This window comes from Zea mays, chromosome 1 (assembly GCF_902167145.1).
Source record: "Zea mays cultivar B73 chromosome 1, Zm-B73-REFERENCE-NAM-5.0, whole genome shotgun sequence".
Classification (NCBI taxonomy): domain Eukaryota; kingdom Viridiplantae; phylum Streptophyta; class Magnoliopsida; order Poales; family Poaceae; genus Zea; species Zea mays.
Genome location: NC_050096.1, coordinates 62,527,816 through 62,598,843, shown reverse-complemented (window position 1 = coordinate 62,598,843; position 71,028 = coordinate 62,527,816). Strand labels below are relative to the sequence as shown.

Genomic DNA, 71,028 nt, shown 5'->3' with positions numbered 1-71,028 from the left:
TCTCCGTCCGCCGGCGGCACCAAGACAGGCGCCTTTGTAAGGAGCGCCTTCAGGTTGCCGAGGGCTTCCTCGGCCTCAGGGGTCCAAGCGAAACATTCGGCCTTCCTTAAGAGGCGGTACAGAGGCAGACCTCTTTCGCCGAGGCGTGAGATGAAGCGGCTCAGGGCCGCGAGGCATCCCATGACCCTCTGTACCCCTTTTAAGTCCTTGATGGGTCCCATGCTGATGACGGCCGCAATCTTCTCCGGGTTGGCTTCGATGCCTCGCTCGGAGACGATGAACCCTAGGAGCATGCCTCGGGGCACCCCGAAGACACACTTCTCAGGATTAAGCTTGACTCCTTTCGCCTTGAGACACCGGAATGTCACTTCAAGGTCGGAGAGGAGGTCGGAAGCCTTCCGCGTCTTGACTACGATGTCATCGACGTAGGCCTCGACTGTGCGACCGATGTGTTCGCCGAACACATGGTTCATGCACCGCTGGTACGTCGCGCCCGCATTCCTCAAACCGAACGGCATGGTGACATAGCAGTACATGCCGAACGGCGTGATGAAAGAAGTCGCGAGCTGGTCGGACTCTCTCATCCGGATCTGGTGATACCCTGAGTAGGCATCGAGGAAGGACAGGGTTTCGCACCCAGCAGTGGAATCCACGATTTGGTCGATGCGAGGCAGAGGGTAGGGAACCTTCGGACATGCTTTGTTGAGACCAGTGTAGTCTACACACATCCGCCATTTCCCCCCTTTCTTCCTCACAAGCACAGGGTTGGCAAGCCATTCGGGATGGAATACCTCTTTGATGAACCCTGCTGCCATTAGCTTGTGGATCTCTTCGCCAATCACTCTGCGCTTCTCCTCGTCGAATCGGCGCAGAGGCTGCCTGACGGGTCGGGCTCCGGCCCGAATATCCAGCGAGTGCTCGGCGACATCCCTCGGTATGCCGGGCATGTCCGAGGGACTCCACGCAAAGACGTCGGCGTTTGCGCGGAGAAAGTCGACGAGCACTGCTTCCTATTTGGGGTCGAGCCCGGAACCGATCCGGATCTGCTTGGTGGTGTCGCCACTGGGGTCGAGGGGGACGGCCTTGACCGTCTCCGCTGGCTCGAAGTTGCCGGCATGGCGCTTCACGTCTGGTACCTCCTTGGAGAGGTTCTCCAGGTCGGCGAGGAGGGCCTCGGCGTACTCCACGCACTCCACGTCGCATTCGAACGCGTGTTTGTACGTGGGGCCGACGGTGATGACCCCGTTGGGGCCCGGCATCTTGAGCTTCAGGTAGGTGTAGTTGGGGACGGCCATGAACTTCGCGTAGCATGGCCTCCCTAGCACGGCGTGGTAGGTTCCTCGGAACCCGACCACTTCGAACGTCAGGGTCTCCCTTCGGAAGTTGGAGGGTGTCCCGAAGCAGACTGGGAGGTCGAGTCGCCCGAGGGGCTGGACGCGCTTCCCAGGGATGATCCCGTGGAAGGGCGCAGCGCCTGCCCGGACGGAGGACGGATCAACGCGCAGGAGCTTGAGGGTCTCGGCGTAGATGATGTTGAGGCAGCTGCCCCCGTCCATCAGGACCTTGGTGAGCCTGACATCGCCGACAACGGGGTCGACGACGAGCGGGTATTTCCCCGGGCTCGGCACATGGTCGGGGTGGTCGGCCCGGTCGAAAGTGATGGGCTTGTCGGACCAGTCTAGGTAGACTGGCGCCGCCACCTTCACCGAGCAGACCTCCCGGCGCTCTTGCTTGCGGTGCCGAGCCGAGGTATTCGCCGCATGCCCTCCATAGATCATGAAGCAGTCGCGGACCTCGGGGAACTCTCCTGCTGGGCGATCTCCGTTCTTGTCGTCGTCGCGGGCCCTGCCACCCTCGGCGGGTGGCCCGGCCCTGTGGAAATGACGCCGAAGCATAACGCACTCCTCGAGGGTGTGCTTGACGGGCCCCTGATGGTAGGGGCACGGCTCCTTGAGCATCTTGTCGAAAAGGTTTGCACCTCCGGGGGGCTTCCGAGGGTTCTTATACTCGGCGGCGGCGACAAGGTCCGCGTCGGCGGCGTCGCGTTTCGATTGCGACTTCTTCTTGCCTTTCTTCTTGGCGCCGCGCGGAGCAGACGCCTCGGGAGCTTCTTCCGACGGGCGGCCCTGGGGCTGCTTGTCCTTTCGGAAGATAGCCTCGACCGCCTCCTGGCCAGAGGCGAACTTGGTGGCGATGTCCATCAGCTCGCTCGCCCTGGTGGGGGTTTTGCGACCCAGCTTGCTCACCAGGTCGCGGCAAGTGGTGCCGGCGAGGAACGCGCCGATGACATCCGAGTCGGTGATGTTGGGCAGCTCGGTGCGCTGCTTCGAGAATCGCCGGATGTAGTCCCGGAGCGACTCCCCCGGCTGTTGCCGGCAGCTTCGAAGGTCCCAGGAATTCCCGGGGCGCACGTATGTGCCCTGGAAATTGCCAGCGAAGGCTTGGACCAAGTCGTCCCAGTTGGAAACCTGCCCCGGAGGCAGGTGCTCCAACCAGGCGCGAGCAGAGTCGGAGAGGAACAGGGGGAGGGTACGGATGATGAGGTTGTCGTCGTCCGTTCCACCCAGTTGGCAGGCAAGGCGGTAGTCCGCGAGCCACAGTTCCGGTCTCGTTTCCCCCGAGTACTTCGTGATAGTAGTCGGGGGTCGGAACCGGGTCGGGAATGGCGCCCGTCGGATGGCCCGACTGAAGGCCTGCGGACCGGGTGGCTCGGGCGGGGGACTCCGATCCTCCCCGCTGTCGTAGCGCCCCCCACGCCTGGGGTGGTAGCCTCGGCGCACCCTTTCGTCGAGGTGAGCCCGACGGTCGCGTCGATGGTGCTCGTTGCCGAGGTGGCCCGGGGCCGCAGGCGCGGTGTTGCGCGTGCGCCCGGTGTAGACCGAGGCTTCCCGCATGAATCGGGAAGTCGCGGCATGAGGTTCCGAGGGATATCCTTGCCTTCGGGATGCAGTGCTCTCGGCCCGCCGGGCCGCAGCGCCTTCCAGGAGATTCTTGAGTTCTCCCTGGATTCGCCGACCCTCGGTGGTTGACGGCTCCGGCATCGCGCAGATGAGCATTGCTGCGGTTGCCAGGTTCTGACCAACCCCGCTGGATGCGGGCGGCGGTCTGATCCTGACATCGTTGGCGACGCGGTGCTGGAGACCTTGGGGCAGATGACGTATTTCTCCGGCCAGGGGTTGGCCCACCCATGCCTGTCCGACGTCCCGATGGATCGGCTCAAGCGCTCCTGTTCCCTCGTTGAGCCTGGCCTGCGCCTCGCGGACTCGCTCGAGTTGTGGGTCGTAACCCCCCGCCGGAGCGGGGACCACAGCTAGCTCCCGTGGGATGTCGGCGCGAGGCACCGGCCTAGGGAGATCACCATCCTCCGGCATGCCAAGATGGTTGCCTTCGGTGGGATCCCCTAGCTCGATGTGGAAACATTCGCGGCTTGGGCCACAGCTCTCGTCGCCAAGGCTGCGGCTTCCATCGGAACAGTCGGATAGGCAGTAGTCACATGCGGTCATGAAGTCCCGCACGACACTGGGGTTGCCAAGTCCGGAGAAATCCCAACCGATGCCGGGATCGTCATCTTCCTCGGACCCAGAGGGCCCGTAGGTCGAGACGTCCGTCAGTCGGTCCCAAGGCGACCGCATACGAAACCTCAGTGGGGTTGCACTCGCCTCAATGAGAGCGCCCGCCAAAACGAGGTCGTTTGGCGGGTTGAGGCCGAGTCGAAATGACGCAAGATGGGAGTTAGTCGTTACCTTTTGGTCGACGAGGAGCGACGTAGTCACATCGGGGACTGGTTGCGCCGTCATCTCTGGTTCGAGGGCGACGTCCTGCAGGCTTTCCGTGAGCGCGCCGGCGTCGTCTTCTTGCTCGGGGTCAGCGCGCCGCGGGGGGACGGCGCTTGCCTCCGTCTTGAACGCGAGGTCGACGTCCGGCGTGCCTTCCGTCGGGGCGTCGGGGGCGTCGATTCGCTCGACGGCCGATGAAGCGCGGCCTCCCGTCTGGCCTTGACGGCCCCGCCCCCTCCTCCGTTGGCGGGGGAGGGAACGGAGCGAGCCCGAATGTTGCTCTTCCACCACGCGGGGAAGACGTCGTCGATTCCGCCGCCGGCGGGCGGGTTGTCGGCCGCCATTGTCGTAGTCGCGCGGCGGTGGAAGAAGTATCATGTCGTAGCTGCCGTCGAAGGACATGAACTCAAGAGTCCCGAAACGAAGCACCGTCCCGGGCCGGAGAGGTTGCTGGAGACTGCCCATCTGGAGCTTGACGGGGAGCTGTTCGTCAGCACGCAGCAGGCCCCTACCTGGCGCGCCAACTGTCGGCGTTTCGAGACAGGGGGTCCCTAAGCCGACGAGTGAGTGTGCTGCGTGCCCCAGCCCAGATGGGTCGAGCGCGTGGGCGAGCGTGAAGGGGGGAGAGGCGAGGTGGCCGGAGTCGAGCGTGAGAGAGGTGTAAGTCCCGCGGCCTTCGTGTTCGTCCCGCGCCCAGGTCAGGTGCGCTTGCAGTAGGGGGGTTACAAGCGTCCACGCGGGTGAGGGAAGCGAGCGGCCCCAAGAGAGCGCCTGTCCCGTCCTCGGTCCCGCGCGGCCAACCTCCTCTGAGAAGGCCCTGGTCCTTCCTTTTATAGTCGTAAGGAGAGGATCCAGGTGTACAATGGGGGGTGTAGCAGAGTGCTACATGTCTAGCGGAGGGAGAGCTAGCGCCCTAGGTACATGCCAATGTGGCAGCCGGAGAGATCTGGGCACCCTGCTGGCGTGATGTCGTGGCTGTCGGAGGTGCGGCGGAGCCTGATGGAGCACTACAACCTTTTAGGGCTTCTGTGACATTATGATTATGTCACTAACTAGTGTTTATTTGTCACAAGTTGTATTTTGGTGACACCATTGTGACGAAAAGGACATCGTCACAGAAGGTGCGTGTTAAATAGTCTACAATGACGACCAACAAAAAATTGTCATAGATTTTATGACGCATACCATATTCGTCACTAAATCTATGACATTCTATTTCGTCATAAGTGCCTCTAAAAACGTCACAATTCGTACTGCCATGCATTGCCACATGGCTAATGGGAATGACGTGGCATGTGACATGGCAAAACATTTATGACGAAAACATTTGTCATAGATTTGATCACGTGGAAAGCCACGTGGCAGATGACGTGGCAATGCATTTGTGACGAAAAATTTCATCATAAAATATGATGAAATGGCAAGTGATGTGGCGAAGCATTTATGATAGATACAATCGTCATCAGAAGGAACATGTCATATAAATTCATATCGTCATAGAATATTACACATCACAACCAAAATATCTTATGAATTTGTTTAACACAAATATTTCATCCAACAAAGAATCATATAACTTCAAAACATATATCTACAAATCCTTTTACATAAGATCCAAAGAAAATCCTATAACTTCAACTCAAGGAATTAAACATTAAGCTTAATTGAAAATAATCCTATAACTTCAAATCCAGAGCTACTCTTCAAATCCAGAGCTATTGTAACTAGCTACTATAGCAACCATAAGGCTGCAGATCCTATAATGGTTAAGTAGACTTGAGATGGAGGCACTTGGCCTCTATTGAAGCTTAATAGTTGACTAAGGAGATTGTTATTTTCTTCGGTCGACCTCTTCATACTATCAATGGTCTCCTGAGATGACTGCCTGAGCATTTAAGGTTTACACTTCTTCCCAAAGTCTATCTTTTTCTTGCTTCTTGGCCTCCAGTCGATCCTGAAGTTGTTGAACCTTTATAGAAACTATTGATGTTGAGATTTTCTTGGAGACGGACTAAAGACCAAGATTGCATAAGAACACACTGGAGCCCAGTTGCACACTATAAACAACTTCTGTAGGATATTTTGGTTGTTGTCCATCTTGAACTGATGTTACCACCATTTCTTCCATATCAACCTAATATAAAGGTTAAAGGTTATTCATCAGGATAGTATACCGCAAGTTGCAAGTTGTGAGTACGAACATGCAAGGAAAATAAGCACTTACAATAGCTTTCTGAACATTTTTGCTAAAACCTTTCTTTTTGCTGCAATGCATCTCCTTAAAAAGATCTATTGCACTAGGTTCAGCATCCTTATATTTGTCTTGCTTCTGAAATGATATAAAATGAGTCCGGTGAGAATGGAGATCTTGAAATAAGGTACATGTTGGATTTCGAAATAACAATTTCAAAAACATTTTAGATATGAATAGTGCCAAAGCATTTCAATGAAATAGTATGAAAGCATCCTTCAAGTAACACTAGTATGGTCACTCTTTATTATGTAAAGAAAAGAAACAACGATGTTTATAGAGAACATCAAGTTTCCTAAAATCTAATCATAACTTCTCAGAACAAAGTATTCTAGAGCACCATTTTGCAGAAAACAACTATGTGTGTTGATCATCATGTTTATTAAAATTCAGAAGTAATATCAAAAGTAGAACATTAGTTAAACACACATACTACACTCTAAAGAATAAAAAAATCAAAAGAAGACTATACGAGAGAACTAAATTCTTGATAATTCTGTAAGCACACAGAATCAATGCATACAATCATGATAAGAAATGTACCTTCAAAGTACATGTAGACGTCATCCTTTCAGCACCATGGCTTGCGCTACCTCACAATGACAGCTGGCATCACCTTCTTCCTAAGGTTAGGCTTTCCATTCTCCATGGTCACCAACACAGGCAGAAGGACGCCTGTTAAGGCGCCCTTGATTCCCTTCACAGAAATGATGTAGAGGTTCTTGGCTCCAGTGTTACCAGCACAATTCACAGTAGCTATCAATGGTAGACCTAATGACATTCAGAACTTGTTACCAGCAGTACCTCCATGCCCTGCAGTTCAAAACACACACAAAAGTCTAATACATCATTATGAAGTGTAAACTATAGATAACAAGCAACATTTAAAGCACATTGATGTGAAATAAATTGTACACGTTGCCAAAGTTTGTTTAAAGAGAGCCTAAGTAGGAGTAAATGACAAAATACAGAAACGCCTAGACCGAGAAATGTGACACGCTGCTCTTCACTTAAGATCAACTAGGTTAGCTCTTTACACATGAAAGAGGAAAACATCATGTGACAATTCGATTAACTCTTTACACATGAAACAGAACACTGGGGAGGATTGGTAGTAGGTAAACATTTAACAACAATATTGACTAAATGAAGTTACCACCAATCATCTAATAAATAGCATCATTTCATATAACTAAACACTAGACCATTAGGCGTGCTTTGCGCGCCCTGCAGTTTCAACCGTTTGTGATCGTCCTAAAAATTGTAGTTTAACCAAAACAGTAACTATCGCAGCACTTTCTCTTGTAATGGTGGGAAGCATAATGATAGCAAACAAAAAATGGAACACAGATAACATATAAGGGGCATTTCAATTTGGGTCATGTGCCTACAGTAATGCACTTGGTAGCATGCACTGTTTTATAATTTGAAATTTACAGTAATGCACTTGGTAGCATGCACTGTTCAAAGGTAGGTCAATTAAGTTCTGTTAATTCATTCCAATCCAAAAACAAATACAGTGGGATGTCTTTTGTGGACTGATGCTTGTATAATACTCCAAATCTTAATTCATTCACAAAACCAATAATTTAATAAGCAGTATTATGACAGATATGGCGCATGAGACTTTAAAGATCCCTTTCTAGATATCTCAGGAAGAAAAAATAATTGTACTAATTCAAAGTAGGCTTATGTTTTCATAATGCTATTACTCTACAAGTCCACAGGTTTGCATATCACTCACCAAGCAAAGCATTGAAGTGTACAAGCAGGAACAGAGTCTAGCAATTCAACGTAACAATATGATTCTGCAGGAAGTTGATTGTAACGGGTAAAGACTGAAGGAGGACAGCCAGGTGAGCTCGCTTAGATAGGAATTACACTAAAAGGCTTAAATAGTTAAACTGACTCTTCATGGGTTTGAATTGGTACATTAGGATCATTGAACTGTCAGATGGTAAGATCTCAAGATGATTTCTATGATACTATTGTCTACTTATTGATGCCATAACCAAGAATAAACTGGGCTCTCAATCCAAACATGCTATCAATATAGTAGCAAAGAAACAAAGATGACATCACAAAATAAGTCATTATGAACATGAATATATGACAACTTATAAGCAAAGGAAATTAACCAAAAGGGATATCCATACTACAAGATGATGGTCTTCGATTTGGAGCTTTTGATATAGCATTGAAATCTAAGCTGGTTTCAGAAACATATATTTCCATAGCAAAATGGTGAACCAAAACAAAACCCTAGTATGTATTCAGATTTCAGAATCTTAGTGAATCGAGAGAGAAAAGTCACACTATGGTTAGCTAAAAAGAGCAGATTTTGGAGATGGAGATAAATAGATGTTACAACGTTAAATGGTCATCTGCTAATAAAATGCTTAGGTTTTGAGTGAAACAAGTATTTTTACCTTCATAAACTTCGCTCCACCAAAATATTCCTCTTGTTTGAGGCGGGCAGTCTTCACATATCTTGATACATAGGTAGCTTTTCCATCTTTAATGTGCATGGCATTAATCATCCAATTAGACAAAATGAAGATGGTATCACATTTAGTACACCATGAATTATTAACACAACCTTTTGCTAGTTTAATAAAAAAAGTAACATGATATACTACATGAACATAGTTAAGTCAGTACATCTCAACATTGAAGTTCTGCTACGAGACTCCCTCATCAGCTTCTAATCTGCACAAACAGCCACTGCCATGGACTTGTACACCTCGACAGTAAATCCCTGGCCTTGGCGACCATCCCTCTAATGCAAACTTAGTAGCTTGAATAGGTGGCTCTGGCTTTTGTTCCCTTCAGTGATTTGGGTTGGAATCTTGATTCCCAGTCCTCTGCTTAACGATTCAAGTTGCCTGCCCATTCTATTTGACCTTGGTATGATTTCTGTTGTTTGTGGTCATGCCAAAAAATGTACATTATCTTACACAATTAGTGTCAAATATAAATAATTATAATTGTATAGACACAGACTGTTTTTATAAGAGTAATGTTGCATATAACTAAACATTAGTTGTGATAAAACATAATACAACATATGAATGATTGAGTTCAAAATGAAGTTGTACACAAATGGGGTAAGTATAGGTTCTCAATATATATTTGTGACTCGCCAAAATCATTCATGATATTATCCTAGTAATGATAGATATCGCAGTCCAAAAAGTTAAGATGCCTACTTGCCTTGATTCCCAGTGTGGTTATCACCCTCCTCCTGTATCTGGGAAGTAGGTTGTGCAATAGATATCGCCGTGTGTACTCCAACGGCAGTGAGCACCTTCTCCCTGTCGTCGGCGGAGAATTTGCCGAGCGAGGAGGCCGCTGAAGGCTCGGAGCGAGTCATTCGCGCGGCCACAGTGGAAGGCAACAGAAAATGTTACTGATCATACCATGGTAGCAGGCTAGCAGCTAGAAATGTTACTAATCATAGAAAATATCATACAAGTAACCTTATTAGCAGAAAATGTAGGGAACACTAGCCACACAAGCAACATATTAACTGATCATACCACAGCTAGAAATGTTACTGAATGGATTAACCAATAGTACTGGCCCCTTAGGCGGCTTTCAAAGCTACGCTAGTTGTATCTAATTATGTCCCTAATGAACACAATAATTGTGAATTCCAGTAGTGTTGAATGCTACTAGCTCATACTAGCAGGAGTAAATGACTATTGACTAGTATATAGCTATAGCAGCAAGGGGGCCAGAGGCAGTAATAAAATCAACCGTACCCCGGTCTCGAGTCGGCAAGCCTGAGCAGCATCAGGACACAACCATAACGAGGGTTCCTATGAGGCCGTAAGGGGAGGGAGCAGTAAAAGCTCGCACGGGCGCACCGGGTGGGTGGCCAGCCGCCAGCTCCAGGATCGGAAGCGATTGAGAGAAGCAAGCGCCAGGCGCTCGCGAGTCATACGCGCGGCGCCGTGATGGTGAGGACGAGGCAGGCAACAGAGAAGAGGAGGAGGTGAGGCATGGAGAAGCGGACAAGGCGCGATGGCTACCGAACCGGCGGTGCAGTGGGCGGTCGTCGGCTATGGCTTGCGGCCTCTGGAGGTGTGGCGGGGGTGTCAAGGATTGAGGATTGGCCCAGCAAGATTGCGTGCTGCCTTTCAAGCCTAGATCCAGTGAGTGACGAACAAAGATGAACAGTTAAACAAAATTACCTTCGGATTTCTAGGATAGTCGTGTGGATCTCTTCCCTAGAGGCATCTCTAATGGAACTGCCGTGCGGAGGTCGTTGGATCTCGCAGCCGGCTCGTACGAGGTTGGGGAAGATGTTGTGGGAACTGCCGTCCTAACATATCGGAGAAGGAAATACATATCCCTCCCATATATTAGCTTTTTGGCGGCATCGAATTTTTATTTTTGATACGCCATCTGCGGTCCAGGCGTCCGGTCCACCCCCACTGGCCACTATGACTTCAACACGGTAATTCCCCAGACCCAGCGACAACCTATGCCCAACAGGAAACAACAACACTCCTTCAGGCTTTGGCAGTTGAGCGATTCAGATTTCAGAGAATCAGAGCAGAGAGAAGAACAAACAAATATTTCAGAAGAACAGAACAGACTTCGTTCTAGTATTATGTTATCTATCTTTACCTTATGACTAGTAGTAACTAATTAGTTACATATATATTTTAGTGACCATTTCTAATGAATTAGTCTACGACCAGTAATAACAATCTGATAATTAGTTACTACGGCTAGTATGCAGTGGAGTCTTCCAAATCTAGCTTTTAAATTGTGGTCTGCTTGTGAGATGCTTGATTTATTATTTCATATGGAAGATGTCAACACCACGTGTTTATTTATAGTTGTTTATTGTAAATAATGACATATAACACTGTCTTCACCTTCAGACTTTGTTTGGGTGCTCTAGTATTTATCTCAATACGCATGGATTGAGCATGTGTATTGAGATAAATACTAGAGTAACCAAACAAAGCCTCAGTTGGGCGCCAACAGCAACAAAAGAAGTGCAGTGGGACTACTTCCACCCTGGCCAAAAAGATGAAATTGCACGAAGCTAAAAATAAGAAGCTCATCAACTATGTTGATGTCCTGTGGTGCCGAGGAGCACCGGCGAGTGGGCAGCACGGTGTGTTCCGATTGCATGTGAAGGATTACCGACTCTTGCGAGCTCGAGAGCTAGGAGAAGGTAGATTGAAGTTTCACACACCCGGAGATTGAATTCACGTGCCCTTTACGGTTAGGTTGTTCACGAAGGATAAGATCGGATCGCTTTATCTGGGGATTCTGATATTTGGACGGCTAAACAGCTTGGACTTGTAATGATACAGATGCCTTTAAGTTTCGTGGTCCAATGAAATAGATTCACAGATTTAACATATAAAGCATGAACTTGTTTACAGTGTAGCGATCGAAGCCTTTGCTCTTGTCTGCACGTCATGGGTTCAAGTTCCAACTTTGTTCTTCAAAATACTTATTGTTCTCTAGTTTATTTTTAAACTAAACCGCGACAAATAAAAAAGAACGGAGGGAGTACTAAATAATATTTAGTTTTTTGCATTTTGAAAAGATGACATTTTTTATCAAATAATATTTATCTCTATGGTTTAACGGACAACCCAATTTTACTACAACGAAGGATGTAAGTTTTTTGTGATCTCCAACAAAGAAAGGTCAAACATGGTTTCAACAAGAAACATATATCATTTCTTTTAAAAACTATATCAAATATTTATGATGAACATGTATCGTCATGCAATGTCATCACGTATGATGTACATCAATTTATGACGATTCCCTCATGTGACACATTCATATTGTCATAATATATCGTCATAAACATGATGACACACCAAGTTATGACGTTTTTTATGACATGGCTTAACTTTTTGTCACTAAATTGTTTAGGTTCCAAGAAATCGTCATAAACATAGTCATCTAGTGACAAATTTTACTATTGTCATTAAGCATTTGTCACAGAAGGCCTAAATGGTTGTAGTGGAGGGACAGCTGTTGGAGCGGTCGAGTCCCTGCTGACGTTGTCCTGCTTCCGTAAGAGAGCCGGGGGCCGCCATCGTCATAGAGCTTGTGGAGCGCCATCATTGCCCCTCTGGCGGAGCTGGCCGGATGAGACGCCGGTCTTGTCCTCCGTGACCCGAGTTGATTCGGGGTAGGATGATGATGGCGCCTCCTGTTGACGTGGCGGTCTGTGCCCTAGGCAGGGCGACGTGGGGGTTCCTCCGAAGCCGAGGTTGAGTCTGCCTTTTGTTGCCGCGGCCGAGCCCGAGCCAAGGGGTCGAGCGAGGCGGAAGTCGTTCGGCCGAGGCCAGGGCGGAGTCCGAGCCCTGGGGTCGGGCGAGGCGGAGTTTCGTTGTCTTCCGGGTCTTAGCCCGAGTCCGAGCCCTGGGGTCGGGCGGAGCGGAGTTCGCCGTCTTCCGGGTCTTAGCCTGAGTCCGAGCCCTGGGGTCGGGCGGAGCGGAGTTCGCCGTCTTCCGGGTCTTAGCCCGAGTCCGAGCCCTGGGGTCGGGCGGAGCGGAGTTCGCCGTCTTCCGGGTCTTAGCCCGAGTCCGAGCCCTGGGGTCGGGCGGAGCGGAGTTCGCCGTGGCAAGGCCTGACTGCCTGTCAGACTCACTCTGTCGAGTGGCACTGCAGTCGGAGTGGCGCAGGCGGCGCTGTCCTTCTGTCAGAATGGCCAGTGGAGCGGCGGAGTGACGGCGGTCACTTCGGCCCTGCCGGGGGCGCGTGTCAGGATAGAGGTGTCAGGCCACCTTTGCGTTTAATGCCCCTGCAATTTGGTCAGTCGGTGTGGCGATTTAGTCAAGGTTGCTTCTGAGCGAAGCCAAGGCCTCGGGCGAGCCGGTGATGTGTCCGCCATAAAAAGGGGGCCTCGGGCGAGACGGAAGTCTCTCGAGGTCGGCTGCCTTTGGCCGAGGCTAGGCTCGGGCGAAACGTGATCGAGTCACTCGTGTGGACTGATCCCTGACTTAATCGTGCCCATCAGGCCTTTGCAGCTTTATGCTGATGGGGGTTACCAGCTGAGAATTAGGCGTCTTGAGGGTACCCCTAATTATGGTCCCCGACACCATCGGCTCTAGCATTACAGGAATGAAACCTTTCTTATCTATACTTATGAATTGATAATCAGAAAAATCTACTCCTGTGAGACATGTAGTAGTCTCATAAGTCCAGAGTATAGGGGCATCGGCCACAGCGATGCAGACCGATACATCAGCATGTACTTGTTCTATGTCATCGCCTACCCATTGTATTAGCATTTGATGTAATGTAGAAGGTATACATTGATTGGCGTGAATCCAATCTCTATCTAGGATTAAACTGTAATTTCCTTCTACATCAGCGACGAAGAATGCAACAGCAAGGGTCTTAGTCCCGATGGTTAATTCAACGGACGTGACTCCCCTGGCTTTGATCGAACTATCAGTTCCAACACCGCTGAGGGTCATGTTGGTCTTGACAAGTTCATCATCTTGTTTACCTAATTTTCTGTATAATGAATAAGGCATTAGATTTACAGCCGCCCCTCCATCTACCAACATCTTAGCAATCGGTATCCCATCAATGTGGCCGCGCACGAAGAGCGGCTTTAAATGATTTACCGATTCTTTTGGTTTAGTAAAGGCGGCTTCTTTAGGACCAAAATCAAACTGGGCAACAACAGGTTCATCGTCGCCGATAATAGTACAATCGGCGGAAAATGTAATAATATTTACATCCATACCTGGGCGATCTGGAGAAGCCTCGTAGTCGACCAGGTCTTCTCTCAGCAGGTCGTCCTCCTCCATTGATGTTGTCGTGTCGTTGCAGGCTTCCTGGTGAACGGCGGACGGTCCGCGCGCGGGGGCCGGACAGTCCGCGCCTGGTGCAGGTTGTCCAGACGCTTCCTGGTGAAGGCCGGACGGTCCGCGCGCAGAGGCTGGACAGTCCGCGCCTGGTGCAGATTGTCCAGACGCCTCCTGGTGAAGGACGGACGGTCCGCGCGAAGAGGCCGGACGGTCCACGCCTGGTGCAGATTGTCCAGCCTTGCTGGTCGTGCTATCTGCCATACCTGCAAGGTGCTGTGCAGGTGTTGTTTGATTTTCTATTTCTGTGGCAATTTGTTTTTCCTCAACGGCCTTTGGTCTCCATTTCTTTTGCGGTGGCGGGTATAGTGGATGTGTGTCATTGAATATCTTTTTCGCCTCTTTCTCCTAGCTATCCTTTGCTTTTAGGCGCTGTAATTTTCTCTTTTGGGACCGTGTCAATCCCGCTGGGCACCATCGAGGCATGGAGTATTTTGGATCGGCTGTTTTGATGGTAACCGTATCTTCTTTATTGGTTGTATTGGCCGATTCACCAAAAATCATCGGCCCTTTATTGTCTCCCTGTATGACAACATCTGCAGTGCCTATTTTGATGATGTCCTTTTTTGTTGTTCTTTGAGTTGCTGCAGGCATATGCCCCCCTGCCGGATTGGTCGGCCTAGGAGGCCGAGTAGTCCGGTAATCTTGTTGGGCCTGTGCCTGGTGACCGGATTCAGCAGCGCTCAATCGGTCTTATACTGGCGGCGCCAACCTGTCAAAAACGGATGTTTGGGGTACCCCCCAGGCGGGGTACTGTGGCATGCCAAATGGATATGGTGGCATGCCCCACATTTGGTTTGGAACATATGGTGGAGGTAAGTATGTGCATGGATATGGCATAGATGGATAAAGAGGTGGAGGTGTCCATGTCGGCATGTTAGGTCTCAATTGCACAATAGGACCTTTCATTTCTTCCGATTGGTGAGGTGGTCCAATCGGCCTGACCTGACGTTGCTCATGAATAGGTGAGCGGGGTCGCTTTGGTGGCCGGTCACTGGGGCCGGCCTTCTTTTTAACGTATTTAGATAGCAATTGATCGAAAGTCGGGCCAGGCTTGATCAGCCGACCAGCTGCTTTAAATGTATTTGTTTTCCACGTACCTATCTCTGGTCGTCGTGGTTTGAAGGTACGTGGCCGCTGCGAGTCCTGAGCATGGCCGGACCGTCCGCTGGAGTCCTCCGGACCATCCGGAAAAGTGTCGGACCGTCCACGCCCGGATGGCGGACTGTCCGTGATGCGCAGTACGGGTTCCCGCAACTGTTTCCGTGTCTGCGCTTGCCCCCCAGTGCTAGAGGTTGTGATGGTCACCTTCAGGGTCTCCCCTCCATCGGGAGTCTTCTCGGCCACCACTTTCCTACAAGAAACTTTACAATCCCCATCGGCCTTTTTAGCATTGCCGATGATTGTTTCCTTGCCTTTGCCTTTATCGGTTGTATTTGGCCGAACCAGGACTTTCTTGCCCTCGAAGTCAATCATGTTCATCGGAAAGGGCTCTGTATCCACCTGCATTTCCTGAAATTTCAATCGTCCTTCGTTAATGGCCGATTGAATCTGTCGCTGAAATACATTACAATCATTAGTGGCATGAGAAAATGAGTTATGCCACTTGCAGTACGCACGACGTTTTAGCTCGTCGGCGGATGGAACAGTGTGATTTATTTTAATATTGCCATTTTTGAGTAATTCGTCAAATATTTTATCACACTTACCAACATTAAACATAAACTTAACCTCCTCTTGCCGTTTCTTTTGAACCGGCTGTAAGGAGGAACAAGCCGAAGATTTGGCATGTTTTGGCCAAACCATTTCAGCAGCGTACACTTCTGCTGATTCGTCATCTGAGCTACTTTGGTCGCATTCTACTATATGTACGTTGTGACGCATTGTTTTAGCAGTTTCTTTGCTCCGGCTTTCGCAAGCCAAAGCTCTCTGGTGTAACTGTGCTAGTGTAAAAAAATTGGATGCCTTCTAATCTTTCTTTTAAATAATATCGTAGACCATTAAAGGCTAATCCTACTAGCTGTTTTTCTGCTAAATGAATTTGAAAGCATCGGTTTTTTGTATCTCGGAATCTCCGGATGTAATCATTAACTGATTCATCTTTTGTGTGTCGCAATGACACTAAATCTACCAAATCCAACTCATAGTCACCGGAGAAAAAATGATCATGAAATTTTTGTTCTAGATCCCCCCATGATGAAATGGAATTAGGAGGTAAAGTGGCATACCATGCAAACGTGGTTCCTGTTAGAGATAATGAAAATAAACGCACGCGAAATGCCTCCGTGTCGGCCAATTCTCCCAATTGTGCTAAGAACCGGCCTAGATGTTCGCGCGTGTTTTTCCCTTGATCACCCGAAAATTTTGCGAATTCGGGTATTCTAGTTCCCTGTGGGTACGGGTGGTGATCAAATCGGCTGTCATAAGGTTTCCGATATGATTGCCCCCCAGGGACCATGCTTACTCCGAGCTTATCTCGGAACGCCCCGGCTATTTCTTCCCTCACTATATCAATGGCAGCCGGTGCAAGACCACCGGTTCTCTGGTCAAACATAGGTGGGGTTGGTTGCATGTTAGTATGTTGTCGCTCCCCCCATTGGTTTGAGCTACGTGGTGCATTTCCATTTGCCCTATATGGCTCATAGGTTTGATCGTTTCTTTCCGGCCTTCTAGGTGGGACCGAAAAGCTTTCCTGGGCTCTGGATCCTGAATTAATGGGCTGGTGCACTGCATAGTGTGATGGGAAGTGTTGCTGGGACGGGCGAGGATTCAGGTAATAATCCTCTTCAAAAAACTCATGCGTGGACTGTCCGGATACGTACCCGGACCGTCCGTGGTTATATGCGGACCGTCCGTCGTTGTATGCGGACCGTCCGACTGGGTAGTTTGGGTTCTATGTCATATGTGGTGGCTCGGGTGCGTGTCTGGGTACTTCATTAAAAATGGGTCCGGCCGTGGCTGGCCCGGACGGTCCGCGCTCACGTGCGGACATTCCGGGCATGTGCAGATCGGTTGTTTTGCTGCCGATTTGCGGTTGCTCAGGGTACGTGTCCATCGGCATCCCATAAAGGGGTTGTGACTGGTCGTGACAACCTACAGCCGATGTATTACGCGTGTTACCCCCTAATTCTACCTTGTGTGATGGAAAATTTGCACTGCTAGATTTGTCAAATGCACGCGCTAATCTCCTATAGCCGTTTTGCATATCCCCTGTGATATTTTGTATTTGTTCACGCTGTTTATCTACATAATTCTTAAGAGATTGCAGCTTGTTTGTATTACTTACATTGGGGATGTCTGGCGTGGGTCGCAGTGAAGCCGGATCTGTCGCCCGATGTCGGACGACTTTGTTGTTCCTGTCCACTTTGAAGTTGGCCAAGAACCTCGCTTTTGCCTCCTGGATCATCTGCTCCTTGTGCTCCTCGAACTGGAGCTGTTCGTCAGCCGGCAATGTGTCCCAAGTCGGCTCTATGATGTTGCTTGGGGAAATATCAGAGCTATCCCTTGAACCGGCCATTGAGGGCCGATTTGATAGGTCTAAATATGCTTTCCCCAGCGGAGTCGCCAAAAAGTATGTTGACGCTTTTTCGGAGCGCCAAATACTCAAGAAGAACCGGCGGCAGTGCTCTCTGGTCAGGCGCGGACGGTCCGCGGCCTAGGGCCGGACGGTCTGCAACCTGGCGCAGGGGCTAGGGTTTCCTGCCTGGCGGCCGGACGGTCCACGCCCTGGGGCCGGACGGTCCGCGCGTGCGCAGGGGCAGCGGAAGATCGCCGATGGCGCCTGGATCTCGCTCCCGAGAGGGACCCCGTCGGGGAGGAGAGATCCTAGGGGTTGTCTAGGCTCGGGCCGACCAACCTAGACTCCTCTAATCGGCGTAGAGTCGAAGAGAGGCGAAGAATTTGGGGATTGAGAGGCTAAACTAGAATTAGACTAGAACTACTCCTAATTGTACTGGAAATAAATGTGAATAGAAGTTGTATTGATTCGATTGATGATTACAAATCGGCCGTAGACCTCTCTTTTTATAGAGGAGGGGGGGTCTGACCCTTTACACGACTGGATTCCGAGCTAATTCCGCAAATCTAGCCAACAAACATAGCACAAAACTCGGAACCCTAAACTGTTCTGCGCATGCGCGGACCGTCCGGCCCACAGACGCGGACTGTCCGGACCGCGGACCGTCCGGCCTCAAACGGGCTCAACAGAAATCAAAACATAACAGGTGATCATGTTAAAAACCAGATGAGCTAGAGTGAAATAACATACTCGGTGTCTGGCAGCTTGGTATCCTTATTAAGGAGTGCTTGGTTAGAGACTAATTTTTAGTCTCTTTATTTTATTCTATTTTAGGGTCTATTTGAGAGAGCTTTGCTTCAAAAGCTTCAGCTTTGGTTTTCCAGTTTTACTATAAAACAGCTCCATCAAATTATTAAGGTGAGTTCTAGGAGCGTTTGGTTTGTATATGGGCTCCAACTTATATAGTACAATAGATTTGTGTGGGTTTCCTTGATTACCCTTGATGATTAGTGTGTTGTCACCAGAGAGAACGTAAGTTGTATGTTGCGTAACCAGTGGCATGGTGGGTAATTTTTGTACAACTTCATGAGGAGATATAAAAACAGTGTTTTTGAAGCACCCTCTAAGGAGCTTCATGAATTTCATGAAACAGGCCTCTAGTTTCGATTTTTTTTAAAACTAAAGCTCGTGGAGCTAGACCTGTTTGGGTTGAAGAAGTTCGAACGAAATTGAAATTCTTGAAGTGAAGCTCTCCCAAACAGGGCCTTAGTAGTATTTTATACAATTAAATGTAATAAAATATAGGGACTAAAAATTAGCCCCTAGAAAAACAAATATCCCCTAAGACCGTCTCCAATGCATATGATCGTGTAAAGCATTACTCTCTTTATTTTTTTTATTTAGCGTGTTTTAGTTTAAAGGTAAACTAGCCTATGATAAATAATAAAAAACGGAGATAGTATTTTATATTGTAAAGTGCATTGTTTATGTTGTAGAGTTTAAACGCTGGACGAAATAGAAGGTGGGATAGTAGACGTAGTAGAGCTGCAGCTGCTGGAGACAGTTCACTGCAGCTGTTCCGTACGTACTGAGCATAGCTCCTCCGTCCCCGGTAGGTAGCACCCCGCGCCGGCGTAGCAGCACCGCGAGACCTGCCCACAGGAATCCAGCACTGCCACCGCCGCCACTGCCCACTGCCGTCGCGGCGCTGGCAGTACATTGCGGAGCGCTTCGATCCGCTCTGTTCTCTCTGGAAGCGAGCAAAACCCTATTCGAAACACGAGAGGTGAGATCCTGGGTGGGTTAGTGCCGGACTGCTGGTGAACAAATAAATAATCGGAAGGCGGGCGAGGCGGTGGTCTTGGTCGAGACTCGAGAGGAACACTCATCCGCGGCGGGACGTTCGGAACCCCGAACTGAACACACGGGGAAGAAGAAACACGCCGATGTGGGGGAAGGGCCCAGCACTAGTTGGAGCGATCAGCCAAGCCCATACAGTCGCCGTGGAGCGCTGCATTCTACGGACCGGGCCACCGGGCTGATTTGACATGAATGCTTGCTATGCCCGTTCTGCTGGTGAGCAATACGACTATAGTCTAGTAGCAAAAAAAAATAACCACTATAGTCTATACATACTGATCTATCATACTGGCATAACCATACGATGATACGAATACGCGTGGAATATAATTGTATTGTATACGTCAATTAATAGGCTAATAGTGTGTTAGTTGGCCTGCATACTGGTCAGAGGCTACAAGCTTTCATTTTAAGATATATGTATATACACACATCATGATTCATTAAATATAGTTGCCGACCAGTTTCCTTTAACATATATAATTGGGCATACTTAGTCGTCGACGATATGTTTTAATCATATTTGGAAAGGGAAAATTCCTCCAAAAATTAAAATCTTCATGTGATTTCTTGAGAACAATGTGTTGTTAACTAAAGAGAATTTTGGTTACCAGAAATTGGACTGGAGATAATTCTTGCAGCTTTTGCCCAGAATTTGAGTCGACTAATCATCTCTTTTTTAATTGGCATGGCTAAATGTATTAACTCTGATAATGTCCCAAATAATCTAGAGCAGTGCTCGACGTGGCTTAACTGTAATCTCTATGGTGCTAAAGAAATTGGAATTCTTGGGGTTTCCGCCATTAGTTGGGCTTTACGGAAAGCCAGGAATAAAGTGTGCCTTGAAAGCATATTGATTAAATCCCTTGTGGAAATTGTGTGTCTTGTGTGTGCGTTGATTATGAAATGGACGTGTTTAAGCAAGAAGAAGCTCCAGGACTTGCTGTATGATGGCGCGAAGTTTCTTTTGAAGGCAGCTAATGCTAGGATCACTCCGCATACGCCACATAAGGATGGTGGAAACTGGGGAAGCAGACAAGATGGATGGTCTTTGATTCCTTGTTGGGCTTCTGATTCTCGGTGTCTTTTGCATCTGATTATGTTTGAACTGTTTTTGGGAACTTTGTATGGCTGTCTGTAGTTCTGTTCTGTTTCGTTTCTCAGACAACTTTTCAGTTGTGTTTGTGGCCTGAATCAAGTCGGTTGTTGTGATGTATCCCTTCTAGGTTTAGCCCTGGTGCTTATCTAGCTGTGGATAAAATGTTTGTATTTTTGTTATGAAAGTAATAGAAATGGAGTGATCTTCGTTCGGGAAAAAAAAACTTAGTCGTCAACAAGTGTACATAGACACATTACGTACTGAAAACCTCGCAATCAAGTTAAAAATGGCATATTACTAAGTATGTGGTGTTTGGTTGCAATAATAAGATATGACAGGATAGAACGATCCCTTATATAAGATTATTTGGTTTTGGTTCAGAGTCAGTCAGGACTCAGGAGATAGGATAAAACTATCTCAAAATTGGAGGAATGAGAAGAAAAGCCACGGAACGTGGCTGTCCCGGCTGTCACAACTGTCTCCCAATCAAACGAAGCGTAAGAGTCTGAAATGTAAGTGTGGTAGGAGTAGGTTAGAGTTAGACACTCCAAGTTAAACCACATCGAATCAAGCACTTGCGAGCTAGGACTATATAGCCAAGACGAGTGATCTCGCTCGCTAACCGGCGCTAGCTAGCTAGTGAACACGCCACCACCACCGTAAGCGTCGGCGCGCGATGCCTGGAAGCATAGCCAGCAGGTGGCGCGAGCTCCATGGCAAGGACTCGTGGAAAGGCCTGCTGGACCCGCTCGACATGGACCTCCGAGCGTCCGTCATCGCCTACGGCGAGCTCGCGCAGGCCACCTACGACGGGTTCAACACGGAGGCGCGGTCGCCGCACGCGGGCGCGTGCTTGTACGGCCACGCTGACCTGCTGGCCGCCAGCGACAGCGCCGGCGGCGGCGCGGGCGGCATCAGCGACCGGTACAGGGTGACCAAGTTCGTGTACGCCACGTCGGGGCTGCACGTGCCCGACGCGTTCCTGCTCCTGCCGCAGCCGGCGCTGGGGCAGCAGGAGCCGTGGTGCAGGGAGTCCAACTGGATGGGCTACGTGGCGGTGGCCACGGACGAGGGCGCCGCCGCGCTGGGGCGGCGCGACGTCGTGGTGGCGTGGCGCGGGACGGTGCGGAGCCTGGAGTGGGTGAACGACCTGGACTTCACGCCCGTGCCCGCCGCGCCCGTGCTGGGCTCCGCGGCCGCCGCGCACCCGCGCGCCATGGTGCACGGGGGCTTCCTGTCGCTCTACACGTCCAGCAACGCCAGCTCCAAGTACAACAAGCTCAGCGCTAGAGACCAGGCAAGTGGATCCATGTCGATGACACAGTTCTTACCGAGCTTACTTCTACGAAGAAACCATCGATTCTTTGAAGTGTGTTTGGTCAGCTTTCTAAACCAGATTTTGTGCCAAAAATCTAAAATATTAACCAAACAGATATAATATCAGAATAGATTCCTGAAAATCTATAGATTTTGCTAGTTAAATTTAGAATCACCTTCTACTCTATATTTTTCATATTCCTGTCATCCATATTACAAGTTATCATTTTCTTATAAAAATATATAATAGACCATTGTATCAACCAAACAAATTTCAGTTTTTTTATAATATAATCATCAGCTTACAACAATATTTTCATAACTAGAATCAGATTTTTAGGAATCTACAGCTGAACCAAACTAACCCTTAGTTTATGGAAAGATTGTGTCGTTCGATCCATGGGGAGCTGTTAGATAATTACACACTTTTAAGATAATTAATTACTAAAGCAACAATGGCAAACCACGTAGCAAATAAAAAGCATGTCCACATAATAGATTAATTCTATCCTGAACGATGAACTCATCATTATTCAGAGAGAATATTGCTTTAGTCCAGTCGGAGATTAGTTCATGGTGTTGTTAAACTTCATAGATGTCATAGTACAAATCAACTCTGCGAGCGGTCGCTCAATCGCTGCCAAAAACTTGATTCATCTCAACTCATACAAGTTCTTCAATGGAGCGAGGTTTCCAAGACACTCCTCTTCTCGTCGTCAGCGTCAGAGGCATGAGATTACCCAACATGAAGAACTCATTGTCTAAAACACTAACTCGTATTAGTTTGGTTGTTTATCTTGACTTTCGGGAAGAACGCTATCTCTATTATATAGGGGGATTAGGTGCAGGGCAATGGTGCGTAAAAAGGATAGAACACTGAAACTGGCATGGTTCGAATCTCTATGATCAGATGGATTCAATTCCAGATCTGTTGTGCAAGGCAAAGTCAAATTTATGAGTGAGTTTTTACGATTTATTCTGGGATTTATTAATAAGTACTACATCCATTTATTTTTATTTGACGCTTAACGGTATAAGAGCATCTCCAAGAGACTAGCTAAATAGCTTGTGAAGCTAAATTTTAGCTAATTAATAGCAAAATAGCTCTCCAACGGACTAGTCATTTAATTTGACAAGCTATCTGACTCTCTAAATTGACTCCCTCACTAGCTAAATTTGGCTAGCAAATCTCGCTAGCCAAGCTAACTTGCATGTTGGAGAGTCTGTTAGAATGAAATGTTATATTTAGAGTTTATTCTTTATAAAGTGACAAATAAAGAGTCAAATAGAGAGTAAAAAATAAAGAGTCTTTTGGAGATGCTCTAACTCTACACTAAAAAAACGTCAAATAAAAAAATTGGAGGGAGCACTAGTTAATAAGTGTGGCATGACTGAGACATTACCTTATTAGCTGGTATCTATTTCCCTATCACTGCTGGTGGACTGATTGTCGTAGGTTCGATCAGCGGTCAAATTGGCATTATACTGCCTCAGCTAGAGTCCCAACGCATTGTGAGGGGATCGGAAGACAGTCGACACTCGACACCATGCCATGGATCGATGACCTCAGCATCAGCTAGTCTTCAAGCATTTCGGCCTGCTCTGATGTTTCAGCCACGAGAGTGAGCGATCGAGAGAGACGCGGATTAATCAGCTGTCGGATCCGCGAAAGCTACGTGCCATTTGCCTTGTCTGAAGGCTGAAGCAACCGAAACCTACGTGCGTACTGCAGGTTCTTGAGGAGGTCAGGAGGCTGATGGAGCTGTACAAGGACGAGGAGACGAGCATCAGCGTCACCGGGCACAGCCTCGGCGCGTCGCTCGCCACGCTCAACGCCGTGGACATGGTCGCCAACGGCGTGAACGCGCCCGGCGCCGCCACCGCCACCGGCACCAGCGGCGGCTCCTCTTCCTCTCCCGCGCAGCCGCAGCCGCAGCGGGCGGGCTGCCCGGTGACGGCCATCGTGTTCGCGAGCCCACGCGTGGGGGGTCCCTTCTTCAAGGCCGCCTTCGCCTCGTTCGCGGACCTGAGGGCGCTGCACGTGCGGAACAAGGGCGACGTGGTGCCGCTCTACCCGCCGCTGGGGTACGTGGACGTGGCCGTGCCGCTGCCCATCCACACGGCGCGCTCGCCGTGGCTGCGCCGGCCGGGCACGCCGCAGACGCTCCACAACCTCGAGTGCTACCTGCACGGCGTGGCCGGCGAGCAGGGCGCCGCCGGAGGGTTCAGGCTGGAGGTGGGGCGCGACGTGGCGCTCGTCAACAAGGGCGCCGACGCGCTCAGGGACGAGTACCCCGTGCCGGCCAGGTGGCGGGTGGCCCTCAACAAGGGCATGGTCAGGGGCGCAGACGGCCGGTGGGCCCTCAAGGACTTCGAGCACATCTGATTATTCAGCTTTTTGTTAACAAAAAAGCTGCCTCTGCATTGCATGGCTCATCATGCACGCCTTTTTCGAGTGTGATTCAGCGCTACAGATGCTCGTTTGTTATTGAGACTTTTTAACTTACTGTGCGCTACAGATATGTGGCATTTTTATTTTTATACATATGTCTGATCTTGTCATCTGGGGGGAAATAAGAAATGCGATTGAATTGTCGTTGGATTTTATCTTACGCGTCGTAAGGAAGTGACACTCGCCATGCTTGAGTAGTGAGTGTATCATCGTTGTACCCATTGTTCGTACTAGTAAGTTCGTTTTCAGTAAAGCTCCACGATAGAAGGCACGACACCAGCACACCACACGCTAACGCTACCCCTCGATGTTGAACTGAGAAACTCCGAAAAAAGTCCAATCTACTTTCATTTCGTCAACTAACGTGATTGTTTGGTTTAGGGACAAAAACGGGTACCAACTATTAGAACAAATCTAATATTTTAAAATAGATATGTATGAAATTTGATGTTAACTTTTTGTTGGGCTATCAAGCACATTATTACATATAAGAATAAAGTTTTCCATAAAATATTTATATATTATTTACTATCTACAACAAAAAAGGTGAAAATTATCTATATATCCGTATCTGAATTGTACTTAGATTTTATATCTATCATTGGAGAATAAATATGTTATGTTTTATGAAACTTTACAAGCTCAACACTCAAAACAAAAATATAAATTTACATAGCAGATTTTATATCATATTTATTCGCAATCAAAAGAAAAAGACCCAAAAATTGCCTGTTTTCATCCCTAGTTTGGTTTTCTTAAAATCAGTTTTAACCCCTTTAAACTTTTGAAAACCACTAGCGTTTACACTCTAAGGGCCGATTTGGTGATCAGATAAATGGAGGACATCAACGGGAGGAATCCCCATGCTATTCGATCCTCTTAATTTTCTTGGTCACCAAACCAGCCCTAAGGGGTTTTGATAATGAATTTTGCTGATATCACACCATATATTAAGGACCTGTTTGGGAAAGCTTCACTTCAAATTTCTAGGGTTCGTTCTAGCTCCTTTCATCCAAACAGGTCTAGCTCCACGAGTTCTAGCTTTGAAAAAAATATGAAATTAGAGACATTTTTATGAAATTTACGAAGCTCTTTAAACGGGTTTTCAGAAACACTATTTTTCATACCTTCTCATGAAGTTGCATGAAAATTACCCACCATACCACCGGTTACATAACATAGCGCTTCGATTATCTCGTAACAGCCACTAACTATCAAGGATAATTAGAAAACTCACAAAAATCAATTGTATTACAAAAGCTGGAGTTCGTGCACATGTCAAATACTCCTCGAACCCACTTCAACAATATGTTGGCACTGTTTTACGTGAAGCTGAAAACCAAAACGGGAAAATTTGAATTGAAGTCATTCCAAACAAACCCTAAATGAGATAAATCAGTGTTAGTTGGTGGACTGTGGCGTCCCAAGCGATCTAGCGTTAGTCGATGTTTGATCTAATTTGACATCATTAGAAGCTATTTTGTTTAATTTGATCTTAAACTGTCCATAGACTTTTTTCTCCAATGATTTAGCATCATACTTGAGCGTGAGTCCATGTTTACTGGTTTTCGGTTGAAGACCGAGTTTCTTGGGTGCGCGCAAGCACATCTTACTTGACGTGTGTGCGGTTTTAGGGACAGACCCTTCCCGCGGTGTTCGTCATACGTTGAACGTGAGTTCATAGAGTGCCTAAAACAGGCGAGACGTTTGCTCTTTGGTATGCATGCACCCATTCGCCATTCTCCTCGAAAGGCTTTTGGTGATCCTTTTGAGGGAGCGCCGCCCTCCACGGACTTGACTTGCACATACTATCTAAGTTCTCGAATATTTATGGTTCGCTAGATCTTTTTAAACTAAATCGTGATAAATAAAAAAGAACGGAGTGATATCTTATAGTAGTAGTTGTTTTGAACGGAGGGAGGAGACATGTCCTCTTGATTCGTGCAATCGTGTTCGTGGGCGTGAAGGCAGGATGCGACGTCTCCGCCCAATCCACCTCCCCATTCTAACGGTATATCACCGCATTCTGCATCGAAGCACTGAACCTGAATTTCGTTCGTCGGCTAGTTACTGGCGTGAGAGAGTCAGCGACGATTAGTGTCAGCGCCGATCATGCTGTCCAGACCGACAACAGAAGAGGCTTCGACTCCGTTAGCTGGTGGGCTGCAGGAGAAACGGGCGAGTCGGCCCAAGACGGGGTCCTTCGGGCCTGCCTGAATGGAGTAAGAACTATAATGGTGGCGTGAGTCGGCCCAATTAATCTATAGCTGGCGTGAGTAGGGATGACAACGGCTAATTCCTCGCTGGGAATAGCTCTCCAATTCGGTCCCCGCGACGAAAAAAATAAATTCACAACAATGATTCCCATATTGTTTAAATTATAATTAAGACATAAGTTTTTTTGTTATTAATATTAAATATTGTCATTTATACATAATATCATAGGTAAGAAATCATTATGTATACATTAAAATAAACACATTTGTATAATTAGTGGTTTCTTGAAAGATAATTATTTATTTTTGTCGTCATAGTCACGTGCAAGGTTAATGGGTCCCCGCGGCCCGCGGGGAATGAGAATGGTGAATGATTCTCTGTCCCCATCCTGTTTATCCGTTGGGGGATACATTTTCTCTATTTATATCGCCGCGAGGTAAGTTTCCTCCCCATCTTCATCTCTAATGGAGGAATTTCTCGCAGAAAATTGGGGATCGGGTTCTATTGCCATCTCTATGCGTGAGCAAGGGTTCATCAAAGAACTCTGTAACAAATTCCTACGTACCTGAATAGAATCCCAAATTCCGATAAGCACACAAGGCCCTAGTACGTGACATGACAAAAATGACAAGCAATAATACACACGCCGCTCGCCGTAGTGACCTTTTGCTAGCTGGGGAAGTGGGGAGTAGGGAGGCGGGTCGGGACCTGGCAGTCGCGTCGACCTCCCCGCCGCGCCCACGGCACTCGCCACTCCACCCACCAGGCCAAGCACGCGGCGGCGACGCCAAAGCATCAGGGCACCAATGGTTGTGCTCCCCGCGGCCCCGCGGCCCCTACTCCTACAGTCCTAAATAATAGCCTTCCATTCCAATCTGTTCCCACAGTTCAGTCGCACACTCGGGCGGGTCAAATTCGACTCGGGAGGAACCAACCACCCGGAAATTCCCCCCTCCTCCAGTCTCCACTTGATCGGCGAGGCGCTGCGGCCGCGGGCGAATGGCGTCGGAGGCGGAGTCGCCCGTGGTGATCCACGCGTGGTCGGCGCCGCGCTCCCTCAGCACCAGCCTCATGTACTCCTTCGCCCAGGTCTGCTCCTCCTCCTCCTCTCCTCGTCCTCCTCCTCCTCCTCCTCTGCTCTGTTCGCGCCTCAGCTCATCATGCGGCGGGAGAGGGGATATCACAAACGGATGGGGACCCGTTCCAGTGCACGCTCGCTCGCTCAGCTGCAACGCGAGCATTCGCGGCGTTCCGACGAGGGCTGGACGGCTGGTGCTAGGCGGTAGTCGGTACGGTAGGGGGCCTATGCGATGCGCGTGCTCATCACAAGGAAACTGTTGTCGTCCAGTGTCACTCTGAGTGCGCCTTGCGCCCATTTTTTTTTTTCTTCATGTGCGCTAACTTTAACTTGGCAACTGATTTTCGATTTCTGTTTCCTGTATGTATGGCTCCAGAGGGACGACATGGAGGTGCTTGACGAGCCTCTCTACGCAAATTTCCTGCGTGCCACAGGCGTCGACAGGCCCTACCGGCAGGAGCTCCTGTCCAAAATGGTGAGATTCGGCACCATGCTTAACTTGCAGTTCGAATTTCCCGGAACTACGGCTTGTTTCAACTAGTGAGGTGGTTGGCAGACGGGGAACTAATTTTTTGGTGGCCAGTTTCAAGCCTTCAGGCTGCAATGCCGCTTTCATACCCTTTTCTGGCCTCAAACAGATGTCTGCCTCTAGGACCACATTTAGGTGGATATTTCTTGCTGTTTCAGTTAATCCTGACAAATTCTATATAGAAAATACTATCATGTAGTACCATAATCCTGCACGCCTCTTTTTTTTGGCCAGAGCAGAGCATTCGAGAAAATGATGCTTTGCGTTCCTTTTGTATGATTTGAGTCATTTGGGGGATATTTCTGGTGCAGGACCCTGATGGAAATAAGGTTGTCAAGGAGGTGATTTTTGGCCCAGGGGACAAAAAGTATCGTTACTGCAAGGTATTATTTCAGAAACTTATTGCACAGCTTTGTGAAATGATAAGTTTTATTTATATATGATAACCTCCTTTCTTTTCTTTGAATAGCACATCTCAAAGCAACATCTCCCAAATCTGTCAAGCGACCTCATGAAGAAGGGAAAACATTTCATATTGATACGGAACCCTCTAGATATACTGGTATCTGGCACCTTAAGCCTCTCACATGCAGTTTACCTTTTTTTTTCCCTTCCTTTTCACAGGCTTTATCTTAGGGCACGCCACTTTTGTGCTTGCCTTTATTTTTTCAAAAAGAAAATGCCTGTTGATTTGCAAGGTCTTTTTCTTTAGCAGTTTTTGCTACTGTGGTGTACATGTTACCTAATGTGTACCACTGATAATATACAATTCCATTATCCCAGCCATCTTTTGATAAAGTCGTTCCACCATCCTTCATGGAGCTTGGCATAGGCGAACTTGTCTCAATATACAGTGAATTATGTGGACTTGGGAGCCCACCCCCTGTGATAGATGCAGATGATCTGCAACAGGATCCTGAGGTAAATCTATGGCTGGTTAATGCAGTGGTTTTATTAGAGTGATCACTGTCCATCTTATGATTCTAATCTAAAGAGTATTAGATGCCATCTTCCACGATGATATAGTAAGCTCCTTTAAAGGGCATGCCACTTTAGTCCTTAGCTTATTTGCTACACCAAATACTTCCCGCCTTCTTTTTTCATGAGTATCAGTATACCAACTTCTCTAGTGCTACATTAGTTCACATCAGTTTTGATGGTCATAAATCATGAACCCTGCAATAATAGTGGTTTTATAAAATTAAATAATGTGATGCAAATGTTGCTAGTTTTAATCCCTGTATTAGATTTTCCATTAGTTTTGACATTTGCAATCCAGTGTATTTAGTTGGTTTGCACCTCGTGCAGGCCGTCCTAAGTGGTCTCTGTGAGGATCTGGGCATTCCTTTCCAGCCACAAATGTTGAAGTATGTATATTGTAGGAAATACTGACACTAGTATTACATTTTTGTAGTTTTGTTATGTGCTCCAATATGTTCAGTTGGAATTGTTTCCTCTTTTTAGATGGGAAGCTGGCCCCAAGGAATTTGATGGTATATGGGCACCCTGGTGGTATGGGAGTGTGCACAAGTCTTCAGGTTTCTCTAAGCCTCGCCAATATCCTCTGGTAAGCCTACACAAAAAAAACTCTTGATCTCCATTCTCCAGTATTTATGAGTAATTTTATCCAATTATCCTGGACAAAATTCACATAGTGTGATATCCTGACCCCAGCGAATGGTGATATTCTGGCCCAATGCTTAATAGAATTAATAGAGTAGTAGAGTACTCATACCAATAAGGTACATCTTTCTTTTCGGAAGCCTATCTCGAAAGGACCTCCATGTTAAGCGTGTTTGGCTTGAAGCAATTTGGGATGAGTGACCAACCGGGAAGTCTTCTCGAGTGCGCATGAGTAAGGACAAAGTGCGCATAAAAGACTCGTGTTGGTCTGTGGGGATGATCTATGGTCCACTAGGAGTAAGTACCGTCGGTGCGGAAGTGGACGAGGTGTTACAAATGGTATCAGAGTCAACCCTCGCGGTTTCACGGGCGTGTGTGAGCTAGGGGTTCGGGTATATGGCGCATGGCGCATGTGGACCCGGAGTGGTCACATGGCATGGCATATGACAACACTAGACACACATATGTGGCCAAGAGTGGAGATTCCTGTATTGGGGTTGACCGACGAGGACGTTGGTCTTCTAAGGTGGGTGGATTGCGATATCATGACCCCAGTGGATGGTCATTTCCTAGCCCAATGCTTAATGGAATTAATAGAGTACTCATACCAACAAGGTGTATCTTTTTTTTCGGAAGCCTATCTCGAAAGAACCTACAGATTAAGTGTGCTTGGCTTGGAGCAATTTGTGATGGGTGACCGACCAGAAAGTCTCCTTGGGTGCGCATGGGTGAGGACAAAATGCGCGCAAAAGACTCGTGTTGGTCTGTGGGGATGGTCTATGGTCCTAGAGTGCTGCCAGGAGTAAGTACCGCCGGTCCGGGAGTGAACGGGGTGTTACACATAGCAAGTCAGTTCTACCTTGCTTGGAAAAGGGCATGCTAGAAAAGGTAAATGGTAAGAAGCACACAAGTCGGTGTAAAAACCTACCTAGACAAACTGAAATATTTTACTTTGAAAAAGGTGAAATAAATATATGAATAATATAATACTTTTTTGTGTTCAAGGAACCATGAGTGTTTAACTGGATGTTTTGTATGAAAATTAGCATGGGCTGTTTAAGTGTTTAGCGAAATTTGTCCTGAGACGTTGCATTGTATGTTTTTCTTTATAATATTATTCCACTGTAACAACAAAATTTTGTGGTTGTAGATATTGACTTATAAGAATGCCATCTGTGGTAGCAGATGGTTGACTCACGTCTGTCTTTATAAGATGCTCCCGTGATTACTCCATACTGAAATTTTTGGCCTCTCATTCTCCGTTTATTTTCCGCTTAAGGCAATTTTTCACCCATCTTGAACTGACAAGTCACATGGCCATGTGTTCCACAGTAAGCCTTAGCTGTTTATCAAATGCTGGTAATTCTGAAATACACTTAAATGGTGTTGACTGACTAGCTGTCACACCCGTTTCCCAAGGGCAGAGCCGGGTGCATAGCATATGTGTGTCAGGATCTATTTTCACAGATATGTTGACGTCACAAGTGTAATATATCAAAAGAACAATGCATAAAAGCGTAAATAACGATTATATTAACATATTACACTTCGAACAGACATAATGTTTTAACATTTATTCATCAAAGTACAGCGAAACAGGGACATCCATCCACAGGAAGATGACCGGGGGTATCACTAGACTAGCATCCATGGAGCTTAGCATCATAACTTCATCTGCAAACTTCTGATCAAAATTAAGCAAGGGTGAGCTCACTTATGGTCGGACTCAGCAAGTGGGGGAAAAACTAATGCAGGTATAACAAGGTGAGGCTGAGGTTGAGCAGTAAGCATTTTAGTTGGTCAACATTTTATTATCAACACCTGATTACTAATAAATGTGAATCCCAAGTATTCCCATTAAACAAAGGTATAAGAGTATATCAAAAACACTTAAGTGAAACCACTTAAGCAAACCATTGGCAGATCATCGGATCTCGATTTATTTCCATCTTCAAGTTCAATTATCATGTGAGGAGTCCAGGCTGCTCATAACCGTGAGCACGACTGATATATCAGTTTTACACTCTGCAGAGGTGGCGCATCTTTACCCATGAGTCGTGATTCCCTTCTAGCCCAGGTTAGCTAGACCCGTATTCACTTCCGAGGTGAATGGCCAGGGTCTCACTACGAGGCTTCTCCCTAGAGTCCTCATTACGCAAATGCTGGAAATGGTCAAACTGCATAAGGCACACCTACCGTAACCAGCTTATAGTCCAGACTATAGGGTAAAGCTTTGGGAACTATGCCCGTATTCAATCTGCCTGAGCCGGAACTATAAGAGCTTGCCAGATGCCCCCGTTCCTGTCGACCACGACCAACACCCAACATAAGACTTCCCTAGTTATTTAGCCAAGACCAGAGCCATGATAGTTCTCATGGTAGCACTGTTTTCCCGGGTGGTCACTCCATGTTCCAATTAATATGCAATAATCTTGTTTAACCATCGGGTTAACAACAATAATATAAACTTACCATTTTGGAACATTAATATCATAAGCGGGAGTGACTGCATAAAGTTAAGTTGTAGCAATAGCATAGCTACTTGATTAAATCATAATCCCAGGTTAAACAAGGAGTAAGGTTATCTAAATAGGTAACCCGTCAAGTTATGCATATATATCCAAAAGAGTAAACTTTATTAAATGTATTGTTTGGGATCAAACAGAGTATGCAGAGGGAGAAGTCCACTTGCCTTGCTTATTGAAAACTCGAGATTCTTCCACGGAATATATCTTGATTCTCAACTACTAGATCAACCACTGAATATCACACAAACAAACAAGAAGAACAAACACCACTCAATAACATACAACATTCACCATACGTAAAGCTAAAAGAAAGCCTAACGAAAAGAGCGTTCGCTTTTAAAGAACATCGCAAGTAATGGTTATAATAAGAGGGTATTCTTTTCAAAAATGTGTGATCTATACTTTATAAAACAAGACATGAGCTTAAAAATGTCTTAATTAAAATATACAAATATTTGGTTCACCAAATTAGTTTTTTTATAAAACGTCATATGCGATATGTCTAAGATTAAGGGTTTATAAGACGATAAACATGTTATAACGATATTAAACCTTTTTAACCTTTTAGAACACATATAAGTTATATCTAAGGTTAATGGGCTACGAAACACGTTATTAATCTTAGAAGCATTATGGAACGTATTATAATTCATTGTTAAACCTTTACTTATGACAAATTAAGATATAAGTCTAAATAGGTTTTATGTGAAAATATCATTATTATTAAACACCTATTTATGGAAAGTTATGATATATGCTTTAATGAACTTTTATGTAAAAGACAATGAACAAACAATTATATTTTATTTTTATTAGAAAGTACATGTCCTATGTTTTATTAAGAAAGCTATATACAAAACAGTATACAAACTAACATTCTTATTAAAGAACATGAACACTAATTTCCTTAGTTTATTCTTTAGGAAAAACTAAGTGACACATATATAAATAATATGAACTAATTTTGATTAAATGATTAACTAAGCCTATATAACCAGTTGTAAACAAATATAAATCTAATTAACTAGGTTATGAGAGGACATAATTACTCTATTATTTATCTTTACATTTAGTTTAGAAACATATGACCTAGATATTTAAAATGAATATTATATTCATTATTATGTTATTAACTATTGTTTTAGCTATGACGATGTGAGCACTTAATTAAGCCATTATTAGAAAAGTTATATGACATATTACTTTTAAGTTTCTATTTAATACGGCTATACTTAAACATATATAATGAATCTTGTTAAATATGATAACTATTAAAAAGGTATTTTAAAGTTAGAAACAAATTATCTAATTCTTTAGTAAGAAACCTATGTTTATCGACATAACTATTATTTTCTTTATTAGAAAAGTATGAGTGCCTAATTAAGTCATTTTAACATTATAAATCCTACTATTTCGGTTTTCTCCTTTCTTTTCTAAATAGAATTTATACATATAACTAAAAAATGTTTATTTATTTCTTCTGACATTAATATAATAAGAATTAATTGCAAATCACTAAATGAGACTTTTAATAACACATTCATGGTTATTATGACATAAGTGTCTTACTAATTATAAGTACTTAAGTGCTATGCTTATAAATATATTTATTATGAATAGTAAAAATATATATTCTCATTCGATTGGAAATACGTGGCTTAATTTCTATTTCAATTTCTTATATCCATAAGTTTATACTTAAAATACTACTAACAGTTATTGTTCCGCACCCACTAAAGCGAAATTCAATTTTAAACATTTCTAGTACAAAAACCACGGAAGTAGTGAATAGTGACCGTACTCATTTTTCAAATTATAAACTCATACGCATATTCAAAGTATTGTCGCGGGGTTCGATTTTGGCTACACGTATACATCGCATCTCTAAAAATCATACGGGTGAATCGCCAAATCGCATCAATATTACAACAATAATTCATAAGATCAATAAAGTAATTCAAACATGATTTAGAAAATACATTAACGGGTTGGGGTTGTCTTCAACCTTGGGTTCATGCTCATGCGCGGGGATGGACGTAGACGAGGGAGAGTGTTCGTCGGTAAAGGAAACTCCGGCTGGGGGACGCAGACAGTGAGTACGAACTCCGGCGAGTCTCCACGGACTCCGGCGACGACGGTGATGAACGGTTTGGTCGATGGCGAGCTCCGACGACGGTGTTTGATGGCGACGGGGCACGGTCGTCGGTGAGGCACTGGCGTCCGTGGACACAGCAACGGCCAACGGCGACGCACAACACGCACACCAAACACAGGATGCGAGAGGAGGAATGGCGAGAAGGGGGAATGGAGAGGGAGGCTTCGGCTGTGGCTTTATAGGCCAAGACAAGGCGAGGGGCAAGAGGGAGAAACGGCGGTGTCTTCAATCGACCATTAATGGTGCTGGTAATGAGAGAGTTAGTGAGGAGGGAGAAGGGGAAACGGCAGCCGTTTCCGGCTCGGCATCGAGGGGCGGACGAACGCGGGGCACAGGTGGCGCGGTCGGTCCTGGGCGCTGCTTGAGGTTGGGGTCTTCGGTCGCTCGGACTTGGGCTTCGCGATGCTCCCTGGCGGTCGGTGTCGCGGGTGTCACGAGGCTTGCGGCGTGGCTGTAGGGCACGGACGGGCGCGGTGCGGGTTGCGCGCGGGATCGGCTGGACTTCGGGCGCGGTTTGAGTGCAGGGCGCGGGTCGCACACGGCTTGAGCGCGGTGTCGCGCGGAGCGGCAGAGGGCAGCTCGCGGCGTCGGGTCAGGGCGGTCGCTGTCGCGGCCGCGCCGGGTGTTGGGCTCGCGGACGCAGGGGCTTCGGTTTGCGGCAAGGGCTGGGCGCGCGGCGTGGTCCTGCGCGGGGCGGTTCCACGGGCGCGGCCGGGGCTGCAGCGGTGCCTGGGCGCGCGACCAGATGAGCAGGGGCGGCATCCTGGGTGCGTGTGGAAGAAGCAGGGGAGAGAGAAGAGAGAGAGAGAGGGAGGGAGAAGAAGTGGCGGCTGAGCGGATGGCAGGGGAGAGCGGCGGCTTGAGAGAATTAGGTGTTGGGCCTTATGGGCCAAACGGCCGGTAGGATTAGGTTTTGTGTTTTTTTTCTTCTTTTTTTTTTCTAAATTCGAAATACATTTTTAAATAACCTTAAAATTCATAATAATTAATCCAAAATTATTTATAAACATAATATTTATTCTTGGGCTAATATTTATTATATTATTTATGTGAACTTTTCTTTAAGAAGAAATGATATTCCATATTCAAAATCAATCATGAGTATTCAAAAATCCTCCCAAAGGCAAATAAATAACGAACACTTTAAGAGAAAATTAATTACCACAAACATCATTATTAACTAAATGTATTATTTTTATTTAATGGTTTTCATAGTGTCACACTAGCTACCAAATTTCTCAATATTCTCCTTGAAAATGCATTGTTAATACTTAATACCTAAGTCACGACCATTAGCTTGTGGACATCTCTGCATCCTATTTAATAACCGCCTGATGCTTCAGGGCAATGATTAAGCTGTGATGGACTGTAAACAAACTGAAGCACCAAGAAGAAATTGATTTGGTAGTAAATACGTGCTTTGCAAACTATTAATGTTTTAGCATCCTTCCATTTTAATTTATCAAAATGCAATTCACTTAATCTTGTTTTGTACCATCCGGCACAGTTCTTATTTACCATGGAATTTCTTGTTTGATTGTAGACTTTCCCATTCGTGTTTTATGACCTGCTTGAGCAAAGCTTGCCTTTCTACAACATGCTGAAGCGCCAAATAAGGAAGATAAGAGGACCGCAGCAACCACCATTATCGGACCCTCCTCTGCCTGTCCCTGCAAATAAAAACATTCTTGTTTGGGTTGGAGATGAACTTTTGCCCCGTAACAGTGCAAAGGTATATGTCACTGGTACCTTGTGGCATGCCACCATTATTAGAACATAGTAAACTCTCTACATTCTTTCTCTAATAATCTTTCTTGTAAAGGTTTCAGTGTTTGATTCAGTTGTACAAGGAGGAGATGCTGTTTGGGAAGGTTTACGTATATATGATGGAAAAGTATTCAAATTAGATGAACATTTGGACAGGTGCAGTAGCTAGTTGCATACTTGCATCTTCTTCTGCATCCCATTTTCTGCTTATGGTTTATCTAACTGGTGATGTTCCCTTTTTTCTTGTCTAGATTGTTTGATTCTGCAAAAGCTATGGCCTTCAGCAATGTGCCTACTCGTGATTGGGTAAGCTACCTTTAGCATACGAGCTTCATGATTTTACCGTAAATTGTATTGCAACATAGGTGCTTGTGATTGTCAAAAATCTGAATTCCCATTTGGAGAGGATCACTGGCAACCAATTTTGAACTTTTTTCTTAACAGAGCTGTCATTTGCACATGCTTTGGTACAGATTAAGGATGCCATCTTTAAGACTCTGATTGCAAATGGAATGTTCAACAATGCTCATATAAGGCTCACGCTCACCCGTGGGAAAAAGGTAAAATATAGATCAAGATTCATCACAATGTCACTATTATAATATGATATCTATCACCTTCATAACGACCTTATCGCTCATTGCCTCATTCAATTCATTGGCTGTGATTTATCAAGTGAAGGTGACATCTGGAATGAGTCCAGCTTTCAATCTTTATGGGTGTGCCTTGATTGGTATTCATCTTCCCACCCACCTTTTTTTCTATTTTTGCATCCTTGTGCATCTCCTCTTCGATCGCACACAAAGCATTTTCTTTCCACCATGGATTTTATTTGAGCACAAAGACACAAATAGGCCATGGAATGGAAGAGTTTAAGCACCGCTGCACCAGTGGTGTTTTATACGTGTTCTAAGGGTGTGTTTGGTTTGACTTTTGGCTTTGGCTTTTGCCCCCCTAAAAGCCAAAAGCCAACCAAAGGGCTGGATCCAGGAAGCAACATTTTCTAAAAGCCGACTTTCCCGTAGTGCAAATCTGAAAGCACCCCTGGACCTGCTTTTAGTGGCTTTTCGGATAGAACTATAAAAACATATATCGAAGAATTTTTAACGACTTTTAGTGGTTTCCACCAAACGGTTTTTAGCTTTTTAACAGCTTACAGCCTACAACAGCTTTTTTCACAGCTCACAGCCCACAACAACTTTTTTCACAGCCACAGCCCAACCAAACAGACCCTAACTCAATGGCATAACATCACATGTTCATTGACCGGCCTGTAATTCACAAGCTGGTAACACTTGGCTATGGTATATCAATTGATATACTGGAAATACATCTTGAGGAAAGGAAACTAATTCATGTCACTGTTACATCCAATTTAATTTGTACCAAGAGGTGCAATGAATGCTTTTCTGTTAGTTTCTGATAAATCTTTCATTTTTTTGGTTCAGTGCTTGCAGAGTGGAAACCACCAGTTTATGATAACTCTCATGGGATAAAATTGGTTACTGCCACCACACGTCGAAATTCTCCAAATGTAGGAATTCTTCATGATTTTGTTTATTTTAACTTCAGCTAGCTTTAGGGTCAATTTAGATGAGCAGTTTTTTCTTATCTTATAATAAGAGAATTACATAACTAGCATTTACTTGGAGAACTACCTAGCAGCAATCACAATATATCACCAGTAGTCATCAGTGCTGACAAAAGCACCATTTTGTCCTACTTGGTGGTCTCAATATGTTTGTTTCTTTGTAATTGCCACTGAAAGTATTGGTTTTATAGTTTAATAGGAAAAAAATCTTAACATAGGAGAGCGGTACATCATTATATTAAGAATAGGGGCAAGAGACCAAACAACCCCCACAAACACTACACACACACACTCATGCCCAACCTTAAACGATTACATTCGCACCCGTGAAAGAACATACAAGGCGACCACTACTAATCTAAAACTCTATCCACCGGGGAGGGCAGTCAGCCCCCGCAATGACCACAAACAGCCCTTCTCACCAGCTATGATCAGAGATTCAGAGCGCCACTAAGTTTGGAGCTGCTTCATCAAAGACATCCATTGTGATGGTTCCAGAGAGTCCAAGCTCCGAGCATAACGAGAGAATTAGTTCCTTCCCTCATCAACCCATCAGCGGTAAGCCTGAAGACCAATCTGCCTGAAGATATGAAACCAAAATTCTCTTGCGAACACACAGTGGACAAGGAGATAGTCGAGAGTCTCCTCTTGGTCATAAAGGGGGCAGTGCTCTGGATGAGGTAACCCATGGCGTGCTAGGCGAATCTGCTGTCCAGCACATATTGTGCACGACCAGGTTTAATAGGAAAACCATTGCTAACTTCATGGACAATTTTTCGAAAGCGCTGCGCGATTATATATTAAGGAGAAAAGGTCCAGTAGGACCACCAGTTACAGATACATAAAAGGGGGCCCCTATGGCGGCCAGTAACAGGCATAAGTGAACTGCAATCTGATTTTGATAATTTTTCGAACTTCAAATATCCATAACTTCAATTGATTGATCATAGGTGTAGGCATAAGTGAACTGCAATCTGTAAAACTTGTTTTCTTTTCAAGGCTGCGAAATTTTTGTATTCGTCCACTAACTCTTCAATAGCTGGTATAAACCAAATAATTTGTCTATTACCTCTATCACTTACAGTTTCAGTTGCTGCCAATGACTTCAGTTTCACCATTTTCAATGTTTCATATACCTTTGGTTCAGCATAAGCTCAAATACTATGAAATACGTTGTTCTACTACTTTTTGTTCTTTTAATTGACGATTAAACTTGACCATGGTTATTTTCCTCGTTTCAGAGTATAGATTCCAAGATTCATCACAACAATCTTATCAACAATATTCTGGCAAAGGTTCACTTTCCTTTTGATTTGGAGTTCTTAATTAGTTCTTAGTATATACCGTAACTGTAATGGAGTTTTTGTCTGGACTCGATTTTCCATCCTCGTGCAGATAGAAGGTAATCTTGCCCAGGCTGAGGATGCCATTATGCTAGATAAGGATGGCTTTGTATCAGAAACAAACGCAACAAATATTGTAAGCATACATACCTTTATCAAAACGACTAGTAGACACTTGATACATGACTGCTCTAAACTGCATTGTGTCAATGTCAACTGCAGTTTATGGTCAAAAAGGGAATTGTATTGACACCTCATGCTGACTATTGCCTTCCAGGCATTACGCGAGCAACTGTGAGTATAATCAGATTCCAGTTGGAACAACTGGGGCCAATCTACACAAGTGCCTCCTAAACTCTATTTGTGCACTAGTACTCTTTCTGAGGCTGAAGTTGTTTCACAATATTTGAATTATGTTGCACATTTATATATACTACTAAGATAAGATATTTAGTGGATAAATTTAGGTTCTAAAATAGTAGAAATGATTCTACCTGTTTTTATTTTGATAGAGGGACTTGGGTACATAGTAGGAAGTAGGTTCGGTTCCTTTTATTTATTATTTTTTTGTATACGTTCAAATTATTGGATAAGGTCATGTTTTGAACTATCTTCGTCAGAAGAAAGTGTAAAATATTTGAACTACAGAAGCAGCAATTCTCCACATTTCTAGTAGCCTTACTATCTTTTCGCCAGTGTTCTGCTCAGTTGAATAAGTTTGTCCATTCGATACTTCTAGAACTCTGCTATATTACTGTATGCTTAATGTAGTGTTTCTGGTTGTGTATGCTTACTATAAAGTGCTACATTTATGCATGAATGTGGAAATGCGCAGAATTGGTGCAAATAATGGAAAGTTGTGGTTTACTGAGACTTTCTAACATTTCTCAAATGAAAAATAACAGGTCATGGATCTTGTGGTGAAAGAAAACTTTGTGTTACATGAACGACGCATTAGTCTGTCAGAATTCCATGCTGCAGATGAGGTATGGTACTTTACTTAAGCCATGTTTGAATGCACTAGAGCTAATAGTTAGCCGCTGCAGGCGCGGACGCGCATGGCCAAGGTGTGTGTTGCTGCTGCCGCGGCACAGATGCCACTGCAGCACATGTCGCTGCTGCCGCAGAAGCTGCCCTGGACGCTACCGCTGCAGGCACAGTCGGCTTGGGCATGGGTTCTTTCCCCACACTCCTGTCGCAACCCCTTCCTCCTGGTCTCCTCCGGTACGATGGCGCCTTGTCAGTGCCGCTGCGGGCCGCTATCCCCCAACGACTCTTTTACCGCCTACTTCACCCTTGTTACTACCATTGCCACCCAAGTATGTTGTCGTTGCTCGGGGGTGTTGTGATCACCGACACTTTACTTGAGTCCGATGATATCAAGGTTTCCTAGGCATATGAGGCAGTTGCCATCGCTAACCTACATGCTCAGTGGACTAGTGTACACAACATTTGGCCATTGGTTCCCATCCTTAGGGATGAAAACGTTCGGAAACGATCGATAAACACTAAAATCATTTCCGTTTTCATATTTTTTATCGGAAATGAAATCGAAAACGGTAACTCCGGAAACGAAAACGATATCGGTATTCCGGAAACATCGGAAACGAAAACTCTGTACGGAAAATACATCGGTAACGATCGAAACTCGAAATACGATCGGTAAACATATCAATATGAAAATATCTTAATATAACAAGTTCACAATATAACAAAGTTGACAAAAACACAAGTTCACAATTCACAATATAACAAGTTCATAAAGATCACAAGTTCGCAATATAACAAGTTCATAAAGATCACAAGTTCACCGACTCAAAGTTAACAAGTTGACAAGTTCACAAAGATCACAAGTTCACATTTCATAATATAATAAGTTCACAATATATCAAATTCACAATTCTTCTATTTCACAAACCGTATTAGGAATAAGACTGTCTCCAACAAGAGACTGTAAAGCACCCTGTACTCTAAATATAGAGGATTTGGACGTCCGGTATAGCTCCAACAGCAACCGCTAAAACCTCCGCTAAAATATAGCGCGCGTTCCTCGTCCGCTTAATCTGGAGTATGGGTGACCGTGCGCTATCAACTGTTCGCTCGCGCGCTCTGTCAGTCTTCCGTTCTCTCTGGCGCTCCCTCAAAGCTTCTAGCTGGGCGCTGCCGACCTCCATCGCCCGGCATAGAGCTGGGACGAGCAGCAGCCACCGCGGGAGCACACGAGAGCAAGGTCGATGGTGCTGCCATGCCGCTGGAGATTGGAGCACCGCAGGATGGAACGATAGGAGGGGCTGCCATGCCGCTGGAGATTGGAGCCTACACGGAAGCAAGAGGAAGAAGAGGAATAGATAACAAACTACTTCTTGTATTTGGGTTGTATTTTGGTTTGCTCTGTAGTAGAGATATTTGGAAGCCTTGTTTTTTTAAATAAATTATTTTTGTGTACATAACACATAATTTGCAACTTGTAAATGAATATTAAAAAATAGTGATTACAAAAATATTCGTACGTGTACTATAATTTATAATCTGTGTAATTTGACCCTGTTAAAAAAATGGTGCAACCATTTTTGTTAATATGATGGGTGAAAATATGATAAATGAGATATAGGGGATGAAATTTAGAGAACGTTGTTGGAGTTGATGAAGATATAGCGAACGGAATCTTTTAGAGTGTGCTGTAAAGGACAGAGAATATTGTTTTAGAGGATGAAATTTAGAGGACGTTGCTGGAGACAGTCTAACAAATATAAGATATTGTTATATAACCTTTTCTTGCTCCGGTTATTTTTCTCGTTTTTCAAAAATTTATAAGGTCTTATATATTTACAGGCTCTATATAGCAACACCAGCACAATTGTTTAAAAAAATTATAAGCTCTATATATTTACAATAAAATCCGGCATATAACACAAATACATTTGAGTCGTATTGGTTAGCTGAGCGTGCTTAAGCTTTTTACTCAGTAGATAGATCACAGTTCAAATCCCCTTCTCCCCATTATTTTTACTATTTTTGTGAGTAAAGAGCCTGATGGTGGGCGTGGTGGGTCGGCTCGGAGAGTGGGGCCGGTCGGCTAGGCGTCTGATGGTGGAATGGCTGGGCACTTGGTGGGCTTACTAGAAGAGGGGTGGCCCGATGGGGCTGGTGGGCTAGACCTATTTTATTTCTGGTAATATTCCAAGAAAGTGTTCCAGTAAATTTTGATTAAAATCGGTAACTGAAGTAAACGGTCGGTAATATGCCATACCGATTTCGATAAAAAATTCCGATTCCGTTTCCGAAAAATACCGTTACCGGTGAATCTGATCGAAAAAAATTCGAAACAGTTACCGGAATTCCGAAAATTTTTGAAACCGTTTTCATCCCTACCCATCCTTGACCTAGCCTCCTCCTCCTATGCTTGCTGACGTGATCTCGTCCTCCTCACCCTACAACACTACACCCTCGACGACATTGTTCACTCGATGGTCCCGTTTTGGCACCAAATGGACAATGTCGTCCTCTCCTGGTTCCTTGGCACCATCATTGTCGAGTTGTAAGACATTGTCCGCGTGTGTCGAGGCACTGCTCGCTAGGTCTAGGTTGCCATTGGGGGGCATTTCCTTGGCAAGTTGGCAACCGAGAGGCCCACACCCTCCACCTGGATGTCGCCTTCCGTAACTTCATCCAGGGGGGCTCTTCATCACCAAGTACTACTTCTAGATGAAGGGCATGGCAGACTCTCTACATGACCTCGACATGCCCTTTTGGATCATACCTTGGTTCTTAATCTCCTTCGTGGCCTCAATATGCATTATGATCCTCTACAGACCTGGATCACAATATGTGTTGTTTCCCTCCTTCCACACTATCTGCAATGGTCTCATTCTCGAGGAGCTCACCAAGGAGGCCTAGGCCCCCTTCAACACCGCCACAACACTTTACAGCTCCAACTCTAGCGGGCAGTCCCGATGCACCACTTCCTCCACTACAACACCTGGGGGCTCGCTCTCACACTCACTTGCTCTATCGGTGTTGGGAGTCCCTCTCCTATCAGCTCTGGTGCTGATGGTAGTCGTCGCCAGCGAAGGGTGAATGTGGTGGTGGTAGCAGGAAGGGTGACGCTCCCTGGTCGTCACTCTACAATTTGTGGATCGACCATATCTTTATGTTGCCTGGTCCGACAACGAGTGAGCCGTCGTTATGCCTACTTCAGTTGCAACTATAGGCCTTCCTCGCACCTTTGGCAACTTTGTGTGTCCTATTGGATCACCTCCTTCATGTCTGTTTGCACTTGTTGCTCCACTTCTTCCATGACCGCCCCACTCGGTTCTACCTTTGCCTGGTAGGTGGGATCAACAGTCACTTGCTAACTCGTTTAGCATGATGACTCTAACTCCTCCCGCTGTCATCGATTGGGTGAACGACTCAATGCCTCCTACCACACCACTTCGGATGCTAGTATACTCTCCTCCCATACCCCCACCCTTCCACCCTTCTTCTATCATTGTTGGAAATGGTAACATTCTTTCGATCACCTCAATAGATGGTTCAGTTTTTCCTGTTTCTTTCTGCCTCTAGAACGTTCTTGTTGCCCTCACTATCATCCAAAATATGTTATTTGTTCGTCAATTTATTACCGACGATTCTTGTTATCTAGAGTTTTGACCCTTCTGACTTGTCCATGAAAGATCCCACCCGGAGTGTTCTCGCCTGATGTGATAGCTCTAGGCCCTTGTACACTTTGCGGCTTCCTGCTTCCACTGCTTTCACTACTTCATCATCTTCATCGACGTACGATGTCGCATGCCCTAACTACTATAACTTCCTCCAGCACTTGGCATTGTCGACTCGGTCATCCTAGTCCTGATGTATTGTCCAAGATATCTCGTAGTTCAATCATCCTTGTACTAGGGCACTCATAAGTACCTGGGTTCCCGAACTTTCATTAGTTCACTCCAGCGTGGCACACCACATCGACATTTTGTTTGAACATCCCGGTTTTGATGGCTGACCAAGTTCGAGAACCTATTTTGCTGGTTTTGAGAGTTCGTGGACCCAAGTGACACAACATACCAAGTTTAAGGACCACTAATGCATTTTACGCATGTTTCATTTACTGTTCTAGTGTCAACTATAATGAGACTTTCAATCCTGTGTTGAAGTTGGTTATTGTCCTATCACTGCCCTCTCGCAGTCTTGGTTGGTCCATCGACTAGACATCAAGAATGACTTTCTCCATGGCACCTTGACTGAGACACTATAGTGCAGTCAGTCATTCAGTTTTGTTGATTTAGCTCATTCATACATGTTCTGCAAACTCAACAAGTCGTTGTATGGTCTGAAGCAGACACCTCATGCTTGGTATAGTCAATTTGCTTCCTTTTAGCTCTCATTGGGTTTCATCGAGGCTAAGTTAGACACCTTCATGTTCATTTATTTGAGATGCAATGACAACATACCTCCTTCTTTATGTCGATGATATTGTTCTCATAGCCTATAGTACGACCATCTTGCAGCACACTATTTCAGCATTGCAGTAAGAGTTCGCTATGAAAAATATGGACCAGCTTCACCATTTCTTAAACAATTGAGCACCGCCGTGATGCATTATTCCTTCGGCAGTGACAATATACTCTGGACATACTTGAGGGTGATGGTATGGTGGACTGTAAGTTGTGTGCCACTTGAGTGGATGCTCAGGCCCTGGTGCTCCAGTCATTGACCCTATTGCCTACCGAAACCTTGCGGGGCCCTTCCTTTACCTTCACTAGGTCATACATCTCCTATGTTGTTCAGGAGTTGTGCCTCCACATGCATCATCCGTAGGAGTCGGATCTTACTGATGTGAAGTGGGTTCTTCAGTACCTTCAAGGCACTCTTGACTACGAGCTTTTTCTCCACCGGTCCTCGTCGACCAAGCTCGTCTACACCGATGTTGACTGGGTCGGTTGCCAGAACGCACATAGTCCACCTCTGGCCACATTGTGTTTCTTAGGGGTAATCTTGTCTCTTGGTCATCGAAGCGGCAACCAGTGATCTACTCGAGCGCCGAGGCTAAATATCGTGCAATAGAAATGGTGTGGTTGAGGTGTTCTGGCTCCGCCAGCTCGTGCAGGAGCTCCACAACCCCCTCATCAAGAATACCCTTGTATACAACGATAACGTCAGCACGGTCTACATCTCCATCAACCCTGTCAGGACTCTAGGTCTAGCACTAGCATACAAAGCATGTCGACTTGTCGAGATTGATCTCCACTTTGTTCGTGAGTACGTCACTATCAGGAATGTTCGAGTCCTCCACGTTCCGACGGCTTCATAGTTCGCCAACATCTTCATCAAGTGCCTACCCTCCTTAGTATTTTTGGAGTTTCACTCCAGTTTCAACATTTTGTCGTGGCTAGAGTTTCGAATATAGGAGCTGTTAGACTGTTACGTGAGTTAGGCTTAGAGCCTGGGCCGAGCCTCCTATCTTCACTGCAATGCAATACTATCTCTCCTTTCACTCTCTTTAACTGTGTAATCCTTCACTGAATGTCTCTTAAAGTTATTCCTGTAGATGAACTAATATGACAAGATGAAGCTCACTTGATCAAAGTTTTCCTTTCAAAAGGCTTACATGTAGGATGTCATGCAGATTAAACTTGATGATCAGAATTATGCATGAACTGCTTTTGATATTAATCTGACCACACGCACCATAGGTCCATAACATGAATGTTTATTCTTACAACTCTGATTTTCACGTGCAGGTATGGACAACCGGAACAATGGGTGAAATCACACCGGTGAGTTGACTTTCTTGCACTATATGGTCATGTTAGTGTTTTACCTAGTCATTCATTCACTGTCAAATAGTTCTCATAAACTTGAAAAGTATAGTTAGATTTTTTGCATAATAGTGAAATATTTGTGTATATTATCTAACCTCAAGGAGCATTATTTGCCCGCTCCTTTATTGTTTGTCAAGTAGGCGCCTCCCCTAGCCAGATTGATCTCTTTTCTCTTGCATGCTGACAAGTGACATCAAGTACTAGGCTGTCTCCAGCAGCCTTCATATCCCACTCAATATCTCACTCCCTATTTCAAATTTCAAAACAATACAGCCTACAATATAAAAACAGTGTTTTGCATTGTCAAATGCACGCTCTGCTGAGCACGGCCTTACTGCATATGAATTTCCTTGTAGAGTGCTCCAGTTTTCTAGCGATTCAGCTTTTGCTGTTTTCCGCTCCTAGTTTATGTTGACTAGGAAACTACTATCTCCGTTCTTTTTAATTTGTCACGGTTTAGTTAAAAATGAACTAGCGGACGATAAATATCCGAAAACGGAGGTAGCACCCAATAGTTGTCGTATTGCTGAATGCTGAAACATTTTGCTTTACATCAGGTTGTAATGATTGATGGACGTGAAATCGGCGACGGGAAAATTGGTCCAGTCACTAGACAAATCCAGAAGGCATACAAGATCCTGACAGCAGGGCAAGGAGTACCGATACCGGGGGTTGCTGAGGTGTAATTGTCTAAGATGCATCCCTTTATCTAGTTAGGATCAGTCCCCCAAGGAGCTCAATGATATCAGGCTAGCGCAACAATAAATTAATAATCTGCATTGATCACTGATGTTCAAAGACACCATGGTGCCGTTTGGTTCACATATTTGTAACGTAATGGGTAAGTGATAACGTTAAATTATGTTTGTTTTAGTCCAACCGTAATCAGATATCATACTAAAAATTGATACCGAACTATTCAAACTTGTTACGGCCAGTAATCGAGTGTAAACCATTACCCTTTACGTTACATTTCGCGAACCAAACAACACTCAGTCATTGTTATTCGAAACAGGATACTGCTGGAGATTATAAACGCAATAAGCCATTGCGCTGGCATGCGCTCGTATGCGTCTAAGTTGGCTAATACTCTAATCCCCGTGCCCGTGCATACGATTCCAGTGCATTTTGTCGAATCTGACTTGTTTTTTTTTCCTGTGAAACAAAGAGAGAATATGTAGACGCGAATTGCCCACCTCTAATAAATTTCCTTGCAGCATGCATTATATATCTTTGCAGCCTTACAGGAAAGCACGTGCATTTTCATTCTTGCGTGTCTTTAACTTGGAACAGAGTCTCCAAGGAGCTCAGTGCAGCGTGGTAATAAGGTCATACTAGAGCTAGACGGCAAGACATCTCTTCGGCATTAATCCGTCTAGTTTCATGCAAGTCCAGAAACACTCAAGGCTACCATCTACCAAGAGTGGGACAAGTCCATGGCTCCAGATTCTGTGTTCGCGCGTCAGACAATGCATTCAAACGATCAAACAGAGATGAATACAGTACAAGCTAGTGTCACATAGGTTACTTAAGACGATAAAATGTGCATGGAACTCACATGCAGCCGCAATAACTACGAGACATTGTATTTCCTTAGAGGCGTCGACCGTTCAGTAGTCTTTGGACCGTGCTTTGTTACGGTTATTATATATTATATAATTAGGTATTAAGATATTTATTAACTATAATTATTGTTTATTTCTAAACATTAACCTAAGTGTGGTTAGTCCCAACTTTTTGGACTATTTTTTGGGTATCTGTGGTATGGTAGGGTGTGTGGTTCGAGTGCTCGCTCTACACTATTTTTTGCGTGGTATGGTAGTTGCGCGGGTGGGGTCGGGTGATGAGCATAGCCGCATAGGCAGGCCCACAGGGCATGGTGGGGCAGAAGAACCAGTCGGGGCGCGTGGTGCGGGCCTAAAATGTCAGCGCGGAAAGAATAGCTGTAGTAGCACTAAGTAACCATATTAGATTCTTAATAGAGTAATATAGACTAGACACTTGAAAGCCTCAAAGAGATGTGAATGAGATGCCGCCATCATTGGTTATGCTTTCAAATATACTATACCTTGCTCCAGGAACAGCAATAGGCAGTCACTGGTCCACTGGTTGCAGCCTTGCAGGTTTCTTTCGTCATTGCACTGTCTATGAACTTCGTTGTTGAAGATGCTGTCTTGGCGATAGCCGCTGTGCCAAGAAGGATGAGAGCGAGTTTCAGGAGTAGATGGATACATGGAGTTCTTCCCTGTCCCCACCATCTTCACAGAAAGATCGCTCAATTTACACATGTCATGAAATCTGGCATCAGAGTGCAAATCGGTTACGAACGCCGCCTGGAGTTGCAGATCAAGTGCTGCAGTAGCTGTCCTGTATCGGGGAACTCGGATGGACAGAACCGAGCAAACTTTTAGGTATGATGCAAAGGAAACCAGTTCAAACTGCTCTCCTTGTTAAAGCGCCCAAACTGCTCTCCCATGTTAGGGGTGCATGAACACAACGGCTATGATCAAATTCTGTTACGTTATTTTATTACTTTGTGCTATATTTTTTTAATCACGTTAACGTTATGAAGAATGTGCACGTCGCTTTTCGAATAGTAAAAAAATAATTTTAATCAAATATATTAAAATTAGTTATAATACATAATAATAACCATTAGATTCGTTATTGAAAAGATTCATAATAAAATATCTTTATAAACATTAATGCTTTTCTATCATTTTAAACAAATATTGAAAAGGTTGGCTCATAGTAAGAAAATGGAATGCGTTTTTTTTAATTCGTCGGGTAGTAGTACTACACTCTGCTCCTGCCGAGACGATCCGTGCACCGAGTCCGACGGAGCAAGTCCCAGACAACGAGGAGTCAAATCAGTCAATTGCATCGGTCAAAGCGGCCAGACCAGCAGAAGCGCAACGCTGCCAGGCGCCAAGCAAAGCGCGTCGACGTCGTGGCCCCTCTGGCCGCGGGCCCACACCGGCGCACCGCGGCATCGGCCCCCGGTAACCGAGCCGAACGATTCAAGACAAACCTTTGGTTGGCCAATGGGCAATGGCCCTTGCGGATCCTCGTATCGTACCACCCTATTTCTTTTATTTTACTAGGTATATGCCCGTGCGTTGCAACGGATGGCACTTGTACACGCATAAATCATTATTTAGTGTTGCTATCAAGAATCAACTTAACAATCATAACAAATGTCGAAGTTTGCCATTTCGAACAATCAAAATTTAGTTCAATGACACTATTAATCGAAATAAGAAAATCCTAAGTTGATAATACAAGATCAAAATAAAGATCAGATTCCTATTAATTGTTTAGAGAAGAGATTCCTATTAAAGGGGCATCATCATTTATTGTCCAGTGTTATACAACATTCAGAGCACATAGAGTATGCAAATACGAACATAGCAAAACATACTCTCCATACCAAATATACAACAAGATGCCACAATACATCTCTCATGCACATCACAAATGGCAATGGTCTCCAGCTCAGAGTGGCTTAGACGCGAAGACAAGCGCTGACGTCGACGTCCACGCGTCATGGCCTACACCACAATCTCCAGTGTCCACCGGTACCGCTCCTGCTCTAGCATGGGCAGGTGGATGAACACGAGGTCGATGTTAGCATCATAACTGAACTCCACTTCCACCGAGTTCAGCAGGCACCTCGCCGGGTCCCGCGAATAGTAGGCGCTGAACAAGCCACACCCACGACCCATGGACCCTGAGTGCCATGGCCTTGCTGCCAGCACCACTGGTCACGACGCACTCCTTGACGATGCCACTGGTCACAGTTATGCTTAGCAAACAAGAACTAACCATATCATGCACGCTAATCTCGACATGGTTGATGCTTGACTTCTGGTCAAGTTCTTCAATATGTTCTTTGTCTTGAAACTCGAATTCAGAAGAAATAATAAATAGAAGGCTATGACAATCACTGCATAAATAGCATAAAAGCTTTCAGTTTTTCCAATGTTACATAACATACAAACGCTAACCAGTTTGTGCCATTCATTTAAATCATTTCATGCCAATGTCAGTCATCAGAATGTTAAGTCATAAAGATTTAACAAAATATTGAAGCCCAATGTCAGTATCAGCCAAATCGAATTCCATGGATAAGAATGCAAGGATAGCCTGAATCCTGAAACCTGTGTCAATGGTGATAGGTTTCATGATAGCCTAAATGCAAGGATAGCCTTAATCCTGAAACCTGTGTCAATGTAAAATCCTGAATCATGAAACCTATGTAAATAGCAGCAAAATGCAAAAGGCTTATCAGAATGTACTCTTAACTGGCAACCAATACTCCATGTACAGGTTTCAGGATTTTACATTGATGCAAATTGCAAAAAGTGGATTATGTATTAATAGTTTCTCGATTTTGTTTATCGCTGTCATATAAAAGATTATTTTTTTCTTTTTCATTCAAACAAGGGAACCTTAAAAAACATTTGGTGGAGCACAAATAACCACCACACCACTAATATAGTAACCTAACTCAAACTGATAGAAGAATAAGACATCATGTGCTAAAACAAAATAGTCTAAGTCTCTAAGATTGTTCTCTATCACTAATAAGAACATAATGAGTCTACACTACTTATTTTCCTTCAAATCAGAAAGAGCACAACAAAAGCGAAGCTGTATCGTACCAGGTAGCTTGCATCATATTAATAAAGCTCGTTCATGATGGTTGACTTGCCTACACCGGGCAGCCCAATTACCCCAATCATCATGAAATAATTGTTCTCGGTCAGATACTGCAAAAACATGGAGAGGGTTAATAAGTTTACATAGATAACAAAGAATTTAGCAATTACTACAGGGTTCAAGTGAAATGCACTTGCTACCTGCACATTTGAGCATGCAGCAAGAGCCCTCAACTAAACTAACTGTAACCACTCACCAAGATTCGAACAAAAAGAAAGAAAGAAATGGCAGATGAAACAACAGACAAGTGACAACACTTCATGTGAAACCACTATTCCACGAATTAAAGGGCTACCAGTAGTTTTGTTAGCTACCTCGGGTGAATTATGACATGTTTTACTGCTTAATTTACATCATAATTTCAGTTAGTCAGGTACGAAAAACAAGACTACATAAGTTATTACATGTAAAACTTTGGGCAACAATTTTCTAAAACCCCCTGACTTTAACCAACTGATATCACTAAAATGGCACCCTCGTCCATTGGAAAGGACAGAAATTTCATGCATCATGTCAAGAATAATGGACACACTGATCTTCCCCCTACATGTCAATAGCTTTGATCTCCTACGGCTTATATAACTACGGAATTACTGACCACATGATAAAATTACAGGGCATCTCGATCAGGTGGGCTCGCAGCAGAGAGTCATCAACTCATCATTTTTACCACTGTTTTTAGTTTCTCTATAACAAATGAATCTGAGTTACATTGATTAGACTATGGTTTCTTATATAATATTAGAAGAGTGTAGCTAGTCACCTGTTTCAAACTATGGTTTGAATCCTGCTTGTCCTCGTTTTTGGCTATTTCTGCCATTTAAATACCTTGGACTCTAACGGGCCGACGTATTGTGTCTGGTTGCGGTTGTGGCACGAGGGCCAGCCCGCCACAGTATAATTAAATAGCCGGACCTAGCGAGTTATACACTAAACGGACCGTGTCGTAATAGGCCCCGGTTGTGTCGGATAACTCCAACAATAGCCAAGCCAGCAAGCTCAGCTACTGACTGCTCATATAGATTTGGAACCTTTTTCACCGCTTCCTCACTGGTTACTGCCCACAAACAAGACTTTCGACGCCCTTCAATCCAATTCACGACAGCTTGCTTCTTGTCAAAACAGAAGTCATCTGATTTGAAGAATAAGATATTGGTTAGCCTAGGAAATTAATAGCAACATACACGCAAAAAATATTATTAGCTCTTGTATCAGTAATTCTGTAGTCATTTGATGCACAGACCTACGCTGATGAAAGGAGTTATGGCTATACAAATAGAACACCAAAGCTGTAACTTGCCTCATAAAGTAGTTATTGTTAGATTCTACGGTGCCTAAGATCAATTTCTAAGCCCCTAGAATAACAATCCGTGACTACAAATTCTCGATGACAAGTGCGTTGCATACTTTTCACTGACCTCAAGTAAATCATAGCCATCGGAGTCAAGACCAGGGACAAGAGTGGACAGCTCAGTGGGCTTCCACTGGGGGTACACGTGCCAGTTCGGCAGCTTGCCTACTCCTGGCCACATCTCCTCATTTGGGGTGCCCAGCAACCTTTCACCCAAAGAACAAGATGGAGCATTAGACACCCACCAAGAATTCAGAATGCAAACAACGAACTAAAGCACTGGAGGCATTACTTGAAGATGTGGAGGAGCTGCTGTAACTCGGAGTCGCCAGGGAAAAGTGGCTGATTAGTAACCAACTCAGCTGCCATTTACAACCAAATTAGAAATCATATATGTTGGTTTGAATTCTGAAGCAGTTTGCTTTGACAAGAATATGTGCTCATCGAAATGGTACCAAATATGCAGCCCACGGACCAAATGTCAACCGGCGTGGAGTAGTGTGTGGCGCCAAGAAGAACCTCGGGCGCCCTGTACCACAGCGTCAGAATCTGCACAAACAATTCAGACTCCACTATTTAATCAGACGCAAGATGCACGGCTGATGATGAAGACCAGTGGCAGTGGGAAGCAGACCTCGTGCGTGTACTTCTTTACAGGGACGGTGATGGCACGGCTGAGTCCGAGATCAGCGATCTTGAGCGCCATGGTCTTGCGGTCCATGAGTAGGTTGTGCGGTTTCAGATCACGGTGGAGCACCCCGCGGCCGTGAACAAAACTCACGCCCTTGCACAGCTGGTACATCAGGATCTGCAGACGCACCAAGGCCATCAATTGAGTCATGCAGACGCGGGTAACACATCCACACAAACACCTCATCGTGCACAGGGTTTGGTTGTGCCATTGGAGAGGAATAGAGGATACAGAAAGAGAAAATTCACCTTGACGGTTTGTGCGGGGATCTTCTCGTGGTTGGCGTGATAGCCCCGGATGAACTTCTTTAGGTCGGTGTCCATGTACTCGAAGATGAGGTACAGGATGGTCTGCCCCTCCTTGTTGACGCCCTGCTTGAGGTCGAGCAGGCGGACCACGTGCGGGTCCTGCGACAGAGCATCTGTCATTAATACAGACCAAGAACAGTAGAACACTACACATGTGACATGCCCAACTTTAGTTGTTGAGAGGATAACTGAAAATCTTAAACTATCTTATCTTACCTCACCATCATTATTCTGAGATAGGGGAACATGCCTCACTGCTGACCCTCCATGGTGGAGGGGTATAGGAGGGTTGATGTGAGAAGAACAAGCGACATCGTCAATTTGACAACTTGGTAGACTTCTATATGTTTCTTCTGTATGAACTGGTCTTCTATGATTTGGAGGTACTCTGCTTTATGGAACAAAATATCAGTCTTATGCTAAACCCATCCAGATTAGCAACCAAAAAATTGCATCAAAATTTACAGAAGATTAAACTTGAGCATGTTTTGTATGTCATCCAAATGCTATAGCAGGTATTGCTCAAAACAGACTTCAAAATTATTTGGGACTGCAGGTGTATTCGATTCTCTACCATGCACTGTGCAACCTGTAAAGTACAAACAAAACAGAAAAAAATCAATGTGCCTCGGACCTGCGACTCCTTGAAATCAACGGAAAAGTTTCTTCGACACCCCTTCCATCTACGTGCACGGCGCCGCCACTGCCACAGCAGAAAAGATTCAGTCCGCACCGTAGTTCTTCCGGAGAAGGAGAAGCCCAGCCGCCACTACCGTCCTCCCCAACGAGCAGCTTCAACCCAACAAGCAATTTGAGCTCAGGCACAAATTAAGGCTCCATGGGCGCCCCCTTGGCCTCCGCGTCGGCATCATACTTCTTGACGGGACCCGCCTTTCCTTCTTCTATCAAAACTGCTGCAGTTGCACGCAAGGTAAACGTAACACTCTGTCAAAATTTCCCCAAAAAATAACAAAGAAAAAACAAGTGCAAATCTATGGGGCTTGGTACCTTCTTCCGCCCTGTAGGGAGAAGATCGTGCGATTCTTGTTGCCATTACCAGCAGCGCGATTTTCTAAATAATGAAAGACATGTGCGGTGTTCTTCTAGATAAAACTTAGGGGACGACCACCTAGTTCATTGAAAGAGGGGAATAGACCAAGCTCCAACTTTCGAGCTTGTCAAGGCTTGACATTATTAATTTAAATAGGACATCCAATTCTCAGACATGATGTTCCAAACTGCTAATGAATCTATAATGCTCAAAATAAACAACCAGGTTCTGAAGTGTCAATTACACCCACGAGATGCAGATAATTAGAAAGGGTAAAAGAGAAGGCGAATGGAATACCAGGAATTATATGACTACTAAATGGGTCGAGCAAGAATTTTTAGTTTGGTATTCATCATAAAATCTAAATGTTGGCAGCTGATAAGTATAGTGATTTCTAGTCTTCAAATTGCTACTCTGCCAACAGGCCTCCTCTTGCAACTGCAACAGTTGCAAGGCTCCTACATTTCTCCTTTTAACCCCTCACCATTTAGTAATTTTAATCATCATAAAACAACATGCTACGAGACAAAAAAAATCACCTTTCACTGTTGTGATCTGTGACTTCCATGAATGACCCTTGTTCCTAACCCACTCGTATACGAATGGCACTCCTAGGTACATGGCCTTCATGCCAAGCTCCTTTGTTGATCGAGAATAGACATATCCAATGGTGCGAAGAATATCCAATCCAGATGCTGCTAATAGATATTCACAATGAGTTGAATGTGACATAACATATATAAATAAAAATCATTTAGAATGATCAGAAGGCTAACAGGTGCATTGGGAGCCTCTTTGCCTCGGCTTCAGCACGATTAGCAAATCCTTCTTTGTCTCCACAAACATACTGAGAGAAGAATTAATTGAGGAATCTAGCTAGCTTCTACTCTCTTTCCCTTTGCACATTCTTGATCACAATAAATAGAGTGAAACCAACACCGTCACATAAAAAAAATAAGTGCTACCATATCGTTAGTACATATAGAGGTAATTGTTTTTTCCTCAGGTCAGCTAACCTTGAGCCTATCCTGAAGCTTTTTAGGGTTGTCCTTATCACTTGTCAACTTAGAGGAAGCCATTGTTGCCATTGCAAGATGGCTAATATAGTCCTCGAACAGCTCGCTCCCAAAAAGAAGGGTAAACACCACAATACCATCCAATATGTTCTCCCTCGGAAAATGGACAATTAGAATTGAGCCAACATAGTATGGCCAACTTCTCAAGATTTAGCTTACTGGAAGTCATCTCAGATAGCAACTACACAGATCAGCATGAGATGTTAACACAAAAAATCTAACGATGTCTATTTTGTCAAAATCAAAATTTTGCAGGAGAAAATGCATTTAAACAAATTGATATCTTAGGTAACGTGGTGTATGCAAACCATGATGTTGTACTGGATTTCTCAATTAAAAAATACGCGGCACAGAAACCTTGAAGGTTAGACTTTTTCAATACCAGATATCGTAGTTATATCAGATAATATCAAATGTCGTGGTTATATCAGATAATAGTTAAAACCAAATTAACTATTCTAAATAATCAAATTTTCCATGAAAGATATATTTCCATAATAACAAGTCCACAACTTAAGACAGATTTTGATAAGAAAACTAAAATTAGTTACCTCGGCAACAACTATCAGATGGATTGTAAGCTGAAACTGTTTTAGCTGAAACAATGGAGTTTTCTCTATTTTTATACTTGGATTTCTTCCTTATTATAACATGTTGTATTCCCATTGCTACGAAAAGACGATATTTGTACTACTTTTTACTCTCTTCAAATCTCTCTCTCTTAAGCTATGTTTACCCATTTGATGTTCACTAAACTAATGGCCTAATAGCACTGCAGCAGCTGTAGATTCAGAGCATTGACAACACAACAGTACACAATAATATTCAGACGGTTAGAGCTCCTGCATCTCTGATCCAAAAAACACAAAAACAACACAAATTAGTTCCCTATTATATCTACAATTTTATAACAATCCAGTAATTCAGAAAGACAGGCTGAGTCAAAAGGAAATCTTGACTTCCTCATTCAAGCACAAATCGTGACCAAATCAGAGTTGTGTTGCTGAAGTAAAAATATGTTCCATGCTATCCTCAACAGATTTATAGACGGAATCTAAATCATCAGAATTTAAAACTTCTGATGCAGGGATGTCAGGTGTAGTTGACGGTATGATTACAGGTTACAGGTGTAGCATATAAGGGGCTGACATTGATATCAAATTATCATTGTCCCACAATAGGTTTTCTTTCCTAGCCATCCCCATCTTTGTCGTAGCTAGGTCTTCCCTGCCAACAAGAACAAATGACATGGGGAATCATGTAATTTGTCTGGTGCCTATAATATGAACCATGTATCAAGAAAAATTCAACTGCACCATATCAAAACATAGAATAGAGAGTGGACTCACATGGCGAAGCACAAGAGATACACCAACTGGTAACAAATCCAACTGTTGATGACCAAACTTTTCAGCAACCATAGCCAGAACAGTAAGTTCTTCAGTGTTTCTCGCTGAACCACTGGCAACTTCACAATACACAGTTACACGCCAGAAGAGATATTTTTGTTGTCGTTACCTTGGCTTCCCGAACTCCACCTTGGCTGGTAATGGCAGCTCCACGGCTTCCATCCACCGGACCCGCAAGGCCTAGGGCCACCGAAATCGTACCCCTCCTCACCTCCAAAACCACCTCAAATCGGCACGGCGGGCGTGCCATTTGTTCTTGTTGGCAGGGAAGACCTAGATACGTTGGCGATGGTTGTTGCCTTGACGGCGAGCTTGGCGAAGGGCTTGGTGGCGGCGATCTAGTCGAGCTCCTGGAAGTCGCCCCTGCCGGCGTCAGCCTGGTCACAGGATCCGGAGATCATGAGGAGCGACCAGGCGGTGGCTTTGGAGAGGCCCGCGAGCCCGTGGACGCATCCTGGGCCGGAGACGGTGAGGAAGGCGCCCGGGGAGCCCGTCAGGAAGTCGTAGGCGGCGGCGTACCCCGCGGACTGCTCATTGCGGAAGGCGACGAAGCAGACCCCGGCCGCGGCGGCATGGGGCGCAAGGGAGGTGACGGTAATGCCCACCACCCCGAACATGTGCCGCGTGCCCAGGGCACATGGAGAGCTTGTTGTGGACGAAGAGCAAGAGCGCCTGCTTGAACACGCATGCGCCTGACCACAGTCCAGGTCCCCACCGTCGGTGCACCCTCGGCCCCTGCGGACTGTGGCGACGCAGTGGAGGTGGATCCCGAGGACCCTACCATGGATGCCGCGGCGATTCCATCGAGGCGCGAGGGAAGGGGGCGCGTGAATGGCGGCTCTACGCGTTCTCGGGCGCGCACCTAGAAGGCCTCCTTCCGTCGTGCGCGCAGGGGGCAGGGGCTAGAGAGCGGGGGGGCGGGGGCGGAGGCAGGAGATTGCGGGCGCGGATTGCGGCGGTGGAGGCGCGGATTGCGGCGACGGGAGCTGCGGACGCGGACGCGCGGTGGGAAGACGGCAGAACCGTGCACCAGTGGGAATGTGGACGCCTACACTACACACTTAAGGAGTAGTAGAGATTCCTCTAAAAGAATACGTTGGCTGAGACTATAGGTGTACATTTGGGCCGGGTCTGATGGGCCCGCTCGAAGCACGGAAAAAAGCACGACCCAGATACAACACGACACGAAATATTTTAGTGCCGGGGCGGCACGGCCCGATATATCGGGCCGGATTTGGGCCGAGGTCGCGGTCCATGGGCGGGCACGAGCACGACCCGTTTAAGTCAGGCACGAAATGGCCCATATAGAGGCACGAAAAGGCCCATATCTATACTATACTTAAAGCACCAGTTTCAACGGTCGTCATGCGTCATTTTTTTACAAATAACCCCTCACATCTATTTCAAATTAATCTATTACACGTCTATATATGCCAAACGACGCCCGACACGGGCTAGATTAATCCGTTGCACGTCTATATATGCCAAACGACGCCCGACACGGGCTAGATGCATGCGGGCCACAACTATGGCACAAACACGTCATGCCGGCCTGCTAACTGTGTCGGGTCAATCCATTTAACTAAATCAGCGTAACGACGCCCGACACGGGCTAGATGCACGCGACCCACAACTATGGCACAGGCACGTCATGCCGGTCTGCTAACTGTATCGGGTCAGCCCGTTAGCCCGTCAATCCATTTAATTAAATCAGCGTAACGACGCCCGACACGGGCTAGATGCATGCGACCCACAACTATGGCACAGGCACGTCATGCCGGCCTGCTAACTGTGTCGAGCCAGCCCATTAGTCCGTCGATCTATTTAATTAAATCAGCGTAAAATGTTAAAAACGGTGCAGGAGGTGGGGTTCGAACCCATGCGCTGATGAAAGAAGGGCAGGAGACACTGGGTGAAACTGTCTAACCAATAGAACATCACGCTAAGATGTTTTTAATATTGAATACAAATTGTATATAGGTATATACATTTTTTGTAAAATAAAAAAAATAATCGTGTCGGGCCGGGCCAGCACTATGGGCCGAGGCTACAACCCAAGCACGGCACGACGTTCTTGGCTCTTGTAAGCATTAGGTCATTTCTGAGATCACATTGGCGCAATGGACTACATGGTGTTTGAGGTTGCTGAATTGGATGGAGCAGCAATGATTTGTCACACTAACAACAAAATGAAAGGTTATTTGTTGGTTTTAAACATTAATAATGGCTACGAAGTAGCATAATTTATATGGAGCGCATCCAGTTTTTATTTATGCCTGACTTTAGCAATCACTCTATATTTTGATCTATCTTTTTTATAAGTTTGACTTTATGAGACTTATTTTAGAAACTTGATCTCACAAACTTTCTCTTATTTGGTCTCTGTATGATGGAATTATGTCATTTTATAATCTCTGTTCATTCAGTCAATCGTTGTGAACTCTCTTCTAATCGCTCACTTTATTGGTCGTGTTGTACCAAGACATATTTGCATGGAGTAAACAATAACATCAGTAAGCCAAATCAAAAAATATATTATACAGAGAGCGGAGATAATCAATAAAAAATCTTGAAATTTTTTGATGGATAGTTTACGTGGGTATTGTTGTAAGCCGTCGCAACGTACGGCCAACCGACTAGTATTTATTAAAATCACACTTCATTCGACACTTTCATGTACTTGATAAAGAACACAAAGCTAGAAATAATGTTAGTTAGATGTTTTTTGTAGCTTTGAATTAGAGTATGTGATGTAATTTTATTTTTGTTATGAATATTAGATAATGAATTGAACTTAAGAACTTTATATAGAGCTGATTATACTCTTTTTCTTTCTAACAAAATGATTTGTAAACGAGGTAGTCATTGCATAGCTCTGGTAACTTAATACAAATATTAAGTTTGCTTTTGGTCAAATTTATTTGTCTTATCTTTTATTTGTTTTATTAAATTTGTTTTTGAATTTCGGGCTCTGACGTGAATTTCGGGCCAAAAATTGAATTTCGGGCCCTAATGTGAATTTCGGGCCGCCCGAAATGAGCCCGGCACGTTTAAGCAATTACGGACCGGGCCGTGGGCCGAGGACTAGGCCCGTGGGCCGGCCCGGCACGGCCCGAAATTCAAACGGGTCGAGCCGACCCGAAATTCAAACAATACGGGCCTTTTCGGGCTTGGGCCGGGTCGGGCCGGGCGGCCCGAATGTACACCTATAGCTGAGACCAGTACCATATCTTACACCATGAAGCTTGTTTGGGAAGTCTGTTTTTTAAAATCACAGTTTATAATACTACAGTTTAGTACCTGCTTTAGGAGCAAAGTTTTTTTTAGTACCGCAGGTATTTGAATGCTAAAGCACAACTGTCGGGGACCATAATTAGGGGTACCCTCAAGACGCCTAATTCTCAGCTGGTAACCCCCATCAGCATAAAGCTGCAGAGGCCTGATGGGTGCGATTAAGTCAGGAATCAGTCCATACAAGCGACTCGATCATGCCTCGCCCGAGCCTAGCCTCGGACAAGGGCAGCCGACCCCGAGGGATTTCTGTCTCGCCCGAGGCCCCCCTTTAACGGCGGACACACCCCCGGCTCGCCCGAGGCCTTGCCTTCGCTAAGAAGCAACCCTGACTAAAATCGCCGCGCCGACCGACCGAGTCGCAGGAGCATTTAACGCAAAGGTGGCCTGACACCTTTATCCTGACGCGCGCCCCCCGGCAGAGCCGAAGTGACCGCCGTCACTTCGCCGCTCCATTGACCGGTCTGACAGAAGGACAGCGCCGCCTGCGCCACTCCGACTGCAGTGCCACTTGACAGAGTGAGACTGACAGGAAGTCAGGCCCTGCCAAAGGCGCCATAGGAAACTCCGCTCCGCCCGACCCAGGGCTCGGACTCGGGCTAAGCCCCGGAAGACGGCGAACTCCGCTCCGCCCGACCCAGGGCTCGGACTCGGGCTAAGCCCCGGAAGACGGCGAACTCTGCTCCGCCCGACCCAGGGCTCGGACTCGGGCTAAGCCCCGGAAGACGGCGAACTCCGCTCCGCCCGACCCAGGGCTCGGACTCGGGCTAAGCCCCGGAAGACGGCGAACTCCGCTCCGCCCGACCCAGGGCTCGGACTCGGGCTAAGCCCCGGAAGACGGCGAACTCCGCTCCGCCCGACCCCAGGGCTCGGACTCCGCCCTGGCCTCTGCCGAACGACCTCCGCCTCGCCCGACCCAGGAGCTCTGGCTCGGCCTCGGCCATGGAAGACAGACTCGACCTCGGCTTCGGAGGAGCCTCCACGTCGCCCGACCTAGGGCACAGGCCCGCCACGTCAACAGGAAGCGCCATCATCACCCTACCCCGAGCCGACTCGGGCCGCAGAGAACAAGACCGATGTCCCATCTGGCTAGCTCCGTCAGATAGGCAATGATGGCGCCCCGTAAGTCCTGTGACGACGGCGGCTCTCAGCTCTCTTACGGAAGCAGGGGGACGTCAGCAAGGACTCGACCGCTCCGACAGCTGTCCCTCCGCCAGGCTCCGTTGCTCCTCCGACAGCCACGACATCACACCAGCAGGGTGCCAAGATCTCTCCGGCTGCCACATTGGCATGTACTTAGGGCGCTAGCTCTCCCCCGCTAGACACGTAGCACTCTGCTACACCCCCATTGTACACCTGGATCCTCTCCTTACGCCTATAAAAGGAAGGACCAGGGCCTTCTTAGAGAAGGTTGGCCGCGCGGGGACGAGGACGGGGCAGGCGCTCTCTTGGGGCCGCTCGCTCCCCTCACCCGCGTGGACGCTTGTAACCCCCTACTGCAAGCGCACCCGACCTGGGCGCGGGACGAACACGAAGGCCGCGGGATTTCCACCTCTCTCACGCCCGTCTCCGGCCACCTCGCTTCCCCCCTTCGCGCTCGCCCACGTGCTCGACCCATCTGGGCTGGGGCACGCGGCACACTCACTCGTCGGCTTAGGGACCCCCCGGTCTCGAAACGCCGACAGTTGGCGCGCCAGGTAGGGGCCTGCTGCGTGCTGACGAACAGCTTCCCATCAAAGCTCCAGATGGGCAGTCTCCAGCAACCTCTCCGGCCCGGGACGGTGCTCCGTTTCGGGAGTCTTGAGTTCATGTCCTTCGACGGCAGCTACGACATGATACTCCTTCCACCGCCGCGCGACAACGACAATGGCGGCCGACAACCCGCCCGCCGGCGGCGGAATCGACGACATCTTCCCTGCGTGGTGGAAGAACAACATTCGAGCTCGCCCCGTCCTCTCCCCCGCCAACGAAGGAGGAGGCGGGGCAACCAAGGCCGAGCGGGAGGCCGCGCTTCGTCGGATGTCGAGCGAATCGACGCCCCCAGCGCCCCAACGGGGGGCGCGTCGGGCGTCGACCTCGCGTTTGAGACGAAGGCGAGCGCCGTCCCCCCACGACACACCAATCCCGAGCAAGTGGACGATGCCGGCGCGCTCGCGGAGGGCTTGCAGGACGTCGCCCTCGTACCTAAGACGACGGTGCAATCAGTCCCCGACGTAACCATGTCGCTCCTCGTCGACCAAAAGGTACTGACTGATTCCCATCTTACGTCATTTCGACTCGGCCTCAACCTGCCTAGAGACCTCGCTTTGGCGGGCGCTCTCGTTGAGGCGAGTGCAACCCCTCTGGGGTTTCGTATGTGGTCGCCTTGGGACCGATTGACGGACGTCTCGACCTATGGGCCCTCTGGGTCCGAGGAAGATGACGATCCCAGCGTCTGTTGGGATTTCTCTGGATTTGGCAACCCCAGTGCCATGCGGGACTTTATGACCGCATGTGACTACTGCCTCTCCGACTGTTCCGACGGTAGCCACAGCCTTGACGACGAGGACTGCGGCCCAAGCCGCGAATGTTTCCACGTCGAGCTAGGGGATCCCTCCGAAGGCAACCATCTCGGCATGCCGGAGGACGGTGATCTCCCTAGGCTGGTGCCTCGCGCTGACATCCCGCGGGAGCTAGCTGTGGTCCCCGTTCCGGCGGGGGGTCACGACCCACAGCTCGAGCAAGTCCACGGGGCGCAGGCCAGGCTCGACGAGGGAGCAGGAGCGCTTGAGTCGATCCACCGGGACGTCGGGCAGGTATGGGCGGGCCAACCCCCGGCTGGAGAAATACGTCACCTGCCCCAGGGTTTCCAGCACCGCGTCGCCAACGACGTCAGGGTCAGGCCGCCACCCGCATCCAGTGGGGTCGGTCAGAACCTGGCAGCCGCAGCGATGCTCCTCCGCGCGATGCCGGAGCCATCAACCACCGAGGGTCGGCGAATCCGGGGAGAGCTCAAGAATCTCCTGGAAGGCGCTGCGGTCCGACGGGCCGAGAGCTCTGCCTCCCGGAGGCAGGGATACCCCTCGGAACCTCATGCCGCGACTTCCCGATTCATGCGGGAAGCCTCGGTCTACACCGGGCGCACGCGCAACACCGCGCCTGCGGCCCCGGGCCACCTCGGCAACGAGCACCATCGTCGCGACCGTCGGGCCCACCTCGACGAAAGGGTGCGCCGAGGCTACCACCCCAGGCGTGGGGGACGCTACGACAGCGGGGAGGATCGGAGTCCCTCGCCCGAACCACCCGGTCCGCAGGCCTTCAGTCGGGCCATCCGACGGGCGCCGTTCCCGACCCGGTTCCGACCCCCAACTACTATCACAAAGTACTCGGGGGAAACAAGACCGGAACTGTGGCTCGCAGACTACCGCCTGGCCTGCCAACTGGGTGGGACGGACGACGACAAGCTCATCATCCGCAACCTTCCCCTGTTCCTCTCCGACACTGCTCGCGCCTGGTTGGAGCACCTGCCTCCGGGGCAGATCTCCAACTGGGATGACTTGGTCCAAGCCTTCGCCGGCAATTTCCAGGGCACGTACGTGCGCCCCGGGAATTCCTGGGACCTCCGAAGCTGCCGGCAACAGCCGGGAGAGTCTCTCCGGGACTACATCCAGCGATTCTCGAAGCAGCGCACCGAGCTGCCCAACATCACCGACTCGGATGTCATCGGCGCGTACCTTACCGGCACCACCTGCCGTGACCTGGTGAGTAAGTTGGGTCGCAAGACCCCCACCAGGGCGAGCGAGCTGATGGACATCGCCACCAAGTTCGCCTCTGGCCAGGAGGCGGTCGAGGCTATCTTCCGAAAGGATAAGCAGCCCCAGGGCCGCCCATCGGAAGAGGCTCCCGAGGCGTCTACTCCGCGCGGCGCCAAGAAGAAAGGCAAGAAGAAGTCGCAAGCGAAACGCGACGCCGCCGACGCGGACCTTGTCGCCGCCGCCGAGTACAAGAACCCTCGGAAGCTCCCCGGAGGTGCTAACCTCTTCGACAAGATGCTCAAGGAGCCGTGCCCTTATCATCAGGGGCCCGTCAAGCACACCCTCGAGGAGTGTGTCATGCTTCGGCGCCACTTCCACAGGGCCGGGCCACCCGCGGAGGGTGGCAAGGCCCACGACGACGACAAAAAGGAAGATCACCAAGCAGGAGAGTTCCCCGAGGTCCGCGACTGCTTCATGATCTATGGTGGGCATGCGGCGAATGCCTCGGCTCGGCATCGCAAGCAAGAGCGCCGGGAGGTCTGCTCGGTGAAGGTGGCAGCGCCAGTCTACCTAGACTGGTCCGACAAGCCCATCACCTTCGACCAAGCTGACCACCCCGACCACGTGCCGAGCCCGGGGAAATACCCGCTCGTCGTCGACCCCATCATCGGCGACGTCAGGCTCACCAAGGTCCTGATGGACGGGGGCAGCTGCCTCAACATCATCTACGCCGAGACCCTCAGGCACCTGCGCGTTGATCTGTCCTCCGTCCGAGCAGGCGTTGCGCCCTTCCACGGGATCATTCCCGGGAAGCGCGTCCAGCCCCTCGGACGACTCGACCTTCTCGTCTGCTTTGGAACGCCCTCCAACTTCCGAAGGGAGACTTTGACGTTCGAGGTGGTCGGGTTCCGAGGAACCTACCACGCGGTACTGGGGAGGCCATGCTACGCGAAGTTCATGGCCGTCCCCAACTACACCTACCTGAAGCTCAAGATGCCGGGCCCCAACGGGGTCATCACTGTCGGCCCCACGTACAAACACGCGTTCGAATGCGACGTGGAGTGTGTGGAGTATGCTAAGGCCCTCGCCGAGTCCGAGGCCCTCATCGCCGACCTGGAGAACCTCTCCAAAGAGGTGCCAGACGTGAAGCGTCATGCCGGCAACTTCGAGCCAGCGGAGACGGTTAAGGCCGTCCCTCTCGACCCCAGTGGCGACACCTCCAAGCAGATCCGGATCGGTTCCGGGCTTGACCCCAAATAGGAAGCAGTGCTCGTCGACTTTCTCCGCGCAAACGCCGACGTCTTTGCGTGGAGTCCCTCGGACATGCTCGGCATACCGAGGGATGTCGCCGAGCACTCGCTGGATATTCGGGCCGGAGCCCGACCCGTCAGGCAGCCTCTGCGCCGATTCGACGAGGAGAAGCGCAGAGTGATAGGCGAGGAGATCCACAAGCTAATGGCAGCAGGGTTCATCAAAGAGGTATTCCATCCCGAATGACTTGCCAACCCTGTGCTTGTGAGAAAGAAAGGGGGGAAATGGCGGATGTGTGTAGACTACACTGGTCTCAACAAAGCATGTCCGAAGGTTCCCTACCCTCTACCTCGCATCGATCGAATCATGGATTCCACTGCTGGGTGCGAAACCCTGTCCTTCCTCGATGCCTACTCAGGGTATCACCAAATCCGGATGAAAGAGTCCGACCAGCTCGCGACTTCTTTCATCACGCCCTTCGGCATGTACTGCTATGTCACCATGCCGTTCGGTTTGAGGAATGCGGGCGCGACGTACCAGCGGTGCATGAACCATGTGTTCGGCGAACACATCGGTCGCACAGTCGAGGCCTACGTCGATGACATCGTAGTCAAGACGAGGAAGGCTTCCGACCTCCTCTCCGACCTTGAAGTGACATTCCGATGTCTCAAGGAGAAAGGCGTCAAGCTCAATCCCGAGAAGTGTGTCTTCAGGGTGCCCCGGGGCATGCTCTTGGGGTTCATCGTCTCCGAACGAGGCATCGAAGCCAACCCGGAGAAGATCGCAGCTATCACCAGCATGGGGCCCATCAAGGACTTAAAAGGCGTACAGAGGGTCATGGGATGTCTCGCGGCCCTGAGCCGGTTCATCTCACGCCTCGGCGAAAGAGGTCTGCCTCTGTACCGCCTCTTGAGGAAGGCCGAGTGTTTCGCTTGGACCCCTGAGGCCGAGGAAGCTCTCGGGAACCTGAAGGCGCTCCTCACAAAGGCGCCTATCTTGGTGCCCCCAGCTGATGGAGAAGCCCTCTTGGTCTACGTCGCCGCGACCACTCAGGTGGTTAGCACCGCGATTGTGGTCGAGAGGCAAGAAGAGGGGTATGCATTGCCCGTTCAGAGGCCAGTTTACTTCGTCAGCGAGGTACTGTCCGAAACCAAGATCCGCTACCCACAAGTTCAGAAGCTGCTGTATGCAGTGATCCTGACGAGGCGAAAGTTGCGACATTACTTCGAGTCTCATCCGGTAACTGTGGTGTCATCCTTCCCCCTGGGGGAGATCATCCAGTGCCGAGAGGCCTCGGGCAGGATCGCAAAGTGGGCGGTGGAAATCATGGGCGAGACAATCTCGTTCGCCCCTCGGAAGGCCATCAAGTCCCAGGTATTGGCGGACTTCGTGGCCGAATGGGTCGACACCTAGCTGCCCACGGCTCCGATCCAACCGGAGCTCTGGACCATGTTTTTCGACGGGTCGCTGATGAAGACGGGAGCCGGCGCGGGCCTGCTCTTCATCTCGCCCCTCGGGAAACACCTACGCTACGTGCTACGCCTCCAATTCCCGGCGTCCAACAATGTGGCTGAGTACGAGGCTCTGGTCAACGGGTTGCGGATCGCCATCGAGCTAGGGGTCAGACGCCTCGACGCCCGCGGTGACTCGCAGCTCGTCATCGACCAAGTCATGAAGAACTCCCACTGCCGCGACCCGAAGATGGAGGCCTACTGCGATGAGGTTCGGCGCCTGGAAGACAAGTTCTACGGGCTCGAGCTTAACCACATCGCTCGGCGCTACAACGAGACTGCGGACGAGCTGGCAAAAATAGCCTCGGGGCGAACGACGGTTCCCCCGGACGTCTTCTCCCGGGATCTGCATCAACCCTCCGTCAAGCTCGACGACGCGCCCGAGCCCGAGGCACCCTCGGTCCAGCCCGAGGTACCCTCGGTTCGGCCCGAGGTACCCTCGGCCCCCGAGGGCGAGACGCTGCACGTCGAGGAGGAGCAGAACGGGGCCACGCCTGATCGAAATTGGCAGACTCCGTACCTGCAATATCTCCGCCAAGGAGAGCTACCCCTCGACCAAGCCGAGGCTCGGCGGGTAGCGCGACGCGCCAAGTCGTTCGTCTTGCTGGGCGATGAGAAGGAGCTCTACCACCGCAGCCCCTCGGGCATCCTCCAGCGATGCATCTCCATCGCCGAAGGTCAGGAACTCCTGCAAGAAATACACTCGGGGGCTTGCGGCCATCATGCAGTGCCTCGAGCCCTTGTCGGGAATGCTTTCCGGCAAGGCTTCTACTGGCCAACGGCGGTGGCTGACGCCACTAGAATTGTCCGAAGGGTGCCAATTCTATGCGAAGCAGACCCACCTGCCCGCTCAGGCTCTGCAGACGATACCCATCACCTGGCCCTTTGCTGTGTGGGGTCTGGACCTCGTCGGTCCCTTGCAGAAGGCGCCCGGGGGCTACACGCACCTGCTGGTCGCCATCGACAAATTCTCCAAGTGGATCGAGGTCCGACCCCTGAATAGCATCAGGTCCGAGCAGGCGGTGGCGTTCTTCACCAACATCATCCATCGCTTCGGGGTCCCAAACTCCATCATCACCAACAACGGTACCCAGTTCACCGGCAGAAAATTCTTGGATTTTTGCGAGGATCACCACATCCGGGTGGACTGGGCCGCCGTGGCTCATTCCATGTCGAATGGGCAAGTAGAGCGTGCCAACGGCATGATTCTACAAGGGCTCAAGCCCCAGATTTACAACGACCTCAACAAGTTCGGCAAGCGATGGATGAAGGAACTCCCCTCGGTGGTCTGGAGCCTGAGGACAACGCCGAGCCGAGCCACGGGTTTCACGCCGTTCTTCCTGGTCTATGGGGCCGAGGCCGTCTTGCCCACTGACCTGGAATACGGCTCCCCGAGGACGAGGGCCTACAGCGATCAAAGCAACCAAGTTAGCCGAGAAGACTCGCTGGACCAGCTGGAAGAGGCTCGGGACAAGGCCTTACTACACTCGGCGCGGTACCAGCAGTCCCTGCGACGCTACCACGCCCGAGGGGTCCGGTTCCGAGACCTCCAGGTGGGCGACCTGGTGCTTCGGCTGCGGCAAGACGCCCGAGGGAGGCACAAGCTCACGCCCCCCTGGGAAGGGCCATTTGTCATCGCCAAAGTTCTGAAGCCCGGAACGTACAAGCTGGCCAACAGTCAAGGCGAGGTCTATGGCAACGCTTGGAACATCCAACAGCTACGTCGCTTCTACCCTTAAGATGTTTTCAAGTTATTCATATACCTCGCACCCACGCAAAGTTTAGTCATCAAGGAAGGGTCGGCCTCGCCTCGGCAAAGCCCGACCCTCCCTCGGGGGCTAAAAGGGGGGAAACCCCCTCTGCGTCGAAATTTTCCTCGAAAAAAGATCTCTTCTGCCAGAATGCCTTCCGTGCTTTCTGACTACTTCGAAAAGCGGATCCTGAAAACGACGGAGTACACGTAAGCAGCCAAGGCTGACCGAGCCGAGGGACTCCTACGCCTCCGGGATACGGATACCTCACTCATCACCTTCTGCGATAAGTAACTCATGTTCGGATAAAGTGATTCCTCAGACCGAACAAGTCTTTACGTTCGGAAGCTCTTCTGCCGAAGCGGTCCTTCGAGCCTTCTCGACTGAATCGGTGACAGGGCCTCATGGACGGGTGAAAGTACGCGTAAGCGGCAAGGCCGACCGAGCCGAGGGACTCCCACGCCTCCGGGATACGGATACCTCACTCATCACCTTCCGCGAGAAGCAACTCTCGCTCGCACAAACATCCCTGTTACCGACAAAAAAGTCCAGATACTCGAAATAAGAGGAAAAGAGACGCAACTTTACAACGCAGCAAGGGTGTGTGTTCTGGCCTCAGCGGTCGCAGAAGGCACACGCTACAAGACAATCTGATCCTGCAGGCTCGGGTCTTCACGCTGGAAGGGGGCTGTAGCACCCTCGGCATCGACGACACCTTCAGCGAGGTCCGACCCAGCCTCGGACGGCGACGCGGTCCAGGGACTTCTCCGGGAATCTGGCCCGAGCAGGCGGCTCGGCCGGTTACCCCAGGGGGCCTCGACCAACCATCTTCCAAGGGCGCCAGCCCGGTCCGAGGCCTCGGCGGGTCAACTCCGGCGTCGGTCCCGCTAACGGACAACCCGGCTAGGCTCCGGCCAACCAGGTTTTCATTTTCGAGCCAACTCCGCCTCTGTTCGTGCTGATATCGCTACCCCTGGCCTCGGCTCGTCGAAGAGCGGCCAAGGGGTCTCTTTAACTAAGCTAGAGGAGCCTCAGACAACAAGGTCGATCGAGCCGAGGGACTCCTACGCCTCCGGGATACGGATACCTCACTCGTCACCTTGACACGGGGCGACTCATGCTTGGTGAAGCGATTCAGATAATCGACAGGCGAGTCTTAGTGCTCGAAAATGAGGAAAAAACACGGCTCCGTGCCGAAATTACATACATGTTCAGGCCTCGACAGCCACAATGAACAAAGACACCGGCATTCGAAGTGCCATTACAAACGGAACTCCGGTTCCCCCTCCGCAGGTACGAACAACCCCACTCCATGGGGGTGGGCCTGCGGAGCAACAGAAGACTGACGAGCGGCTCGCCGCCGCCCGCTCTGACTACGACGACAACGACCCCCGCTCCGGATGGTCGAGCCACAGCAGCGCAGACCTCAGGGTGGGCACTGTTGCAAACTTGCCCTCGCCCCCACCGACGCTCGAGGGGCGAGGACAAGTACGAAGAACCGGAGGCCCGGAGCGCGGATGGTGGCGGTGACCCCGTCGGTGACGGGGACTTCTCGAGCCGCCTCTGCCTCGACACCGACGACAGGGGCCATCAGCCCCCCGGCAGATCCCCACTCAAATCCTCCCGGGCGAGTGGGGCACCGACCTCCGCGTGAGGGCGCCATCCCGGTGCAAAGGCAGGACCACCCCAGAACACGAACGCCGCCCTAGCGGCGCGCGGCGTCTTGGGTGGTCCTCCCGTGCACACGGCGCGGCAGCCGCCCTCCGGCAGGAGGGGCCGCCGGGAGCCAAGCCGACAAGCCCGACGCACTGGAGGTGACGACGCCCACCGTCGACCAGCCCCGCGTTGTCGAAGTCCGGGCCGCCCACAGGGCCAGTGGGCGCCCTCTCCTCCGAACGCCGCGGGAGAGGGTGACCCATGAACCCGCGCGGGAGGTAGAGCGCCGGCTCAGCCCGGCCCCCACCCCAGCAAGGATGATGAACATCCTTGAAGCTGAGGGTGGGACCAAGATCGCAGCCCGGCTTGCTTCTCCCCACCTAGGAACTGGTGGTCACCGTCTTGGGTGACCACCGGCGGAGGGGAGCGACCGGGCTGCATGATGAAAATCCTTGAAGCCGAACGATGGCTGAAAGGTTGTCACCGTCTTGGGTGACCACCGGCGGAGGGGAGCGACCGGGCTGCATGATGAAAATCCTTGAAGCCGAACGATGGCTGAAAGGTACCAAACCTTTCAGCCATCGTTCGGCTTCAAGGATTTTCATCATGCAGCCCGGTCGCTCCCCTCCGCCGGTGGTCACCCAAGACGGTGACCACCAGTTCCTGGGTGGGGAGAAGTGAAAGGGAATTAGGCTTACACCTAGTTCTTATATAATTTTGGTGGTTGAATTGCCCAACACAAATCTTTGGACTAACTAGTTTGTTCTAGTGTATAAGTTATACAGGTGTAAAAGGTTCACACTCAGCCACTAAAAAGACCAAATGTTGGGTTCAACAAAAAGAGCAAAGGAGCAACCGAAGGCTCCTCTGGTCTGGGGGCACCGGACTATCCGATGTACACCGGACAGTGTCCGGTGCACCACCGGACAGTGTCCGGTACACCAGAGGACTCCAGCTCAAACTTGCTACCTTCGGGAATTTCCAGAGGCACTCGCGCTATAATTCACTGTCCGGTGTACACCGGACGGTGTCCGGTGCGCCAAGGAGGAGGGGCCTCAGGAACTCGCCAGCTTCGGGAATCTCCAACGGCTAGTCCGCTATAATTCACCGGACATGTCCGGTGTGCACCGGACTGTCCGGTGCAACTCCGGAGCAACGGCTATTCGGCGCCAACGGCTACCTGCAGCGCATTAAATGCGCGCGCAGAAGTCAGGCGTGCCCATACTGGCGCACCGGACAGTCTACAGTGCATGTCCGGTGCGCCACCGGACATTAAGGCGGGCCCACAAGTCAGAACTCCAACGGTCAGAATTCAACGGCTTTGGTGACATGGCTGGGGCACCGGACATGTCCGGTGTGCACCGGACTGTCCGGTGCGCCATCGAGCAGACAACTTCCACCAACGGTCAAGTTTGGTGGTTGGGGCTATAAATACCCCAACCA

At 47.9% G+C, this 71,028-nt stretch overlaps 3 protein-coding genes, 1 long non-coding RNA gene and 1 pseudogene across 9 annotated transcripts; 2 read left to right on the top strand and 3 right to left on the bottom strand.

Moving 5' to 3' along the window:
* Positions 1-5,252: 5,252 nt before the first annotated feature.
* Positions 5,253-10,382, bottom strand: LOC103635143 (uncharacterized). Of its 4 annotated transcripts, XR_002266098.3 has the most exons (7): positions 10,224-10,376; positions 9,237-9,378; positions 8,689-8,943; positions 8,457-8,542; positions 6,571-6,840; positions 6,001-6,105; positions 5,253-5,910 (listed from the first exon to the last, which is right to left on the bottom strand). It is a non-coding gene; the product is annotated as an uncharacterized lncRNA (long non-coding RNA). The 4 variants fall into 4 exon arrangements; XR_002266099.3 differs by having other exon boundaries at positions 6,571-6,866; positions 9,237-10,382; XR_557191.4 differs by having other exon boundaries at positions 9,237-10,382.
* A 10,435-nt stretch (positions 10,383-20,817) lies between these two features.
* LOC103635130 (phospholipase A1-II 7) lies at positions 20,818-24,292 on the top strand. Its single transcript, XM_008657675.3, has 2 exons — positions 20,818-21,665; positions 23,418-24,292. Exons 1-2 carry the CDS (start codon positions 21,045-21,047, stop codon positions 24,069-24,071), a joined length of 1,275 nt encoding a protein of 424 aa, XP_008655897.1. The 5' UTR covers positions 20,818-21,044; the 3' UTR covers positions 24,072-24,292.
* Positions 24,293-26,996: 2,704 nt separating this feature from the next.
* On the top strand, positions 26,997-46,876 carry LOC100283847 (uncharacterized). Of its 3 annotated transcripts, XM_008679572.4 has the most exons (20): positions 26,997-27,443; positions 27,809-27,907; positions 28,273-28,344; positions 28,431-28,523; positions 28,745-28,882; positions 29,270-29,328; positions 29,426-29,528; positions 35,811-35,999; positions 36,090-36,190; positions 36,286-36,340; positions 36,508-36,594; positions 36,716-36,767; positions 37,483-37,568; positions 38,867-38,920; positions 39,021-39,104; positions 39,191-39,262; positions 39,874-39,954; positions 40,015-40,192; positions 45,703-45,738; positions 46,341-46,849. In XM_008679572.4, exons 1-19 carry the CDS (start codon positions 27,354-27,356, stop codon positions 45,726-45,728), a joined length of 1,719 nt encoding a protein of 572 aa, XP_008677794.1. In that variant the 5' UTR covers positions 26,997-27,353; the 3' UTR covers positions 45,729-45,738; positions 46,341-46,849. The 3 variants fall into 3 exon arrangements, 2 of the variants coding, with proteins under 2 accessions (XP_008677794.1, NP_001150217.1); NR_182002.1 differs by lacking the exon at positions 40,015-40,192 and having other exon boundaries at positions 27,063-27,443; positions 36,711-36,767; positions 46,341-46,876; NM_001156745.2 differs by lacking the exon at positions 40,015-40,192 and having other exon boundaries at positions 27,063-27,443; positions 46,341-46,876.
* Positions 46,877-49,848: 2,972 nt separating this feature from the next.
* Positions 49,849-53,124, bottom strand: LOC109941165 (cyclin-dependent kinase B2-1). Its single transcript, XM_020541679.1, has 8 exons — positions 53,118-53,124; positions 52,796-52,968; positions 52,491-52,664; positions 52,312-52,405; positions 52,149-52,218; positions 51,924-52,062; positions 50,520-50,555; positions 49,849-49,974 (listed from the first exon to the last, which is right to left on the bottom strand). Exons 1-8 carry the CDS (start codon positions 53,122-53,124, stop codon positions 49,849-49,851), a joined length of 819 nt encoding a protein of 272 aa, XP_020397268.1.
* Positions 53,125-56,681: 3,557 nt separating this feature from the next.
* LOC103644663 (2-hydroxyacyl-CoA lyase-like) lies at positions 56,682-58,199 on the bottom strand (annotated as a pseudogene).
* Between the last annotated feature and the right edge of the window lie 12,829 nt (positions 58,200-71,028).

Coding starts and splice junctions, on each gene's coding strand:
- LOC103635130 (XM_008657675.3), top strand. CDS start 21,045: ATGCCTGGAAGCATAGCCAGCAGGTGGCGCGAGCTCCATGGCAAGGAC. Junction 21,666..23,417: donor AGCTCAGCGCTAGAGACCAG/GCAAGTGGATCC, acceptor TGCGTACTGCAG/GTTCTTGAGGAGGTCAGGAG.
- LOC100283847 (XM_008679572.4), top strand. CDS start 27,354: ATGGCGTCGGAGGCGGAGTCGCCCGTGGTGATCCACGCGTGGTCGGCG. Junction 27,444..27,808: donor TCATGTACTCCTTCGCCCAG/GTCTGCTCCTCC, acceptor GTATGGCTCCAG/AGGGACGACATGGAGGTGCT. Junction 29,529..35,810: donor AGCCTCGCCAATATCCTCTG/GTAAGCCTACAC, acceptor GTTTGATTGTAG/ACTTTCCCATTCGTGTTTTA.
- LOC109941165 (XM_020541679.1), bottom strand. Junction 52,665..52,795: donor TCCCCGCACAAACCGTCAAG/GTGAATTTTCTC, acceptor GTGCGTCTGCAG/ATCCTGATGTACCAGCTGTG. Junction 52,406..52,490: donor TAAAGAAGTACACGCACGAG/GTCTGCTTCCCA, acceptor TTGTTTGTGCAG/ATTCTGACGCTGTGGTACAG.